This window comes from Amphiprion ocellaris, chromosome 14, assembly GCF_022539595.1.
Source record: "Amphiprion ocellaris isolate individual 3 ecotype Okinawa chromosome 14, ASM2253959v1, whole genome shotgun sequence".
Classification (NCBI taxonomy): domain Eukaryota; kingdom Metazoa; phylum Chordata; class Actinopteri; family Pomacentridae; genus Amphiprion; species Amphiprion ocellaris.
This window is the reverse complement of record NC_072779.1, coordinates 28,603,439-28,675,527: the sequence shown is the minus strand read 5'-3', so window position 1 is coordinate 28,675,527 and position 72,089 is coordinate 28,603,439. Positions and strand designations below refer to the sequence as shown.

Genomic DNA, 72,089 nt, shown 5'->3' with positions numbered 1-72,089 from the left:
TTTTACATAGATTTGTTTGTTAAACTAGAGATATCTTGCATAATTAGATTATTTTGCATAAAAAGTGTTGACTGAATGTGTTTTATTATATATATAGGTTTATATTATTATTATTATTATTATTATTATTATTATTATTATTATTATTATTATTATTATTATTATTATTATTATTATTATCATAAGTAATTTAATTATTTTTACACATGTAAATATCCATCATTAAACATTAAAAAGCTAAAACAATACACATGTATGAAGTGTTAAAATAAGACTGGAAAATATGTATTAACTCTGGAAAATTGCATTATGCCTTCATAACTCTGTGATGTATAGATTTAAACCACATTTGTGTTTCCCTCCACGAACTACAGAAGGCGCCAAATCAAAAAGAACTGAAATCTTCCAGGTTGCCATTTGATAAATAATAAATCGATAAATCCCTGAAACAAAGACACCACCAGTCAGCTGTCCAACACATCATAGCTAAACCAAAACTATCACTGCATATAAAATACATCTTATTTTATTTAATATATCTAAATTGAGCTGAACTGCTGCATACTGCCTCACTCAGTCCTCTCTTACTCTGCCATGGTGAAGGCCAGGCTCAAGTTGTGTTTGCGGTTCGCAGGGTTCAAGCTGTTGTAGTCAAACTCCAGAGGGAAGAACGAGTGGACCAGAGCGCAGAACGCCATCCCATCACTCCAGCTGGATGAGAAGTTCTGGATGTCGATATTCTGAGGGAAAGATGATGAGAAACTGTTAATAAATTTGTTTTTTTCAGCGTTGACTCCCAAAACAAAGTATTTCCTGCTACACAGTAAAGACTTTTACTCCATTAAGCTGCAAAAGATGACAACTTTTTTGAGAAGCTGATAGCTATTTTTACACTGTTCTGTGTTTTATACTTTTATGTTTATCCAGCTGTCATGAAACTGAAGACGTAGAAAGCTGCATTTTGACATCTGACAGGAACGAATTTTCCACATAACTGTCAACTGAATTGGAAGCAATGTTAAAATCTTGAAATGTCTTGAAAAATGAAATAAAGAAAAGGTAAATTAGCCTTCTTTCCATCAACTGCTCATCAGAAAACACACTAGAAACAAAATAAACGCTGTCCAATTTATGAGAGAAAAATGGAAAAAAGTCTTCAGAAATTGATGTCAGAATTAATTTGAAGAAGGTTTTTCTCCGATGGTGCTCAAAAGTTCACACTCACCTCAATTGAGCATATAAATGTTTTTTGCAAAACTGGGAAAGTTTTTTTCATTAACTGTTCCATTAACTGTTTCTGATGTGATACGAATAAAAATACATTTCAGAAACACAGCTAATGACAGAAAAATGGCAAGAATAAACTTCACTTTTAAGCCAACATGGATAAGAAATCATGAAAGTGCTCAGAAATGATTTAAAATCTGAACAAAAATGGTTTCTGGATCAGCTAGACAAGACCATTTATTATGATTTAAAGCTCCATACCAACACATAAGTGGATATTGAGGTGAGAAATAGCAGGATAGAAACATTTATTCCAGTGTTATACCTGATAGCCAATGGTTTTTGAGCGACACCACTCCAACAGAATCTGTTTTATGCCGCTGGCACTTGAAACTCCAAAACTCTGAGAGCGTTTCAGTTTGGGCTTGGAGTCCTTTGGCCTGATTGAGGGGGGAAAAAACAGCAAAATGCAATGAAGTTATGGATTACGATGAAAATATTTGAAATGCATCCCATTCCATTTGTCATAATGTAATTAAAAAACAACAAGGTCTATACAAGTATATGATCTATTTTTATAGCTTCTTATTTTACAGAATCATTAGTTTGTCTACAGATAGTTTTTACTACTGTCTTTTATTGCTTTTTATGCTAACATCTCTTCTGTCTTACTTTGTAGGTTCGGAATTCATCCTTTCAAACATGGCCCTTTTGGCTTGAGCCCCGCTGGATCGAGGAAGTGTTTGCAATTTCATGAGATCTGGCTTAAACTCAACCCCCATTGGCTTGTTCACCTTCCTATGGAGAAACAGTGGAGGGAAAAAAAGCGTCAAATTGAGTTTTCACCAATATGGGTGTTTTAAGGGAAATGCAGCCGCAGTAAATCTAACCATTGTTAGCTTAAAGAGCCCATATTATGCTATATTGTGCTTTGTTGTGTTATAAACCTACTTTTCTGTACATGCAACCTGAAAACTTACAAAGCTATTCTCTCCCACAGAAAACACTGCTGCTTACCTGCCTGAAACACTTCATTTGTAGACCAGACTTTTCTTCTGTTACTTATCTACATCATCATGCAACATACTTGCGTAACACCTGTCTAGCTGCTAGCTTTGCCCCCTCTAAGAATGAGCAGCTTCATAGTCCGACAATATTATTTTCTCATTATTTTATAAACTACATCTCTACATCTGTACTCAAGAGATCTATTGTTATGGTACCACAGACTGGGTTTTCCACAAGATGTTCTTCAAAGAGACAGAAGCTAAAATGAAGCATTTCAGACTGAGGTGCTGCAGAAATCTACAATCTGAGAAAAATATTGTGATTTTTTAAAATGTTAAAGCATGTAAAATAATGACCCTGTAAATGAGCATAATATAGGCTCCTTAATGTCACAAAACAAGAGTTAGGGTCACAACTTACTTGTCCAAACTAGGCGAGAAACCAGATTTTATGATTGATTTAGAGGGAAGTAATTTTTCTGTAACGAGAAAGTAAAAAAAAAAACTCAGAGTGAAGAAGAAAGATGACATGTAAACAGGCAGAAACCACCACAACAAAACAACATTGCCAACGTGCCCTTTAGAGCTATTATTAAAAGTTGTAATGATAGTTTACTGAACATCTACTAGGTCTTTGGTGACACGTTTGAGCTAGAGTTAGGTTCTTCAGAGCCATATTTGATCTAACATAATCTGGATTATTTTTAATGAAGTGCACATTATAAGAAACGAGAATATGTTACCTTTCAAATTAAGCCTCAGACATTTTGGCCTAACAGTTGTTCAGTTATAACGGTTTCCATTTGCTAAATAAGTAAAACTTCCATAAAAAGAGGTGGCTGTTAAGAGGTTAATTATACCTGCAGATTGAGGGAAGCTGACACTTCTCTTCAGACTGGGACTGGGAGTCTTCAGAACTGGAACTGAATTATTGAGATGAGACAAACAAACAGAAGCTCAAAGTAAAAAAGTACCGAAAAATACAACATAGACATTACCACATTAGGGGAATAGGAATTGGAAAAACCTGCAACTTCCCATGATCTTTATTTTAGATCTTTATTTTCTTGGTCCAACTCACCTCTCTTAAAGGGATATTCACCAGGTTTCACTGCAGGATCCTGTGATGCTGAAAGACTCGAAGGCTGAACTGGTGCAACCGACGGTGAGGACTCGGTGTTGGGTTTGGTCAGGGCAGACAGAGGCAGGTGAGGTTTGGGTTCACTGATGTCTACAGATGAAAGAAATAAGGCACAAAACTCATTTTACAACATGCTTTCCCACTTCAGTGACCCTTTTGCATACTGTAAACACAACAATGTTGATATTTTAGCCTTGCACACACCACGTCTGAAGGGATATTGGCCTCGCTTCGTCGTCGGGGATTCTGGGATCGAAGGGATCAGTGCTGCAGCAGGACTCTGGTCAGGTTTAGGTGCAGCAGGAGCATCGGAGCTGCTTTTAGTTCCGGCTGTGAGGGGAAGATGTGGCAAAGCTTGAGGCTCAGAGCCTGACTGATCCTGAGAAACGTGGGACCTCAGACTCTTTGCTCCAGTTGTACCTGCGCAAGTGGAGGTGGAATATTATTAGAACTAGAAGGAATCCAGAACAGCTAGAGTGGAAATAAAAATAACAAACTAGACATTTGTGATGTAAGACGGACATTTTTGTGCGCTTTGCCATGAAACAGAAGTTGGATGGTTGGACTACAACCGTAAAACATGGAGCGCTGAAGAAAGTTTAGGTGTTCTTCTATGTTTGTCAGTTTAAGAACTGATGGTTGCTTGTGTGTCTTATCTGGGTTTTAGTGATTTTTAGAGGTTGCTGGACAGTATGGTCTTCCAGCTGGGTAGTAGGATATTACTAGAGGGCTTTACAGGTGTTTAGAGTGATTGTTAGACTGTTACTAGGTGGTAACTGGTTAAAGGATGGTACAAGTTGGCTGGTAAGTGGTTTTTAGGGTGATTATGGAGTCATTAAAGTGGTCCCAACAACTATGTCAGGTAACTTTCATCAAGTTTGGTTTAAAAAATGTCAGGTAAAATGGTATTTGATGCACAGGAAAAGACACTTAGCACAACGCTAAAGTAATATTTCCCATATTAATAAATAAGTAATGTTGTAGTTTAATAAAGTGTTAAAGTACACATCAATATAACAACTAAAAACTTAGTGGAACATGTGATGAACTACACATGGGTTACTCTCAGATGAATGTAACTGACTATATATAGCCACAATAAATGACTTTTGGTAATCAAAGAACTCTGTGGTCATTGGTGCAACCTCTATAAATAAACCCTATCCGTCTTCTTTTCAAGATTTTCAAGACGAAACATGGAGGAACTTCTGTTTGTGGTTCATGTTTAACTGAATATCTAATGTTTAAACATTTTTTAAAAAAACATGTTTTTGTAGAGTAATTTGCTTGTCCTTCTGCTAGCTTTCTTCAAAATAAATGACTTTACTTTTGACATTTTATTCTCTAATGAAATTAATCCATCTTTAGGTGTAACTAAAGTGTCCAAAAACCTTCTGTGGAAACCGCAGATAATAACAAGTGTGCAGGGTAGTAATTACTTAATTGCAGCATCCTTAGCAAGAAAATTAATAAAGCAGGGAATCTGCATCACTCACAACAGTTTATTACTTGTTGAACCTGTCTACTTAAAACTGCAGACAGAAACACAAGATCTAATCTTAAATGAATGAAAAAACACATTTTCAAAGAGACTCCAGTTACCAGCATTTCCAACAACCTGAGACTGAACTGACCTCTTGCAAAAGGATATTCTCCTGCTTCTCCTGCTGCACATAGACCGGCTGCTTTAGGGGTTAACGCTGGAGACGAAGCAACTTTGCCAGCAAGAACAGCATCTGAACTGGGTTTAGTTGTCATGGCAGTGACGGGCAGGTGAGGCTGAGGTTCATCAGCATCTGAAAGACAGAGAATCTGGATAAAAGATGAAGTCAAAATGGAACAAAGGATTAAAAACACCTTATAGTGTCTGTTTGTAAAGCTTCATGTGGAATTCTAAGCTGGGAGGACACATGAAAGAACTGCAGCTGAGTTTTAAGGTCATTAAATGGTGTTTAAAGGACAGAAAAACATGCTGAATCTCACCACATTTAGCAGGAGACTCTGCTGACTTTAATGGAGTTTCTGCAGGAACAGCTGGAGCTTCAGTGTTGGGTTTATTTATCGCAGTGACAGGAAGATGGGGTTTATTCGGACCTGGTTCTTCAGGTTCTGAAAGAAAAAGAGTGACTTTCTCTGCACATTTAAAATAACCAGCTGCAGTGGTGGCATTGTAATCATAAATACTTGCGTTTATTTGTCACTCCCATGATGCACCACTATCTTTAATAATGAAGGAAATAACAGACAAGTTTAACAGTAATTGTGATTTCAAACAATAGCATAGATAAAATTGTTAGCAGGTCTCCTTAAGAGGAGTGAAACTTGAGATCTTTGTTTCTTTAGACTTAAGTGATGTCTGCATCTGAGACAGTTGAATGTGGGAACATCGAGGCTGCAAATAACGACTACTTTCATCGTTGATTAATCTACTGATTATTTTAATGATCAAGTGATTGGTTGTTTGATCTATAAATGGCTAGAAAATGGTACAAAATATCAATCAGTGTTTCCCAAAAACCAAAATGAAAATGGCATTCATTGTCATAGAAGGATCTCTGCAATATCAATTTTGCTGTACATTATCAACTTTACTTGTGTATGCAGTCTTTCTTGTCTTTATAGTTTTATTGCAGATTTCCCCTACATTTTTTAGTTTCCTGTACTCTCTGTGGAATTAATAAAGGATTCTCTGATCTCCACAAACCAAAGATGCACATTTTAATGTCAGAGAGGACAAAATAAATGAAATTTAAGAAGCTGGAATCAGACAATTACATTATCTTTCTTTAAAAAACAAAATCCAAGTTGAAAATCGATTAATTAATTATTAAAATAGTTGGTGATTGTTTTTTTAAATTGACAACAAAGTAATTAATTGATGAATTCTTTCCTATATTGTCCTAAAAGAGGGTTTGTTTGACTGCAGATTTAGGGCAGAACCTATATAAGAGGGAATATATTTTGATTTGGAAGGTTTGAACAAATTATGTTAGCTATATAATAGATATTATTTTCATCACCATCCATCCTGAATGAAAGCAGAGATTTTTACATTTTGCTAGAACCTTGGTTGCTTTTTAGACATTAATTTAATTTTAGCTATATAAACTGTTAAAACACCAATATAACAAACAGAACATAGGATTTCATTTTCATTTTAAAACTTACCAAGTAATTTCTATATAGTCAATATGTCTGTATTAGAGCACATGTTGTAGTGTGAATTGATCAAACATGAGGAGAACAGGAACTGACCCGGTACGCTGGGTGTTTCCATGGCTGAAGGCTCCAGACTGGGTTTGGTGACGGCGGTCAGTGGTTGGTGTGACTGGGGAGCAGCTTCAGCATTTTGGGCTGCATCAGAGTCGACTGATTCTGAATATAAAAAGCAATAGCTCAGTCAGCCTGTCAGGAACCTTGTGAGGAACTGGAGGATCAACTGCTTACCTTGTTGTTTGTGATTCTCTTGCACAGTTGTGGCGACATTTTTCTCTCCTTTTGCATCAGTGCCCTGTTTGGTAAAGACATGACGAGCAAAACATGCAATTCTGTTATTTGGGTTAGTGTCTTTTCATAAATTAAATCCACAAATCATTTACCTATGAGGAGGTAGACACATAAATGGCATACACACAACTGTATTGGGAGCCATATTGAGTTGTGAGTTTGTCTCTGACCAGCTAGCATCCTAATAATTTGAATCATATTCAGTGACAAATATATTTTTAGTCCACGAGAAGGCATTTCCTCCTTCACAATGCTTTGTATGGTGTTTCAACTCAGCTCATCAATTTTGAAGGAAAACACAGCAAATGTCTGGTGTAAAGGTGATATATTAAATGTTTATTGATGTCTTACTGATCATGTGAAAATTAAAAATATTTAAATTCAGCACATACAAATTCAGTAAGAAACTTTTTTGTATTTTGGGGTCTGAATTAGGTGCTATTCTACTTCATTTTAACCCTCTGAACCCTAAAAATCCATCATCAGATTTGAAAGGGATATCGCTTTTACAACACTACAAGATTGACACCATTTATCAGAGCCAACAGAGACAATTGGTGTTTTTGATTCTTCAACTCTTCATCTGTGACATGCCATTCAACCAGAACAATGACCAAATCTAAGCTTAAATAGTGATATTTCATTAATGACTCAGCTGCAAACAACAGTGACGTGACTAAAATTCAGGAATTCAGCGGCTGAACTACAGGCACTGTTTACAGAGTGCTGATCGAAAACAAGTATGCAGACAAATTTAAAACGTACTATCATTGTTTTCCAGCACTTGCAATACTTGTGTGCCCTTGGAAAAATGTTTTTGTTGCTGATTCGAAATTGCTGTCCATTTTTGGAAATCGCAGAAACTGGACTTTTGCCTTTTTTTTGGGTGGGGGTGGGAGGGGTGGGGGAGTGTTAAAGATTGTATTCAACATTACAAAAGTAACTTCTAAAATTGATCTAAAAATGCGTCTTAAAAGAGCATTTCCTATTTCAGTGAGAGAAGTATTACACAAATACTGACCAAACTGTCAAAAAGGAATACTGTTTAAGGAGGTCTTCCCTTACATTGTGATTTCATTGGCAACCCAAATTCTTCCTCGTCTGCACCACAGAAAACCTCCTCAGGAATTAGCTTGATTCTTAAACCCTATAACCATTTACAACTCCATCTTCATTTCAGATCTACACCATACACAGCACCTAACCTCTGTTCTAAACCCGCAATGATTAAAGTCTATGGATTAACTTACTATGCACAATGCAAGAACACCAAAAAAAAAAAAAAAACAAACTCAGAAAGGCCCATTCAACAACATTCAAGCTCAGAATTTCTTGTTTTTTTGTTTAAAGTCAAAGCAGCTGGTGTAAGGTGTAGGTCATGCGACGAGCGATTTAGGGCATTATAACTGTTATATAATGCATTTCTGAGTTCTCTCAGCTTCTCGCCATGTTTCTACTGTTTCCACAGAGGTGCAGGACTTTATATTGCAGTGAAAAATGAGCCCACATTGAGTAAAAATACAACTGGAGCAGAAACATCCAGATACAGCTTTAGTTTTGGAGAGATACAGGGGTTACCCAGGTCTTAGCAGCAAATCAGCTTTGCCATTACCAAGACCACTGAAAAATGTCTGATGCAAACCTGAAGTGAAATAATCCACTGAAAATTTGATGGACAGGGTTTGGTTTAAAGAGAAAAGCAAATATAATGCAATATTAAAGAAGAATTGTGTAAAGAATCTCAGTTCCGTCCCTTGCTGTTACCTCAGGAAGGTAAAAAAGTTACGTAACATGCAGCTCACTGTGTCTCGGCCTATTTGCGCTTTAGCAACATCATTCAGCGGTTTTCTGAGCTGATCACAACAAACAGAGACGGTCCTTTTGTTGTGCAGACTGCTGCATGCTGTCGAGCTAAAATTAATTCTATCCAGGATAAATCTGTGCGTGTGTTCACTCTTCTCTGCATGTGTGATCTTCAGCTGTTAACAGCTGACAGTTTCTCCTTTAATGACAGCTGTGGCCAACAAACCCATGTTCCCACTGAGAGCCTATTTTAGATTTTGCAATCAGTCCCTTTGCAAGAGTTTCCGCTGCACTCTTCTTACGTCCCAATATAACCCCAAATGGATGCTTTAGAAATCAGGGCGTAAGAGTGAGCAGCTCAAACTGCACCTAAGTATATCATCCTGAGGCTTTGGCCTGTATTCGCCCCCTCTCCCACCCTCTGAGCCTTTTAGCTTTCCAGAGAGAGGCAGTGGTCTGGATGCTACGTAACACAGCCGTAGCAGCCGGTCCATCAACTCGTAGTGAGAAGGCAGATTAGCACCATGGTGATCTGTGGGCTCCACGGTAGCTGCTGTATGTATCACAGTCTGACTCTGTCCGACCCGCTAATCCCTTCAACCCCTGGCTGGGTTTACCTCCACAACACTCTGGATCCTTCTTGGAAACACACAAACACACTTTGGATACACACTAACAAACACACAACTACAGGCAGGTCCATCATTTCAGAAGAAAATAATGAGTGTAAAAATCTTTTTGATACCATTAATAAAGGCTCTGGATTGTTAAAGCCTGATTATTTAGTTTTTCTAATTGGAAAATCCCATTGTATTAACTTAACATTCTACAAAAACGTGTACATATTGCAAACAGTCTGACCAGGTAGCTTTCTAAAAACACCTGTCAGTCAGACAAACACAAATAACAATGATCCCAGAGGCTAAAGGCTAAAAAATGCTTTCTACATCCTCAAGCACTGACCACTAGTCAGTGCTTGAGGACTTAGAAAGTGGACAGCGGTTGCATATGTAGTTCTATTCATATTACAACAAGTACATCTGAGTTTGCTATACTTACACTATCATTCAAAAGTTCGGGGTCACTTAGAAATGTCCTTATTTTTGAAAGGCTGTGATTTTGCAGTTTTTATAGGGTCTGGCAGTTAGTTACACACTGGATTGTTGGATCACGCAGACTTAGCACGAGACTTCTGGAGAATTTAGAACCTCATATTGTCTTTTGCGCTCCATCAATAGAAAAATGTACAAATCAAAACACCTCCAAAGTCTGCCAGCAAGTACTTTCACTCCAACTCTTTCAATAATGAAATATAATAAAGTGGATAATTGAGAGTCTCCTCTCAGTCACAGTCGTTATGCTAAACAAGCATCTGTTTTGAAAGCAGGCGTTAACCTTAGGTGTAATGTAACATGGGGCACTCATATTCCAACTCAAACTCACAGAATAATCATTCTACCTTTTAGTATTTTACACTTTCAGTTTTGATTTTGTGCTCATTCATGTCCCTTCCAGCTGGCGTAAAAGCTAACAAACCCCAATGGACTTTATTGCACAGACAAAGTTAGCAACAACTAGCTAGTGAACAGAGTGGAGTGTTTAGCAACTGAAGAGGAAGATCTTGCTCAGGAGATTGTTGGCACTATAATACAAATAAAAGACGTAGATTTAAAAAGAGTACATTTAAATGTTTCATGCGGGCAGAAACACAGATTCATAGAGTGTCAGCTGAATGTGTATTGTACATACAGTTGGTATGATCGTATAAGGTGAAATCGAGTGAGAGATTCTCTGGTGGTCATTGGTGATACTGCATTTTTAGGCAACTCTGGCTGCAACTAACAACTATTTGCAGCATCAACTATTCAAATAATATTTTCTCAATCAAAAGTTTAATTTTGTCCAGTTTAGTCGAGTTTAAGTTCAGTTGTTTGGTTTGTCAGTGAAATATCATAAAATGGCAAAAAAAAAAAAAAAGTCAATCGGTGTTTCAGAAAACCTGAGATGACTTCCTCAAATGCAGTTCAAAAATAATCAGCTTACTGTCATAAAAGAGTGAAACGAGCAGAAAATATTCAAATGGGAGACACTGGAATGACAGAATATGGACTTTTTTCCGCACAAAAAAATTACTCAAACTGATCAAATCATTATCAAAATAGTAGAGGACTAATTTAATAGTTGACACCTAATCAATTTCTGTTTCAGTTCTAGAGGCTACATGAGAAAATATGTGGTAATTAGTTGATGCTGATAAAGATTGACTACTTAGGGGAGTTGGACTTCTTTGCAAAGATGAAAAGTTGTGGAGAATTTCGAACCCTACTAACATCTTCACCTTGTAAATTTCTTTCGCTGAACAACAGCAAATTTGGAAATGATGGAGCAGAGAATTAACTGGTGAGTCAGTCTGATGTCTTGGTCGCGGCGGGTTGAATGATTGTATGTCAGAGTCGTTGGGCTGACGGTCGGGAAAAGACCGTGTGACTTCAGAGCAAAGGAATTTTGGCAGGGCGTATGTTTCGACAGGACAGCTGGTCGTCCCTCTTGAGGTGTCAGTTTGGGGGTTTCATTTGACAGGGACGTAGAAGCAATTCAATTTTCCATTAGGAGACAATCTGAGACTCAGATTGGCTTGGAAGCAAGGTTCCTGAGCGATTAGGAGATGGGGATTTATTTATATACTTGTCTTTAGAGCGTGCATGTGAGTTACGTCATGCGTTGCCACATGATATGTTTACTGAAGGCACCGTTGGAGGCATGTAGAGTAGAATGCTGGCCCTGTTTGTCATGTTGTCCGTTACGTCCCTGACTGTGACTTTTAGTTCTGTGTTTCAGTACAATTCAGACTTGAATTCCTGGCATGTGCTCCTGTCTCCATTCATGCATGCAGAGAGTGTGTACTGAAGATAGGGAAGGAAGCTGCAGCTGGTGGAGAGTATACAGAAAGAGCTGCAGCTCGCTCTCCAAATCACAGACCCAAAAATACATGTGCCCTTTGGAGGACCTGCTGTTACCTCTGTAGTTATAAAAGTGAGCTATGAGCAGAAGAGGCCTGAGATTATGGGGGGTTGGGAAGGGTGTAAATGATTTTGGTGGGGTTATTTTTATTTAATGGTATAATTTTAAAGTCTAATGATCTCAGTTAATAATGCCAAATGCTATTATTGTTGCCCTGCAGTTGACAATAACAGTAAGATAAATTCTACAGCAAGTGATGCTAAATTTCTACAGCAGCACTTTTAGGGTTCTCCACTGAAAATGTGACGCTGGAGTCAGAGGTTAAATATATATAGTACTCAAGCTTCCTGCAGATCCCTCATATTTGATCTGGAGCCCTCACCATGAAGCCCAACTCTAATCCATCCTCTCATATGAAGGATTTTGCAGATCAGTTCGGCTCAGTTCATAAGAACGCCTGATCTCTTGAACAGTTATTTTTTTCCTACCTGGAACAGAGTAGCTTTGACAGTGTCAGGGAGATATTCAAATACTGTACAGTCATGCCATTGCTGTTGTACAGCCACGTTTCGGGGAACAGCATGGTCTCTGGTTGGACGCTGCAGAGATCTATAGTGACATTTGGAAGGATCATGTAAAGTGTTTTGTGAGTTTGCCAACGTACAGGTAAGCCACCCAGGAGAGGATGTTGGATAGGGTTAGGTGTTTTTGATATGCGATATACTTAGCAGCAGTTCCTTCCCATCACAAAAACAGAAGTGCTTAGTCTCCCTACAGTGGCAGGATGGTGTAGAAGTGATAACACATCAGTTAAACAAAACAATATCTGGTCGACATCCAGCAAAGCACTGTGTTTGCCAATCAAATGTATGCAAGGACATATTCCTGGCACATTACTTATGAAAGACCAACTCATGATTTCTGCATCCTGGAACACAGGCCAATGCAGATTTTGAAAGCGGACAGCCGACGTATACATGGTTTAATTAACACTAGGGTACTCAGCAGTTGGTATTGAACACCAAAAAGCCCATGGAGCTCCTGTGGATGTTTCTGAAATGCTGCCTGTGACTTTGCATTTTTTACACAATACAGCAGCTGGTTTCAAATTAGGCTAGAGCATTATGTAAATGCGATTATTCCTGAATTTTGTCAAGCACATTGTGCAGACATAGCACAAGATATCTAGAGAATTTAGAAGCTCTTACTGTGTTTGATGGAAGTCCAGCAGCAATTACCTCAATTACAACTTTTTTTCCTAATGGATTATAGAGATGTGGACGATGGAGAATCTCCTGTACAGTTTCTTCTCATAACTAGCATTTGTATAAAGCAGCATTTGTTTCCTGGTGCATGTCATAGTCAGCATGCCTGGAGTGTGGGCAGGGCATATAGCTGCAAACTTTGAGCTGCACTTGGATGTCTACAGTTGTCTGCGTGGACACTAACAAACTTGTGCAGATGACCAAATTTGCATCACATGTACTCTTGTGGACATTTGAATGTGGAAAGCATGAATTCATCTTATATTACTTTCTGGTCCACAAGATTGTCCATGAAAGCGTTGGCGTAATGAAATATAAATCACACGAACTTTAAGGACATATAGACATGAAATGCATGAAATAATTTTAGGGAAACATCACATTTCTACTCTTTACCTCATAATCCTTGGAACAAAAAAAAGAGTTGTCAGTTATCAGTCATTTTTCGTCTCTGTTGAGTCTAAACACTCACAAACTTATTACTAAAACCCGACTTCCTAGATCAATTTTCATCATCTCACTTTTACCTGAAGCAACACACTCACAAAAAAGCAGTTTCTCAGGCTGTGAGCACCTGACTACACAAGTTTCCAGGTAATATTAAAGGATTAAATGATGGATTAACTCTTTACAAATTAATAGAAACTGCCTATTTGCCATCCATGAACAAATCTGAATAAGCAGGTGATGAAAAGTTATGGAGAAAAGCCTACTAATGTCTACGAATATGTGTCAACTAGATCCTTATTAGTGACTGTTTAGTGCCCCTTCAAGTAATGATTATTGACATTTTTGAGACCTAAAGTCAGAAATCGGAGGGAGTTGAACAGACATGCTCTGTGGAGATTTTGTGGTGACAAAGACCTTTAAAACATCTTACACCTCATGTTAGTCTTTCACACATTCATTTAGTTCATGTTGGTCTACCTCTGTTGATACAGTCCAGAGGCTGGTGCAAATGGATACTCACGTTAAGCTCAGCATGTCTCTTTGCTCTCCATGGAGGAAGGGTTGGGATGTTGTTGGGAGTGGCGGCAGCAGCAGCATGGCTTGATCCTCCACTGGACTCTGATGGCTCAGAGATCGTGGAAATGGACTGGATGGACTGGATGCTTTCTGATCTTCCAGAGTTAACCAGTCCCCTCTGGTCCTCCTGGGTCTTGGATTCTACCTGCACATGTCCGTTCTCTATGACACTTTCCTCACTCTTCACCTTCAGTTCAGCAGCACTCCTGTCGATCTGCACTCCAGCAAGACCCTCCACCAGGTGGCTGAGGGCCTCCAGCTTGGCCCTGAGCTGCAGGTTCTCCTCCTGCAGCCTGGTCACCGCATCGGCCAAGGGTCCGTTGGAAATGCACAGGTCCTCGATCCTCTTCTCAATGCGCTGCTTGAAAGCACTTACATCCACATGTACCTCCTTCACAGCAGCTTGTAAGGTGGCCTTGAACTGAACAAGAGCCTCACTTACCATCGCCTCTTGACCAACATCACTAGCTTCATCCATGGCTGTTTCAGCGTCCTTCACCACCCCTTGATTTCAAATCAAATGAGCAACGGGGTGGTCAATATGGAGCTCCAAACCTTCTCTTGTCTGTCACTTGGTTCTCTGATTCACGTCCTTAAAATAAATTGAGTTCTTGCCCGAAGATTTTTTCACTTTGTTGCTTATTCCTTCTCAAAGTGTGTTAGAAATATCTGCCGCCTTCCATGCCAATTTTCCACCTTCCAGTCACACGAGGGTTTCACAGGATGACTGAAGTTGGAGAAAGATTTCTTGGCAGCAACTCATTAAAGACCCATCAAGCTCCATTGAGGACTTCTCTCAACATGCACCAATTCCTTCCTCTCATCTGGTTAAAGCAAGAGCAGTTGTTATTAATAAGCATTGGAAAACTCATGCACAATGACATCTTGGAAAAGAGATTATGTACTGCACGGACAGATCGGTGCATGCAGGAGCTAGGGAATGATCAAACTAACCTTTCGAAGGAATCCACTTGTAGTGACAGATGATTTTTCTCCACCTTCCTTTTTGATGGTGCATCTACTGCCACTCCACCCTCACTGCCCCCCGACTCGCTGTGTTGTCTGAGCTATATGTGCCTCCTGAGCTCGGGAGCAACAGGTTTGCGTCTGTATTTTGGGACATAAAGGGGGTGGGAGAAGATCTAATGGGGAGGAGGGGCCAGAATTATTCAAGTGTTTTTGTCTACTGGCTGCCATTAAAATTTCATAAAGTCCCTTTAGAGAGACTGCAGTTTGGAGGGATCAATTTCAACATTTTTGAGCCTTCGCCAAATTGAAGAGTCAGTCTGAAATGAATTTTGGTGAGTTTACAAGAAGACATGATTAGTAATGAAGTAAGCTTAGCACGAAGGGAGAATTCATACTTTTGAAAGGGCACCAAGATTCCAAAAGAGACAATAATTCCCCCCAAAAAACACCATTTTTCAACATTGTAATTTTAAAAATGTACATTTTCATTGATAAAATTGAACTTATATTTCTGAAATGACACTAATATCTACATGGTTTTTTGCCATTATTTTAACAATTTTCATGAAAGGAGACAGTTATATTCTGCAAATTAGCAAAAGACAAAAGTAATGTGTATAGCAGCCTCCAGCAATATCAGACTCATGGAGTCATAATATTAAAACTAATATAAAAATCTGTTTGCAGCATCTTCTGGGAACCTGTTATTGCCATGTTAAGTGTATTTCGTTCTGTCCTAGATCAAAATTAAATTATTAGTTTATTATTATTATGTTGTTTTTTTCTTGTTTTCCCTATTTTATCCATTAGAACTATCTTATAGATCTCTTTCATCTCCTGTACATTTCATCCACATACCTGAAAATAGTTGTTTTTACCCGTTCTTAATAGTAATAAAAAACACTTACAGCCACAAAAAAACATCGCTGTATTTCTGGTTCACTTCTCAGAATAAGCAGATGTTAAAAACAGAATGAAGTTGAGAACAGTATAATCTAAATCTGTTGCCTATAAAGGAGGATTTAGATTTTTCTTCATCTTTAAATCAAAGAAACGTTACATAAAAGCTACTTCAGGACGACAGAAGCTGCTTCTGTTTTACAGATTCATGTAAAATTGTTAGCATAGACATTGCTGCATTGCATTTTATCCATATAGAACTTCAAATAAGGGAGCTATGGTTAGTGTTTCTAGTTTTTAAACTAATTAAATGCACTGAATTTAAGTTCAGTATTTTAAGCGGTAGTGGAACGAAACTAAGTACATATTCAAGTAATTTATATTTCTGAGCCACTTGTAGTTAAAGTTTTTCCATTTTTTGATAGTTTATTGTTTTTCTTCTCTACATCTCAGAGGAAAATATTGTGCTTTTTACTCCATTACATTTTTGTTTTACCCTTCCTTTCCAGTGAAAACATATTTTTTCAAGTTGGATCATACTGAATTTTTGTGATCAACTGATTACGTTTATGCGCTGAGAACATTGTTCTACTTCTTAAGACAAATAAACTATTGAAAATAACAGCAAAAATATGTAATGCAACAGTAATATTATGGCACTAAACATTATGTAGTACAGTCAAACGTTCTTCTGCAGAATAAGTAGTTTTAGTTTTCATACTTTAAATTTTGCTGATATTCTTGATGTATTTTTGCCTACATAAGGTTCTAAATGCAGATATTTTAATTGGAGTATGTTGAGAGTGTGTTGTTGCTTCTATCACTTAACAGATCTGAATACTTCAGAGCCAAGTGATTAAAAGTTATTTTAAAATTTCAGTGGGTCAGCTGAGCTTCACTGCATTACCTCAGGAGGTTGTTAGCACTCCGGTGTCTAAACAGTTCAGCCTCAGATATCAGCTTTGGCTGGCAGCGCCTCTCGGTGGCCACGACTTCACATTACAACTGGATGAAGCTGCACAGGCACCATGACCAGGCACTGTAGTCTCTGGTAAATATTTAAAGCAGACTGTGACAGTGGATCTCAGGGAAATACTACAAGAAACTGACAGCTTCCTGTCAACGTATACAGTGACAGTCTTATAGAGGAGATTTATATTAGAGAAGACAGAGATCCACACAATTTATAAGTGATATTACAGATTAAACAGTTGTTAAAATGGCATTTGAAGGCACAGTTTTACCCTTTTTGAAATATGTATAAAAGACCTATGCAGCTACTTTTACATGACCTATCTTAATACTGTGATTCTGAAGCTTCAAGTTTGGAATTCATGTCAATTGCATTAAAACTTACCCTCCTTTGTTGTCTATTTTACTCTACATGGAAGCATAATTTCCAAGATAAACAGCATGCCGTACTGAATGAGCAACAGAACTATTGAGTGGGGCCATAAACGTATTAGGAGTATTTTTACTGGATAACACATTAAATGAGAAGTTAGGTCATTTTCTCACTGGATTCAATACAACATGACTTCTCTATGCAACCAATTGAGTCGCCCCCTGCTGTTTGCTAGAAGGAATGCAGGTTAAAGTCACTTCTGCACTACACTGTAATTTTTTAAAACATATTTAACAGTTTTTGACCGTAATTCTTTTGAACAGTTAGTGTAATTTTATAGATTTTCCTTTTTTGTTAAATTACAGATAATATTGAGTCAAATTACTGAAAATGTACGTTATACATTTTAAAAAGGGCCAAACTGTACATAATGTATGGTAATTAGTATTTTGCTCTTTTACACTGTTTTACTGTCACTGTATTAAAATCAGCAAAGAATGTCATTATTTTCAGGTTATTTGGAGGATCAAAAAATGTTAAAATTATGTTTTAAAATTGCTGTTTTCCAGATTTTTCCAGTTTTATTAAAATACAAATAATATCTAGCAAAATCACATTTTACATGTTATAAAAGCAAACACTGCATATAAAAGTAAAAGAAGAATTATACTGTTCTACTGTATATACTGCATGAAGTCTTATTTACTATAATTACAGTTTTACTGTTTTTAAATGGTATAAAAATATAATTATTTTACAGATATTTTGTGGTATTTTTTACTTTCTTTGTTGTTTTTGTTTTTTAACACCAGAATTCCACCATATTTTAATGTACATTTTTCACTTGCACTTTATTTATTTATTAATCTATTTATACAGATTACCTTATTTATTTTTTACATTGTACAGCGAACTTTTATACACAGTCTATGGCTATTTCAATTTTTTGCAGAAAGCTGGACGCCCCTTACAAGTCTGTCAATCCATGTGAGTAAACAATTAGTGGGAGAGATAAGTTATTAACTAAATATAACAGATAAACACTAAATTCAATAGTTTCATGGAGTTTTACTGCCAAACAAATGTTGCTGGCTTGCAGAGACACACATATGGAGTCGAAGGAAATTTTCTTTAAAAAGACACTCGTTCAAAACAGTCTATCAAATCAAATTTATTGAATTTTAAAGGGGTGCTCTGAATTCACAAGTTGCAGCTACAGTACATAACTCCTCCTATTATTTCATAAAACAGTTCAGTCTCATTTCAGATAGGAAATTTCCGCAGAAAAGGTCACGCTACAAAAAATGACAGATGCATCAAATCTGATATATATATATTTATATGTATGAAAAATAAGAATGCTATCAAAAATAATATGGGGCAGGAAGTGTTAAAGGTTGTGAAGGTGCTGCATTTAAGTCAGTCGGGAACGGTGAGTGATATGGACAGCGAGTCGAGATTAAAATCCAAAACATACACATCCACCAGGAACAACAGAAACACAGCAAACAAATTCAAGCCCGTAATATATCTACGCTTTAAAGGGTTCGACTTCAAATGATGTATATTCATTCAGAAAAACAATATTATGGGATCTGTTTAATCATTTTAATTAGTGATGAAATGCTATAAGATGTGAAACACTACAAAATATGAATATAAAGGCCTTAATTTCAACTGGATCAGATGACAAGGTCTATTCTCAATCTAGCAGTAAATGCATAGCAGTTTGTTTCAGATAGTTTAAATTCAATTATATGACTTTTACAAACTATGAGACTTTATTTTTTGGGGAGGATGATTGCTGTGAAGACCAAAGTATGATTTCTCTTTAAGGATATGAAGATGAAAATCAACACGATAAATACAGCCACAACCTGTAAACACTGCCTGCCAGCTTAGCTCTTTCATACTGAATTTTGTGGCTATCACAAATAGATTTTTCACAAGGCACTGGAGACCAAGTTTGGTTCACTGTCCACAGATCAAAATCAGCCCCAGCAAACAGTTTTTGCAGCGCTTAAAATCCAAGCCCATCCAAAATCTGTATGATAAAATGCATTTTATTGGCTGTGATCACATCGTAGAAAAGGAAACAGCAGAATATTGTTGGCTGATTCCCAAGTTATTCCCAATCCAACACATACTATATTCATCCAACACAATAGAAATGCATTAGGTCATCATTTTTAAACCCAATCTTAAGTTGAAAACCAATATTTAACTTTACCCCACCTCCAGCCCAAATCCTGCACTGCCCAAACAGGAGGGACCAACCCTGAATGGATATGTGAGAATTATACAAACAGGAGCAGAAGAGACCCCATCATTCCCATTTACAACTCCAGAATCCATAGTTTACCCATTAAACGGTAGGAACATAGACACCGAAATTAGCCATGAACTTTGAATGCTAGGTTTTGTATACCGTAATATTACAAATGACCTATATTGAAGTATTAACATGGAAGCTTTATATATTTTTTATTACTTTTATTATAAGTATTGACTTAGAGTTTATAGTTTCTCATCAATGTGTTAGCATGTAGTAGAGCCACTCAACACAAAGCAATATATGCTTAAGTGTTAGCATTGCTGTACACTTACTGAAAATAATGCTAGCTATCACCCAACATATAACATGACGTACTCTAAATGTTAATTTGGAGCTTGCCATCACTAAAAAGATAAAATGTTAGCATGTAGTCTGCACCCACTCAAGATATTGTGTTAGCCTAAAGACCTAGCTAAACAAGTGTGTTTTCACTCAAAATAATGTTAGCAAGAAGCTAGTATCTACTACAGAGTGAAGGTCTATGCTAAGGTGTCAGCTTGTCTGCTATCACTTAATGTAGTTTGAGATAAGTGGTGACCAAAGATTTTACAGTAATTCAACACAAAATGACGCTAAAGTGTTAGCATAGCATGAGCTTGCATAAGTCAGTAAGCCTACTGTTCAGCTAACATTTTATTTAGATGCCGCGCAAGATATTATCAGTTAGTTTGAAGATTATTACGACTCTGTAACAGAAGATAAAGCACTAGCATGTAGTCTACAAAAAAATTTAAATACAGTTAGTGTCAGTACAGACCTATGTTCGCATATAAGTTAATCACGTGAAACCTTAGTGTTAGCTTGAAGCTTGTTAAAGCTAAGATGACACATTAGCCTAGACTGCAGCAATTTAACACAAAGTAAATGCTAAAACGTTGGCATGGAATTAATTTCCACTCACAATAATGTTAGCAAGAGGCTGACTGAAGTAAGCCAATGCTAATGTTAATGTAAATATTCAATGTTAGCTTGAAGCTTGCTTTGAGTTAGCAGTATAGGGTAAAGCACTAACATTTGCTTCATGACAAATGCTAAAATGTTAGCATGTAATGAAATTTCTCAAAATAAATGTTTAAAATAGTGTAGGCCCATCATTAGGACAGCAGCTGTGCACTGTATTAAGTGTTAGCTTGGAAATCAATCAGGGGCAAATTGTAAGTTAACAAATTAGCAATATCACAAAGTTTATGCTAAAATGTTTGCATCAAATTAACTTCCACTCAAAATAATGCTAGCAACAGGCAGACAATGTAGGACTATGCTAGTATGACTTAGCAGTACAGGATTAAGCATAGCATGGGCTCTACAACAATTTAACATAAAGGTAATGCTAAAATGTGGGCATGGAATTACACTTTTACTTAAAATAATGCTAGCTGCTTAATTTTGGTGTCCATGTTCCCAATAAAGAGGTGTCACTAGATTAAACTATATCCTTACGTAAAGGAAAGAGGATGATTTTAGTGTTAACGACTCCAAAAAATGTAACGATGATGTAGATTCACAACACAACTGCTAAAATAACTACATATGTGACAGTGAAGAATCAACTCGTGAGTGTTTTTTCCACTACATCCCAATACTGGTCACTCTCTAGGACCAAAACAAAGAGGATAAGATCGGAGGGTAGTAAGTTTTTCAGAGAGAGTTGGGTATCTTAGCTATTAAGACAAATCATGTACAGTATGTCTAAATTGGTAAAAGTCATGAAAATGTCTTCATATTACTAGTTTTGTTAGCTAAAGTGCCTGACAATCTTTGGTTTACCAACCCTTAGTAGTTGAAGTATCACAAGCCATGTCAGGAAGCATAAATAGAGGAAAATTCTAAAAGAAAAAAAAAAACAAAAACACAAAGAACCAGCACACTATTTTAGATGTGATCATCTCAAGAATCAGTCTCACAGTTTCAACACCTTACAATAAACCTCTATACACGCATACTGTATGTTAACAATTTTTCATCAAACGTCATCAAACCCTGAGCAAAAAGGATAAATTTAAGATTTCCTATGTTAAGAATATAGTGAGTGATATATAGATATGTGCACTCCTCGTGTCTTTTACCTCTCGTAACAATTTTTCTAATGATTTTATGTGGCAGTGATCAACTCCTAGCGATGGAAGTAATGTGGATGTCATTCCCCTGGGTAAGAAACTCAAAAGAACGAGTATGGATAGCACGGTAAGCTCTGGGCTGACTTCAGATCAGACAATTAATCATTTATTTATGTATTTTTTAGGAATCTGTATCAGTCCATTTGGGTGAAAGAAAATAAATTTCAATTAATTTTTGGACAAAACATCTTTACAAATACACAAATTGCCTTGAACTTGTATTTTAAATTAAACAATAACAAGCTTAAATACAAAACTATTTAAAATAGAAAGAAAAAAATTTTTTTTGACGGGCATAAAACATCAAAAATGGTGGAATGTAAAAATGTTTAAATATTTGTTCCATGATTTCAAAGCTAAGCCTAAAACTGCTGTTAATACCTCATCGGTCCAGCTAGTAAAATTCCTGTGTATTTAACTGTTCAGTGAAGTTGTCAAAATCTGATTCCTGGGCAAAAATTTTTTTTTGAAAATCTTAATTTGAGAAAAAGTCAAACTGTGGTATTTTTTTACAAAGCTCAAACTACCGATATAGGCTTGAGTTTAGGATGATCTTAATAACACTATTTTAAAAAACTTTTCCACCCAAAATAAAACAAAAATAAAGTTCTGGTCGAAATGCTGTTTGAGTACAGATTATTGTTTTTTTTATTTTTTTGCAGCTAAAATGATCAAATTTAAATAATTACTTGTTAAAATATGAACAATAAAAGCAGACTATGTCTTTTTTTCAGTGCATTTCTTGGAGGGTGAGGTCACGGTGGCGGGAAACCGAGATGTGTAAATCTCAGCTGACTGCATAGGAGACATGCACAGTTGCACGGCCTGTAAACTGCTGAGTAGACGAGCAGTAGATAATCCTGACAACAGATGGCAGCAGAGAGGATGGAGAGCTTGCAGTGATCTGCTGACTATTCCTGCAACTTTCTAAAGCTGCAGAGCAAACAGATGAGCTCAAATGTAGGAGGGAGAAGACATAAGAAGGAATGACCTGCTGCTCTGAATCTTAAATAAGTTTAGATGTCTGACTATAGTGACACACTGGTTGAGAAGGTGTAGACGTTTGACAGGCTGTTAGAGACATCACAAGAAGAGAGTGGGAGAATTTAGCTGAACAAAGACCACGGGATGTTTCCAGTAATGGTAGCCTGATCTGCGATAAAAGAGGCCTGCACTCTGCTGGGCCACAGCCAAACCAGACAAACAAGCCCATCATTCAGCAAGCTCGCCTCTCCTCACGCTGCTGGTCAGCAAACAGGCCTTCGACCAACAAGAGAACTCAGCACCTTTCCCCCACGCTCAAGTCATGGCTCTCTTTTTAAGAGAAGCACCGTTTGAATTGTGGGTTAAGTATTTACAGTAAACTCTGCGGGTCGAGCCTTGTGAGCCAGCAGACAGGGTGTCTAATATGAAGTGTCGCTTTGATCCCATCAGTAATCTAGGTATTAACCGCTGAATCTATAAGCAGTGAAAGACATCCTCGCTTAATTTGACACACTCAGCCTCTCCCCTTGGTCTGATAGCATATTGGAGCTCATGGTAGCTTATTTTACAAAATTTTAGATAAGTTTGTTTTCTGATTCTTCTCTAAACCAATCAGCCACAATATTAAAACCACTGACAGATGAAATGATGGCACTTTCCTGGCAGTGTAATGTTGCAAAACTGTTCAGGAACTGTTCAAAACATTTCACAGGCCGCTGCAGGATGTGTCAGAACAATTGACTATTTCCTTAACTGATGATTGGAGGCGGTATCAATCAATAAATTGACAACACAGTAGCTATTTTTGATAACTGACACGTGACATAAGTTGCTGATACAGCTATAGAAACACAGTCGTAGTGAGTCAAGGCTCACAATGAATATGTTGTTCTGGTCTGTAGGCATTAACGTCACAAAAGACAAACAGCTGGAGGCTCCACCTGATGGTGCAACCAGGTACAACAGCTAAATTACAATACAGTCTGATGTAGCTTTCCACCTTATCAGTTAATATTTTTTAAAATTGGTTAAATTATCAAGGGCAAATAATCGGTTAACAGCTGCTAATGCCCTGGTGCCAGACAGCCCCAGAGGTTCCAGCTATTGTCCCGTCCAGCACAAGGGGGAACTACGCAATATTAGAACAGTGGTTTTAACATTGTGGCTGGCTGTTAATTCAGATCAGCAAAAGTGAGGAAGGTGTATTAGTGCAAAATGTAAAAAATGTAAGAAACAGGTCAAATAAAACCATCTCAGTAAGTAAATTATGGAAAGGTTTTGGACTTGAAACCAAGGATACAATGAAGTGAATAAAAGTAGGGTTGTTGGCAGCCATTTGGAAATGCTGTGATGACAAAGGCCTGTTAGTCATGTCCATTCTAGTTAATTAATTAAGATTAAGGTTACGTAAGCTGCATTCAATGCATCTGTCCATTAGCTAAACCTGGACCTGCAACCGACCGCATGTCTTTGGACTGAAGTCAGAGCATCCAGAGAAGACATACCAGTAGGTTTGAACCCAGAAACTTGTTGCTATAAGGCTACAGTGTGAACCACTGTAACACCGTGCCACCCTGTATTGAAATAGTTTTTTGTATTAGTTGCAACAGCCCTATGAAGTTGGTATAAAGTAGCACAATTTGTAAATTGAGCTGCAGCTGTAAACGTGCACTGAAACGATTATGGGTAATAACCAATTTTTAGTTGTTATTTTCAGCATTACAAGATTATGAATTCACTAAAATGTGAGGTGAGGGAAATTTTAAAAAACAAGCAAAGTGCTGAATTGCAACACGAAACCATGATCTGGGGTGTGGAGTCAAAATGTATAGAAGAAATAAATTTCAGGTCCCAAAATCAGATAACGTGAGCCATGGATCACTTAGTTATGAATTGATATTAGTGTTGCACACATGCCTTGCAGCATCTTTTGCATAGATTGACTTAACAGAACACAAAAAAAGGCCATTGACGCATTCCTAGCCATCACTACGATTATTATTAAAGGAGTTAAATCAACTCCAAGGGTTAGATTGTGTATAAGACTAATCCTGCAGCATCTATTCTTTGATATAAAGAAATAATCAAAACTGAAGCATGAGACTTTCTTTCATATAGCTTTTTAAGATAAACGTCTTTATGCATGACAAAAATGGTCCTCACTCGTCACATTGTCAAGATATACAGTAGGTTTAAGTTTTAAAACAATCTTTCTAGTGAAAGTAAAACATGAGGTAACTCACTAAGAACGGTAAAGTATATACAACTCTGTGTGTTAAGTGCTACACAAGTGCATATAGATCGCTGGAGCTTCAGAGAAACTAAACTGTCAGCAATCACACTTCCTAATAACACCCTCTTTTTTTTCTGCTCGGAAATTTTAATCCTCTGCTCAAGTGTTTTCTGCTGAGCCACCGCTCACCTTATTGCTCTGACCTTGGCCCTGAGTTCAGTTGGGAACCATCCGACCTTAAACCCACATTATGCGTTATCATACCACCCTCTAAATGTATGTCTGAGAGGCAGCTTTGACTGACTTTTGACCCTCAAAGGCATCTCAAGCTGCCCTGCATCACCTCTGGTTGTCAGAGGGGTAGCCAAAATGCACAAAAGTAATTTAAACAGGGATTTTGTTTTTATGAAACCCTCACATACACAAACAATATACAGTAACACAGCAGGAATTCTAAAACAGAACTTTGAGAATCGTTCCACTTGGGTGTAAGCTAGTTTAAAAGCACTACATTTTGTCATAGAGGGATATTTTTCATCCAATCATGGCTTCATATTATTATTATTATTATTATTATTATTATTATTATTATTATTATTATTATTATTATTATTATTATTATTATTCACTCACTTTGAGAGCAATGCGGTTTGCATTTTTCTCAAACGGATGCAAATTCTGCAAAAAATGAAGATTGGTTTGCCAGGACATTAGTCATGTTTCCATATAACTGTCAGGTGAATTTGAAGTGGGCTGTTAAAATGTCACAAAAAGTCTGGAATAAAAGAATTGTTTCCATGACCTGCTTTGGAGAGAATAAACTGTGTAGTGTCAGAAGGTGGTGCTATAGGCTGAAGCAGGAAACAAAACCAGCTGTTTGCAGCCTCAAAGAAGATGAAAAAAAACAAAAATGTGTTCACATACAGGAGAAAAATGGATAGAATTCTTCATGAATTGCTTTGAATTAGGAAAGTTGTAATTATTTTTTCATGTCAGCTGATGTCAGACATGTTTCATGCTGTACTGAGGTGAAGACCACAAAACAGCTAATCAGTCACGTGAGTTAAATGTTTGCTTCAAAAGAACTTATTTGAAAAAGGTGGGAACATCTCTCATTATGCACGCATAGGGCGCACAAAAAAAGTCGAAGTTTGTAGCTTTCACTAACTTTCTCTGATGCAATGTTTCAAAACATGCATAAAGATCTGCTGTGGAAACATGGCTATTGAGGTTACTATCAAAGCAAAGTCCCGAAAATGTTCATTCTTGTAAAAAAAAATGCGTCAAAAAACTTTTAGGAAGGTGGGATTGTTGATATGCAACATGCTGTGTGTGAAATAAAATGAAAAGTCAGAGGTTATCACATTAACTGGGTGCAAATAGTGTAGCTGTTTTACCTTCTAAATGTGGATGAGGTGACCTGTATTCCTCATAGAGTTGTCCTGCTAATACTGCCTGAATTTATAACCCCCCCCATCACAGTTCCTAAACCTTCTTATGATACGTGAAGCGATGGGAGAGGAAAAGCAGCTATCTGACACATCACTCTTACAGCAAAAAACCATTAAATTAATTACAGCCTGTCGTAACAGCCGCTCACACACACTGTAACAGACCTTCCCAATCAGCAGCAGCTGTAAACACAGTAGGAGTAAGAGATAAGATAATGTCTCTCCACGGAAGCTCCTCTTTAGTTTCTGGTGCTTCACATTTTACACGCGGTGAGGCAATCATGACCTTTTCTTCAGTGTTGTAAATGTAGACAGACACAGTGTAGCACTTCAACAAGATCCAGGCAGGAGCCAAATCCCTCAAAAAAGGAAAAAATAAAAACCCAAATCACCAAACTTCAGTAGTAGATCGGTGGTGGAGAGGTCCACTTAGGCAGGAGGTTTGTAACGGAGGAGTTAAAGTGTGCAGAGAAATGCCCAGGAGTTGTGGAACAAGAGCAGGCAGTCCTGGTGTACTACAGTACAAATGGTGGGGTTGAGCTGCATTAGTAGCTGAGTGTGCGGCTTGAGCGAGCAGTCGGAAAGTGGGTATCAATTATCCTTTGAATTGTCAGTGACAGCAGCCGCCGGAGACGTGTCGGGCATGCGGCTGCGCTGGTACAGACGGTAGCCCTTTCGGCAAAGCAGGACGAACCAGTAGACCTGCGGCGCCAGGATGCATGAGTTGCCCAGGTTGGTGGACAGTGGCAGGTGGAAGGGCACGCTGTACAGGGGGATTCCGTAGTGGCGGCCATACATCCAGTACATGTAGGGGAAGAGGGCGATGCGGCACATAAAGAAGGTGAGCAGTACTATGCCACCATTGGCCTTGTGCAGCCAGCTGTCCTGGAGGCTGAGCTGATGGAGGAGACCAAAAGAGGGAGGGATGGAGAAGGAGTGTAGATGGAGAGAACAATTTAGAGAAGCAATAAAACACAGAGAAAACACATCTTCGCAGTTCCAGTCTTAGTGATCTGTGTAAACTGATCACATATTTGTCATTGGTTTCTGTCAGATATATTCTAAGTTTGCATTTACATATTAAAAATCCCTCCATTTTTTCATAAAGTATTAAAAGAAATCATCTCAGGTGGAACAGCATGCAAAAATATGCATAATGTGATTATTTTGCAGTTAATGTGTCCCGATTTCAGTGGGAATGATCATTTTTGCGTTTTTTTTCTCCATAAAAACATTTATGTGTATACATAAGAATGATGATGTGATTTGTGCTGCAGCCTGCATCAAACAAACATATGTGTCTATAGCTATCATTTAAATTAATACCTTTGCTTCTGTGATTTTACTAGTTATTAACTGTGATTTAAAAATCAGGTCAAATCTGTAAAAATAACAGTTTCATGTACAGTGGTCCCTCGCTGTATCAGTTCACTTCTCGCAGTCCCACTGTATGGCAGATTTTTAAATTGCATTTGGTATCGCAGATGTTTCGCTATATCGCAGAATTTTGTGGTATAGATATCTTTCTATATTTATTTTTGTGACGAGCTGCGTTGGAGAATGATGCTGGAGAACGGATATCTGCCTTTTATGTACTATGCAACTGTCAAATACCTTTACTTTGACACAGACACATCAGTGATATTGAAAATGTGGCATGAAGTCATCAAACACACTACACTTCATACTCACAGTCCTGACAACATAACACTTAACCAAACTAACTAGGCTGACTAAACCACAAAAACACAATAAAACACAAACACTAATAACACTGGAACACTAACATAAACCACAATAATGACATTTAAATCCCCACCACCCCGAACTCCCATAGTGCATTGCAGCACAACAGTTCAGTCATAGCTACTGGCTCTGTGATCGCTACATTATATTTTTTTGCGGTAAAATAATCATTTTCTAGCCTAAAAAACTGAAAACAATACAAAAACTTTATTTTTAAAAAAAAAAATTAAAACATACTAAAAGAATATTTAATCAAAATAAAATGCGTAGTACAACACTGGGCACTGGGCATTGGCTCAGCGACCGTAGCATCAGTCTCCTCTGTCTCCCGGATATAGCACATAGACTGTATAATTATTATACTTCATTATATTTATTAAAATTTATTATACAGTCTATGGTATAGTCCGTTTCACATAGACTTCTGATCGCGGGGCATAGTGTTGCTCTGCAGTGATGTGTAGTGTGTGGGGAGGGTTTATAAAGCCTTAAAATATATAATAAGAAGAGCTCTCAGAGAGCTCAGTACTCCGCCAAGACTGTTCATTCCCTGACCTTGCACTGAACACAGGCGTGTGCTATGCATGTGTATGTTATGCATGGATACCGCATCGTCTGACCTAATATGTAGCAGGTGGCAGAAATTGATGGGAGGCCAAAACAACCCCACAATTTAATCAGTTCTTCCTTGTATCATTTCCGATAAGTCAACAACGGTGGATTTGTAGCAGGATCACAATCGCGTATTTGTCAGCAGGCAACTGACACATCGTTCACTTGCTGTCATGGTTACAGTGACGTTGTGCCAGCCGCTATATCTTGCAATGGGAAATCTTTAACAAATCTGTGGATCCAGACAATAAGCTGCATCACTGCCAAAATCAAATCACTTGATCTTTGTGTCATTTCTGGTATTCCCTGAAAATTTCACCCAAATCCGTTTTTGAGTAATGTTGCACATGAACAGACAGATTCACAGACAAATGTACGCCAATTGTCACGTTCCTTGGCAGAGTAATATTACAATAAATATTGTAGCATTGGATTTGTGTATGATTGTGTTCATTTGCATTTACTTTATTTTGTTTATTATTTTGGTGTTTATTTATGTTGTGCCTTGGATCTTATTTCCTTGATTATTTGGTCAGATATTTTATTGCTTTGTGTTTGCTTATTGCCCTGCTCTGTGTCCCAGATGTTGGTTTCGCATTCTTATTATTTTTGGTACCGCTGATTTAATTGTGGTACCGCGGGAGAGTCAATAAGAGCGTGGTGCGTGTTTGTTGTGCTGAGCGGTGAATAATGCTGGGGATATTTAGCATGAAAGACAGCAAAAGATATGAGCATAAAAACGCAAGATAACTGTAACCTGCCTGACCCACAGCCCTGGAGACGGCTGAGTCGACCAGTATTTAAGGGTTACAATATGGTTGCTACTTCACGGATTTTCGTCTATTGTGGGAGGGTCTGGAACATAACCCCTGCAATAGACGAGGGACCACTGTACTATTATTCAATCTTTAATACACATATTCTTTTCTTTCAAATAACAGCAAACATCTATAAAATAAGATTTTTTCTTCTACTGATAAAATAACATTTAAAAAGTACTGTATTTTTACAGTCAAATACTGCAAAAGAATTACCATTCGTATAAATGTGGACATTAATAAAAATTTTGGCCTGTTCTTCTTTTTTTTTTTTTTTTTTTTTTACAGTCAACGTGTAAATAAATACCTTTTTCCTGTAGTTTTACAAAAACAATTCAAATAATAATTTTTAAACCATTTTTTAACCCTTCATATACATTGTTTTTTCTCAACACAAAAATATCTGTAAAATTAAATCTGTTTATGCAGATTTAACTTTACAGTAAAAAAAAAAGTAATTTTGCAGTCCAACATTTTAAAAGAATACATTGCCATCTGTAAAAATACATATGCTTGATGTGGCTATTATTGACAGGTTGATTTTTTTTCACTGTTGACATGCAAATGAATACCTTTTTATGCAATCTTATTACTTATTATTGATAATTTAACAAAACAGATCAGTAAAATAAGGGTAAATTGTTTAAAAACGACAGTTGAAAAAGGTTTAAAAAACAAATTTTTTACATTGTACATAATAATACACAAATTTAATATATTATTTAGTCTGCTCTGTTAACATCCTGAGTGTTAGATTTCCTGTTCAGTTTATAGCAGGCCTGATAATTCAAATTTGGATGATTCTGGAAAGGAAACTACAGATACCGCAGGCCAGTACAGTACACAGTACAAATACACAGTTGCTGTAAGATGGCGTATGCTCACATCAGGTAGTGTCACACTGATCTAGACAGCATCAATCAGCACTGCTGTTGAGAGCAGTAAAAATGTCTGGCAGCATCTGTAAGTGCTGATCTGATTCCAAAAGAGGGCAGCAGTACAGCTTGGCTTTGCTGTTTTTCTCCACAGACGCCAGATGTCAGCAAAGACCTGAGAGCATGCGGTCAACCGATTTCACTGAGCTGCACAGTAAAGGCTAGTCTATTCTTAGATTAATGCACTGTAAGCCTGCAGCAGACCACTAAAACAATACACACTGTTTACCAGAGTGTAGAGTGTAATGTCTTCTGTATGGGTGGAACATTAACTGCAACGGATGGGTCAAGAGACGGGGAGAGTGGACTGTGCCATGGTTTGTTGGATGAATGCTGCTGACTGACGTGTTTTTTGTATTTTTGGTGAGCCATGCACCTTAATTATTGATGGAACAGTGACAAGGTACATCCCAAATGAAATAGAGATACTTGGGTTTTTGGATGCTGCAAGCATCTGTATATCCACAGTTGCAGTTGTACAGCCACAATTGCAGGGCTTAAAGTGAAAAATAATCCTAAACCTGAACTTTTTTGGCTTTGGGTGGGGGTCGGGGTACAATCTAGCTAATTAATAAGAAATGAAAATATCTGCCTTCACAAACTCAGAATGCAGATTATAGTAATACTAAAAAGGTCAGTAGGTGGTGGTAGGTTCTCCATCTGACTACAACATGGTGCACATATATTGTTTAGCGACCAATCAGTAAAAGACACGGAAAAGGACATTGATTCACCTTTTAACAATATGTGCACTATTTGCACTATTTACTCTGAAATGCAAACAGTTACAGTGCAAATAAAGTTTATAACAGCAAACTATACTTCAGTTCAAATAATAACAAAAACGTTACAGTGCTCATTTCTTAAAAGCTGGTGCTATGCCATGTGTATTTATGGAACCAGCATGCTGATTTGACACGGACATTTTTGACAAGGCATTTTTATCTTCAGCCAACTTTTTACACAGATTAACGAGTGGCTGTGATCTGGTGAACAACAAGCCGTGTTCTGTAATGAACGAGCACACGTGTGTTTTTAAATCACAAACCCAGTTAGTCTGACGTCGGTACCTCAGCAGTGGCTGTTGCTCCCGGTAAACGAGTTGTGAGTGTCAGAGCGGACAGCAGCTCTGTGGGTCTGACTCGTGACGTGACAGCACTTTTTTGCTGTTAGTTGCATACATGAGTTTTTTGAGCACATGGTACAGAAGCAAGAACTCGGCTCCTTCATTTTTTTGCACCAGTAACCAAAGGGCTTGGCGTCTCTGTTTAACTCTTCCAACCACGCGAAGCGCCATTTATTTTTATTTACTCTGCCAACCAACGCGACGGAGCTATGTGAAGATCTGTGTTCATTTGTCTTTCCATCTATTTGTCTGTGCACAACATTACTCAAAAAAAGCGGAATAACGGATCTGGATGAAATTTTCAGGGAAGGTCAGAAATGACACAAGGACCAAGTAACTAGATTTTGCCAGTGATGCGGCTTACAGTTTGAATCCACCAATTTCTTAAAGATTTCTGTATCACTGAGACACAGCACCACGGCGTCACTGTAACCATGACAACAATGGACTCACCTGCAGCTGGAGCTCAACTTCTTTCTAAGACCTGGCCCCACTCTACTTCCCACTGGCTAGTGATTTTAGTTTGGTTGAGAGCAAAAGCTGCGTTCCCCTTATTCCATTGGTAGACGAACTCAACTGGCAATGTAGTCCTATCTTTTTGTTTTTTCGGGCCAAACGCCGGCGCCGCATGCCAGAAATCCGGCATGGTTGTTTACACGCCAATATCAGACATCCCCAGTACAACTTTTCACCCTTATCTCCATCTCATTGAACAGTATAAGGCTCCACCTAGTGGCACAACACTGCACTGTAGCAAATCTGCAACATGTTTTCTGACAGTAAACTGCTGAGTTCATGTTCTGCCTTATTGGTAAATATATTTTAGATTGATTAAATTATTCATGGAATGTTCTCATTAACATCCTGAAGTAGGTTCCACGTTGAGGGGAAATACGACACAGCCTTAATCTGCTTTTAGTTTTTTAATATGGCTTGTATCCTCGCAAACTATAGTATGATTAATGACATACTCGATGGAGTTGGATGTACAATCATGCTAATGTATGTAGGTTATGTTAAAGCACAATTTAATGTGTGTGGTTTTGCTTTTAGAAGGTTACAAAAAGAAACTATCTTCCAAACTCTTTAAATGCTGTATACTACTCCCAGTGAAGCCCAATGTGCACAGCAAGTGGAGAAACACAAAGCTTGACAGGCCGGTTGTGCCTAGTTACAGTTGCTAAGCTATAATTGGACAAATGCTGCTCAGGCTTAGTGTTTAGCAAATGATTGGCCAGCTAGGCAGTGTGGCAGTTGACCTGTCTGGAAAAGTAACTGCAGCCTGAAGATGTTTTTGCTACCTATAGCTACTGTACAGAACACTGAGCAGATGTAGGACTTCCCAGGTTGTTTCTGATGAATGCACAGGTGCACATGCTGTCTCACCTGAATAAGTATCTTCCCCATGGAGACAAAGGGTGTGCTGAGCTCTGTTAGAAACAAGCAGCCGATGAAGAAATCCCCCTGGTCCTTTCTGAAAAACTGAGGACGAGACAAACAGAACACACACAGATTGAGCAAACAAACATAAGCATGGAGGGAAAAAAAACACAGCTGACTTTCAAGGACATTCTTTTTGGATCAGTCTCAGTGAAAATATGCTGAAGGGCCTTGAGAGACAAGGGACAATATAAGGACAATGAAATACTTCCAATCTGGTCGTTAACTTCATTCATTTTCTCTATGCGTCCTATACTTCAGGGTGTAAATTGTACAACTATACAGAAAAAGACAAAGTTGCTTCCTATGGATCATTATTGATGCTCTGGAATAAGCAGCTTTGTATAATATTTTGTTCAGTTTGTGTTTAGTTATCACTCAACAGTAGAACTTTCAAGGCTTGATGTCACTGAGACAAAGATAAGGACAACATTTATCTTTTTATTTTTTACCCCAAATTGCTCTCGGAGGCTGCTGTTGGTGGAGCTAAGTGTTAGGTAAATGGTACAAAGCTTGTTTTCAGAGTATTTCAGAGCTTTTTGGTGCAAAAACAGGAAGCAGTTTGACTGTTGGTTGTAGTCTGTACACCAAGACAGTGGAGGCATGTAAATAGTGTCCGATTCCATCAACAGAGATCAAGGTTCTCATCCTCTCTCATACAAACAGCTGCATCCCAGCTACAGATGCCACAAGAACAAACACTACAATAATAAGCTGACAGCAAAATCATGAAAACAAAGTTTTATGGCAAGGAACACAAAGTTCCTTGCCATAAATGCTGGAGCTACTGGAGATACTGAGTATATTTATAAAGCTAACAACATGAATGTTGAACAGCACTTGTGGAGAAAACAAAACACCAAGAACCCTGTATAAAGGCATCTGCTGTTCAGGTCCGATGATCATGGACAAAGTATAGACGACCAAAATCAGGATGGAAGTGGTGCTAATTAACGCCCTACTAGTAGCAGGGCATTTCTTAAAACAGCCAGCTGTAAATGCCAGGTTTAAACTGGTACAACTTTATGAGCTTTAATGTTTACGTCAGTGCTTGAGGGTCAGCTACAAAAGATTGTGACAGGACCAAGGTAAATATATCCATAAAATATAGTCCACATGCAGAGCTATGCAAAAGTTTTATTTCTCAATCATTCATTTGCAGCATACAGGAAACACCATAATCAAATCAATATCTTTAAGTGGCTAAAACATGCAGAGTACTCTAATATATATTTTAATTCCCACTAACAACCAGGAGATCAACCTTTATACTACAGTTAAAGGTGCATACAGTATTTACATGTCGCAGGTAACAACTACAACACAAATACCCGGTGAATCTGACATGGTCGTGTGATATTTCCCAACTTGATGAGTTGAGAAGGATCACCTGAAAACACAATGGACACTTGAGTCTGTAAACGCATTCAAATGAAGGCTGCATTGTCTTGACTGGCGCCTGTAATATGTACTTGTTGTCACAGTATGATGCATTGTTTCATAAATGCTGACTTTAGAGAGTCAAGATCGATGACCGCAATCATAATCAACACCAGTCTTGACAAGTTGGCAGTGCTGTGCGCTGGAAACGCTGGTAGGAATTAAATCTAATTTTCCAACAATACTATAAAAAGTCAGTCAAGGTTTAGTGCAGACACATTCTGAGCAGGTTTCAATCCCAAATTGCATTAAATTAAGCACCAGCACCCAGACACTGCTGAGTAAGTTCTGTCAAATTCCATTTTAAAGATAAACAGATTTATTTTGTACAATGCCACAGCCACAGAGACAAACATCTTACTCTGTCACAACTACAAAATTCCAAAAAAGGTAGGGAGAGGCAGGTGGAGGCAGTGATGTCCTGTACATAAGTAATGAATGAAGCTTTCAAATATTGACCAGCGGCACAGTGCTGTGCAGTTAGAGATGCCACTCTAGAATAGTTGAGTCAGTCTAGATGGATAAAGAGACTCCAGACAAAAGACTAGCACTGCCAGGTAGCTTAGCTTGCTGTGTGCTGATGATAAATAAACAATGAGCGGCTCCAGACGTGGCTTTGCCATCTGCCTTTGAAAGAATGACTGGCGTGGAATTTTACACCACACCTAAACTACCTGGACACTCACTCCCACCTGCCATGGGCGTGAATCAGTAACAATTCTGTTGATCGATTCTGGTTCTTAGTGATTCTCAGTTCCGGTTCTTTGAGAAGCAGCTGGTTCGAGTTACGACATCAAAATTCTGCTTTCACAACGATGCAAGAGTAATATTTTAATCAAAAGATATATGATGTATTATAGTATAACAGTGACAGGAGACATTTTTCTGAGTTAAGAACTTTTACTTTTAATACCTCAGTACATTTTCCCAACTGTACTTACATAGTTTTACTTAAACATTTTCAATGCAGGGCTTTTCCACTTTTTGTATTAACTAAGTAAAAGATATAAATACTCCTTCCATCACTGCTCATCTCTGTCTACAACACATTTATGCATTAATACAGTTACTCTGTTTTTAACCAGAATAATGCTAGATTACCATTCATTAAGATAATTGTATTAGGTAAAGTGAGGACAACATATATTCAACTCGCAAGTAGGTAAATGTACAGGTGGGTGTTTGCAGTACACCATTTATAAACTAGCACTAGTGGATTTGGTTAGGAACAAGTGAGCAAAATCTAAATAAAATTTTCTTAATCATTTCCCTACAATCTGAATTTCAAAATTAGCTCTTAATCGTCAGACCTAGTTAGCTTTATATCCCAGTATGTTTGATGCTGTACATGACATAATTTTTAACTTTAGCAGGCCCATATTTTTCCCCACCCAAACTACAGTGAGTCAATTTAGTCATTTAATGATCCTTGAAATGGCAACTCAGGAGTTTTGAACATCAATTCTACTGACAAAGTTTTAGGGCCTTAAGGTGTTTAGACTCTTATCTATTTTGCAATGTCATCCAAATTGGACCATATTTTTTTGTGCAGTATGTGAAAACCACCACAAACATGTAGCAAGTGTCACAAAGACCTATCCACAGCAATAAAAGGAATATGCAACAGATGAACTGACTCCTACAGAGCGCTGACTTCAACATAATGGAGACAATCTGAGATCACATGATTAAACACAAGATACTGAAAGACAAGATGCTGAAACAGCTTAAATCCACAGAAAAATGGTGGGAAAATTCTCCAGCATACAACAACCTACCTAACAAGTATGTTGAAAAACTCATAGCTACTGCACTTCACTAAAACAATTAACTTTGTAAAGTTAATTGATTAAAAAAAGAGAGATTCTTGGCTGTATGTATCTGCCATCAACCATCCCAGCACTCTTGTAAACCACAGCTCGCTGATCTGCACCTCTAATTTGCCTGCAGCCACTGGCAACAACAAGCGTATTTGTGGTTACAAACAACACAAGCTTACTCTCTGTCCAGGGATTTATCTGAAATTTCTACTACGCACATTAGCCAGTGTGCAAAGTGGATGCATTTCCGACACCAGAGCCATCTTTAGCTACAAGCTAAAGGGATGAACATGAACTCGACGATAAAATCTATCCCATGTTTGATTACACACTGTCCACCTGCTACCCCTTTGCACTGTCATTAAAAACCCGTGTAAATATAAAGGCAGAAGATAATCATGCTAATGGTCGTGTTGACAGCAAAGTAGAATATTCCAGGCGTCCTTTTCACCAGCCATATGTCAGTTCTCTCCTGAGGTATGTGATATGTAATCTTTCAGGTGTTCCACGTCTTCGAGTTCTATTCCTGGAGGGAATCGTGTTGAGTATCTATGCAAAGCAGTTTTTACATAACCACCTGATCACAATAACCTAAGATGACGGCGACCATTTCACATAATCACTAGATTTGTTTCCATTCATCTGTATAGAAACAGTGGGATGAAACTAACACAAATGTCATATTTCAGCGATTATTTCCATGCTTTCTTCTGCTTTAGCTTAATGGCACCAACAGTTTACTTTGATGTATTTAGCTGCTAATATTCATTCGACTGAATTTTAATGGTCATCTGCTGACATTAACATAATGGATTTAGTTGCAAAGCTAAACACCACAGAGCCCATTTTGGTTTTAAGACAAATAAAAAAGTAGAACTCCATAAAAATCATTTGTGTGCAGCAAAGAGGTGATGTTCAAAGAAGCGAACGCCACTAATCTCAAACATATATAAGCATTAAATTAATATAAAAGTACACTCCAACTACTACAGACAATTATTTGTATGACAATTAAGAGTCTACTAATATTTCATGATTGTGACAGCCTTAATTCTGACCTCATGGCCTACTCTCCCAGGAGAACTGCCTCTCCTCTGAGCTCCTGATTTATCACTGAACAGAAAATCCTTGTGGAAAAAACACTATGTTCTGGCTGCAGCAGTATTTGTGTGGTCATGTACAAACCTTGAAACAGGGAATGATTCAGTTCAACTTTTCCCTACCAATAGAGAAAAAGTACTAATCTTTTACCAGTGATTTCTGTTTCCTGATTCTTACATGTGAAAATAGTTGGTGGCCCAGCATGCCTGAATAAACGTAACTTATTTTGCTTTTTACGGTGACATAAACAACAAAATTGTGTCTGATGGTCACATTTGACTGTTTACACATTAAGCAGTGATCTGTTAATTAAAGTTCAGGCCACCTGTGAGCATAATGGATGAGTTGATATGTTGTTTAACTGTGAATCAAAAGCGTCAACTCCAAGCTTATTTGCGACTTGAGCACATTCTTATGAGAAATCTACGTTTTGTTTTTGACAAAATAGACCTTTTCGCAACAGCACCACACAGGTAGTGCTAACAGTGTCTCAATTCTATTTAGGAATCTGAGATAAGGCACGCTACTGAGTGAGAATACACCCTGTTGGTACACTTAAACTGGCAGATCTAAATGGAAAGACAAAACCTCATGTTATCAATTACAGCTGAGTTTTGTCCAAATATGTGATGTAAACGCTGACTCCTCCTGCATGTCACTGCTCACGTATTATCCAGTCAAGCTTAAGTGGCATCAAGCTGATGAGGGAACAAACAAGAGAAGAAACAAAGGGAGGGGAGGTGAGTGTAGAGAAACGAGGATGACTGCAGCTGGAGCTGAATAATGTAGGGTAATGTGATCTCATATAGCCACTGCAAACAAAGGGCCAGGTTTCCAATGCACCTGGCCTGCTAACCTGCGATACTGGAGTGGCTGTTCTGTAAAGTCTACTGAAGATATAGGCTGACAACTGTGAAAAACGTAATTTATAATATGCATTTTCCAGAGAAGAATAGAAATCGAAATGTTCTAGGTAAATCTTTGTATGAGAATACAATAACCTGTAAAGCGGCTTCTATTCTAGCCAACAATAAAATCATCAAAGGAAGCCACTAATCAGAATATGGAGCACAACTATGAACTTCTTTCCTAGCATACTTTTAAAGGAATTTATTTTACTGCTCAAATTGAGAAATAAGTGTTAAACATTTCACTAGATTCTAAATTTGTTGGTTAGACTCACAATAAAATCTTCTCCTCTCCTGCTTTCTTTCCCCTGTGCAATGGCTTAAATCTTACTGTACATTCATGCATTTAAAGCTTGTGTTTTCCTGAGCCTTGATGCTTTTATGCAACGCAGAGGTCTTTCCCTGGCTTCTATTCTTCTTCTTATAACACTCATCTGTCAGCAGAAAACAGCCTGCACCTGTTATTCTCTCTTCCTGTACATTCTTAGCGCACCGGTCTCCCTTTGCAACCTTTTACAATTCAAGGACGTAAAGGAAAATAATAAAGAATCATTTGCTGGCATTTGTTCAAAGAGTGGGATCAATAATTACTAGCTTAGTGTTCTCTTTCTTTTCCTGCCATTTACTCCGATGGAAGCTTGAGCACTTGTTTTTACTTTGAACTGACCAAGTTGGACTCTAATTTCTTCAATGGACCACAGAGTGAATCAGTGAAGTGGTCCACTCTACTGCATAAAATACAACTCCATGAGAGTTCAGTTTTCACATAGTCGGGGAAAAATGGATAATGGCTCTTCGCTGCAATCCTTTTCTCATATAACCAAGGGCGTTAAGCAAACCTCAAAACTAGATTGGATGGCCAGGGAGCAGCCTGCTGTTCCAGAGTGGAGCAATTATTTGTTCAAACAAGGAAAATGACCTTTTTGTTGGGACAGTCATTCTTCAAAGGTGTTGAGAGAGAACGTATTATAGTAGGTTTAATATTTCACTGACCACTTTTAAAAAGTGCTAAATATAAGTATTTTACTTCGATAGTCCTGTTGCTGCGAACCAGCTAGCCAAGTGTGGTGTTTCCCTGTCTGCAGGCTTGTTGGGTTTCTGCTATTGTGGCCCTCGATGCCATTCAGCTGCCTCTTTGGTGACCCTTTTGTCACACTGATGGACTCCAACTCCACTGCTTTGGACTTCAGCTAGCAATGGCAGTCAGTTATGTTATCACAAAAGGACTGTACAACATCCTTATTCTACTCTGCAGCCTCGTTAACTTGGGGCAGTGGCATATGAACAGTTCTCCACATGCTGCAGATTCAGAATCTCGCAGACAGTAGAATAAGGACTACCAGTGCCAGCTGCAGTCAGAGATGGTGGAGTTGGATGTGCATCTGTAAAACAAAACACTTACTACAGAGGCAACTCAATGACATTAAGGATCTCCACAACAGCGACCGAGTCAGGTAGAAAAACAAGAGACAGAACAAGAAGGGGGTAGCTGGTTAGCCAAGACTGAAAAAGTGGGAAAAATTTAAAAACAAAATACTTAAATCCGGCACCTATACGGCTTATTGGAATTAGTTCCTGAATGTATGGTTGACAATAACATTGGTAGCTCATTTCTGACAGAACCTTGAGCAAAACTAAAACCTGAAGTTGACAAAGTATTCTCTTATTGTAACCCTCAACAGTGGAACTACCCACAAGAAGAGACCAGAGAGGTAAAGTCATTGTGGTTTTTTTTTTTACTCACAATTCCAGACTTTTCATTTATTTGTATCATTGCTTTTACTCTGTATTTTAGTATTTCATTGTAATATTTGTTTCTAATCTTAAGTAAAACATACTGTACTTTGTTTTTAAAAGTTCTATACATATAAAGTTGCTGCTGTTTCCCAGCTAAGAGGCTGCATCAGCATTCATTTCACTAAGACACTCAGCACTGACTGTTTTTGTTCTGTCCATTATAAAGCTCGGCCTTTGCAAGAACTCTTTATTGGGTTAAGCCACCTATTTGTAACAGAGCTCTCACATCATGATTGTTTCTATGGCTTTCTTGGTCTTTTAGTAAGCCTCTAAACAGGAAGTAATACACTGTGAACCACAGTTGACCTGATAATGATGTTTTCAGACACCAGTGAGGGAAATTCAAACAACCACTGATGAGGCCTGTTAGTGACAATGATGATTGTGAGCTTACCTTTCACAGCATTACAGTTAAGTAAAATTAATTGCTTTTCCCTACATTCCTGGCAGAAGGAAAGTGTATTTATTTCAATAGAGTTTCAAAGCTGACTGACAGAATGAAAATTGCTTTATAGTTAATTCATGACAGGGAGCATCATGTCTATATTTTGCTGCCACTTAAGTATTCATTAGGAGATAATGCAGCTTAAAGCGAGGACTGATTAGAAACCGACGTACAACATTAGAGTACACAAAATAATGTATTACTGGCAGCGGACTACAAGCGCATAACTTATTATTCATCACAAGCGAGTATAAATTCCCTTCAAGTTGTATTTTGTAACATGCTGAAATACACTAAAAACTGCCTGAATAGTACAAAAACATGTTCAAAGTCATTAAAATTACAACAGCTGGTTTCGATAAAGGGCCAAGAGTAAAATAATATAGAAATCCAAGGCTAATTTCACTGTAAAGAGAAAGCACATAAAAGAAATAATTGACAGTTTCACAAAGCATAAGTTGACATTTTAGTGCCCCAAATGTATTCCGTTTTCTATTATGGGGAAAAAAACTGAAGCTGTAACGTGACATTTTGTGATTTCTCCTTGAAAAATCACTTAAACAATCGATAGATCTATTAAGTGCAACAGAACATTTTTATTGATCGTACCAGAGCGCCTGACATTTAGTAGGTCGGTCTGTGGGTCTCTGGCTGGTATATAAACCAGGTACATGAAATCACTCAGGTTCAACTGAGGTAAATCTGACATTAAAATGCTTTATTTCACACATTTAAACACATTTTACACCACGCACATATCTGATTTGCTGCACTACAGTAAATACGTGGAGACTAGAGGGTTTGCTGTGCAAACGTGCCTTGTTTACCAAAGCATGTGAGTTGTTAAAGAGACATCTGTAAATTGTAGCTTCAGTAAATAATCTGGGTTACACTGTGAGCTCTAAATTGTGCAAATCTCTGCAGGTATGCCACTTGCCACCACAAGTAAATTGTCAACCAGTGGGAAACATTGAAGTTTGATAAACTGGCCAACATTATACACTGCATTTTTTTTTGCAAAAAGTACAGCCAAAACATGGCTGAGAACAGTACTTTTCCTATCAGATAATCAACGTTCCAAGTTGGAAAAAGTAAAGTGTCTTCAGGAAATTTGTCCTGTGCTATGACAGGTGCGTGTCCAGCAGATCAGCTCACCTGTTGTTTGAGTACCAGACAGCACAAACTGAAGCAGTGAGGAGTCGGAAGTTCTAATAAAATTTAAAGCGAAGAGCTACCTTTTACTAACTTAAATTTCCAGATCATCCTTATGAAAACAAACGGGTTAAACGTGCAAAACATGTATCTGGACCTTTATTCCTGCTTACAATCATTCACATAATGTGTTAAGAAATCACCTGTGTGTATTGTTTAAATGTAGTAAGTAAGGCTGCAACTAACGATTATTTTAATAATCGTTTAATCGGTCGATTATTATTTTTTTGATTAATCAATTAATCGGATAAAAAAAAAAACCCACATTTTTAATTTCCGCCTCCTTATTCAGAAATAGAAGATTTCGACTGACAGAGCAAATAAGATCATTGCAGTGAAGCAGCGTTTCCTCTAGGATTATTCCAGCAGCGGTGGCAGGCTCTCGGGGGAGCCGTGGCGAGTAAACAAATGACACTTGACTGCAGATTTTACTTGTACTTGAATGGCCAGTTGAAAATGGCTTTTTAAACGCTGAATGTAAAAAAAATAAAAAGATTTGAACAAGCTCATCTGAAAATGCAGTCAGCAGTTACATCATGGAGTGCAGAGATTAGCTTAATGCTATCAATTATTTTACTCGCGTTAGCAATGCTGAGTTGGCATTGGGCCCAATTAACTGAAGCTACCGATATGTTATGTAATGATTACTGGCTATCAATATTTTGTGAATGTCTATTTAACTTGTAAAATATATTATGAGTTATCTTAAGCTTATAACTTTTCTCCGGTAAGTCGCTGCCCTATTTTCCAAGAAGACACTCCTCTGACTCTAACCTGGTGCCTGGGTGCTTGACGTGACGTCACTTTCAAGGCCGCGTTCTCGTGACATCAACTCGTATTAACCCGACGTATCAAAGAGTAGATACTGAGCAAAATAGTTGTCTGTAGTTTACCTCAGTACTTGCGAGCACCAGACACAGTGCAGAACTTTGCTGTGAAGGTGGAGACATGCGGCGGGTGTGTTTGCGACAATAAAAAAAAAAAAAAGAAAGAAATTTGAAGGAGCGGTGGCTAGGATTTAGGAATGGCGGCTCACCGCTGCTGAATCCGCTGTGTTTATCCGACTCGTCTGCCGGACTGTCACGCTGAAAGCTCGGTCATGTGACAATGTTGTGGTCCGCTAGTGACCGTCCGCCATCCGTACGATTTTCAGATGTGTATGTTGCCGTGTGGGAAAATCACATGTCGTGGACACGCGGCATGTTTTTTGTTTTGTGAAGCGTGAAATGCTCCCACACTTATGAGGATTTTTGTCAAACTGTTTTCTCCGTTCCGGTCAGGTTTTATATACCGCCTCCGATCTGCCTCCACCTCACTCTGTTCAAGTCGCGCTGCAGTTGGAGTTTTTTTAAAAAAGTTTATTTCAGTCAACCAGCATTGACAAAGCTCTGCAGGTGAAGTAGACGGCTCCATGACATGGCGAGTGACACATGAATAGCGCGACACAACGAATCACTAATGAAATTCGTTGTCAACGATTTTAATAATCGATTTTAATCGATTCGTTGTTGCAGCCCTAATAGTAACGTGCAATGAAAAATTTTGGCTGCACCTAAATGAAGCAAGGCACGCAAGTTTAATCAATGCAAAAGATAGTCTGGAACCCGAACATTATCAGAATTGTTTCAGAATAATTTTCTGTTGGTCACCTAACTGATGAATCAACTTTCAGCTCTAATATTCTGCAGCTAAATAAAATGTTTTATTTCTTATTAAAAATTTATGCCAAAATCACTACTTTAAAATATACTCTATGAGCCGTAGCGATTACTGTAGCCCCTAATATATCCCCTGAAATAACCCCATGAGACCCGTGCCAGGTGTATTAAACAGACTGTCCTCCCACAGTACAGATAAAGACTGTGATCTATGACGCCAATCATTTTGATTCCAGCCAGCAGCCAATGCAGCAAACTACGGATCTAGCACTAGTAGTAGTGCCTGCTTTACATTCAGTTTTCTTAATTATTGGTCTGGACTACTGACAACATGACCTCATCACCCCGTTCCCTCATTTATCTCTGCTTACCAGTGTGACGGGCAGCAGGATGGTGAGCAGGGCGATGTGATGCAGCACCAGCAGGAACTCTCTGCGGACGAAGGAGTTTACGGTCCTCAATGAATGCTGCTTGTAGTCCTCGTGCCCTTTGACACGGAAGCGGTAGTAGTGACTGAGGTACATGGCGAAGATGTCGTACGTCATGTAGGGGACACCATACCAGATGACAAAGTAGGTGGCCAGCCAGTGCCTGAGGAAAACAAAACAAAATATATGTTAATTCTCTATATCCACCAGAGTTTTTCCTGCATAGATGACATTTAGGGAATTTAGGGAAAAAAGTATATATATTTTTTCATCTGCATTGTTAAATGTGGTTTCAATAACTTCACATGTAACACTCTGAACCCCAAAACCCACCAACAGTTTTGAAAGGCAAGTTACTTTTGAAAACAAACAAAAAAAAATGCCAAAAATGACACCATTCATCAAAGCCAGAAACTGTAAAATCAGAAAACCCGGCCCTATTAATGACGAATATCCGAATATTCGGTCCGCTCCATAACATCCGACGGGGGGGCTACTTACTATTGTAAGTAGTAAAATAGTATGTACAGTTCCCTTTTTTTCAGTACCACCAGTGGGCACTTGGAAAATGTTGTACAAGGTGATTCCAGGTCGCTGTTCTGCACCTGTTTCCATGTTGTGCTTCCTGCCCTAAAGTTACATTTTCATGGTGAGGCTGAACCATGGAGCCGTACACAGTCTTTCTTTTTTTTTTTTTTTTTTTTCATCAGTGAAAAGAACAGATTGTGGCTACCAACTGTCAGCTCTGTTTGAGGATCACACAGGTACAGGCGAGCTGAAGTTTAAAGGTGGAAAAAAAAATGCTAGAATAGACATTATCAAAGCAATCTCATCCTATAACTGATTAAGTCTTTAGTCTAAGGAACAGGCTACATCTGGCTATAGGGTTAGGGTTAGGGCTAACCCTAACCCTGGTCTTCTTCAATTAAAGGTGACCCTTAAGTTTCTATTTTTTATTGTTATTTTACTTGATTGTTTCGGTTTTTATTACATGATTGTTTTATTTTCATCCTTTTTATATATTCAATGTAGCATTTTGAGATTTTGCCTAAGTGAAAAGTGCCTTACAAATAAAATTTATTATTATTGTAAAAAATTACATTACTGTTGATTAATCTTCAGTGTAACATTTCTTGCACTTCCATACAAGTTATCTGATTAAAAAAAAGACAGTATGCTCTTTCTTAATAATGAATAAGGGTTTTCTCAGCATGACAACTATTTAGAACGCCAATACACATACTTTAAAAACGATGTCTTCAATAATCATGCAAAAATACAAATTAATTTTTTGGCCAGAATCACAGCCATAATCATCATTTATATATCTTACATAAGGTAAGCTGGCCAGGTAGGCCATCTCATATTTAGCGCCTCTCAAAAGGTTTAAGCCAGCTCCAAAGTGAAATTACTCGCACAAAAATGGCAAGAATTGAGAATATAGCAATTCATTTTTTTGAGCTGAGGTTTCATTAAAAGAAGGATAACAGACATTTTTGTTTGTCAAATGGTCAGAAATGAATGGAATATATATAGATTTCTGTCAAATAAGGTAACCTGGACTCATGGCCTCTACTGTCCTTGGACTGTTAACCATTACTGTTGTGTGTATTCTCCCTCCAAAGGCCCCTTGTGAGCCAGGAAAAACCCTGCAGTACTCACTGACCACAAGGTGCTCCAGTCAATGGTAAACTAAATGACCTTAAGCATCACTAAAAGTTAACACAGGAAGACGCCCACTTAACCTATATGCCTTGCCTCTCTAACATGCAAAGCATATAAAGGCTTTCAGGGCAGGCTTATGTAAGTACAGTATAATAAACAGCTTGGATGGCTGCAGCACTCTAATGAGCACCGATTACCGTGATGGTTAATTATGTGGACAGAATGGAGTAAAGCTGCAGGGCAGAGCTGAGCTACTAACCTTTGACCTCTCACTGGCTTCTTTAGCTCTTAAGGTCAGCAGATGGAGATTAAGAGCACTAAAGCACAACAGAGCACTAAAGACAGAACGAAGGCTACACCAGTTGATGGTTTCGTATATGTACAGCAGAAAATACCCTGTTCTGATATCTAATGCAAAGAGAAACCCTCCTCCCTGTACAAATACAGTCTTCATACATGCCAACACGCATCCTTCAAAACCGATCAGACTACTGTTTGAGCATTTTGGAGTACAGTCAGGTCTAGAGGAGCCACTGACCATGAAATCACATGTTCCTTTGGCTACATTGTTTAGCATTAGCATATTGCATTGTATTATACAGTATCTACATAACATGGACACGAAGTATTTCTGCAAGATTTAAGAAGTTGCATTAGGTCAGGGGTGATAGTACATTACAAATTGAGCCCTATCTGCACAAGACTAGCGATACCTAAAGATTTCTAGTACATTTGTAAAAATTTAAAAATAAGTCTGGGATCTTAATCCCATGCCGATTGGCCATGTCTCTAAAAATCCCACTGCAAATTACCAATAGTATTACACCAAACACAAAGGTAAAAATATTAGTTCTGTGAGAATCAGCATCTCATTGATTTGGGGTTGTGTTTGGTTTTTCTCTGTATTTGCTGTTCTCCGCATCTTTCTGCCACCTCTTCTCTATTCAATTCACCATTAGCAAGTATAAATGAAAATTTGGGGAGCATTTTTGGTACAACATTATGAGGTTCGTGTCACTACACGTCATGGAGACTCGTTCACAAAAAGCGCAAATCCATCAGAAGAGCAGAACCGCAAAGTATGCTTCCATGGATGACAAGCACCATAGCGTACATTACGGAACATTTTGCTGTCTTTTAGCAGACTCAACAGTTACATGGCAGCCTGTTAATATGTCTGGGGATTATGTCAGTAAATTCAAGCAAATTTCCCTTATCTTTTTTTAACATAGAAAAATCACGAGGTCCCCAGGTAATACAATTTTGTGCTAACAGGACTGGTCTTACTTTTGTAGCTTTGGTTACTGTTTCTATTGGACACACAGTGACACTTCACTAATCTAAGGTAATTTCTACACGTCACAAATCACCGAATAAGGCAGTAAACACAAGCAGTCACATCAACAGATTAGTCAGACCACATGAAACACTTTATTCGAAGGTAGCGCTACATTCCAACCAAATGGTTTATTCTGAGTTAATTTAGCGACTCTGCTGCATAATTCAACATCAGACACACTTGAATTTCAATCAGTGCATGTTCCTCTATGTACACATCTCAGTCATGGCTCTTAAAAAAAAGAACATGAAGGGTTTTTTAAAATCCTTTTTTGCTAACTTAATTAAAAGGAAGAAACCAAACATCGCTAGCAGATTTTAGGAAGCTTAGTCACTAAAAAAAAAAACTTTCAAAAATGGTTGCATCTGAAGCAACGAAGGCTAAATGCATTGACAGCTTGTGATGTAGTATGAGAGTATTCATGGGTCTGACTCTGGAGCATGTGTCTGATAAGCTGCAGGCCGTGTGCACGTCACAGGACAGCAGAACTGAGCAGCGTTGTGGAGGAATTAAGCTTTGTGGGTGAAGGGGAGGGGTGGCGGAGATTAGCAGCCTGAAACTGGTCCAGCCGCTGACTCAGTAGGATTAATGCGCTAGCATTAGCCTAGCGTTACACTTTCCTAAACTGCACAGGGGAGGCTAAAGCTATGGCTAACATGAACTCACTGCTAGGTGGCTGATCTGGAGGCAGGGCCTGAATGAAAGCAGCTAGCTGAATAAGGGAAGTGGGTCAAATGCTGCCTAAGAAAAGACATAAAACAAGACATAACTAAAAACGTCTAGCATGTTAGCTTGCTGGCGTTACCTTCAGTAGCATTATAGCAATGTGATATATTTGTTATAGCTTCTCCACTTACATTCAGAGCAGTCTAAAGTCTGGACCATCCGAGTGTAGGTACACAAATAATCATTTGTTTGCTGCACAGAGTCAAAGAGCTTGTTAAAGCTATAAGATACAGACCATGACAATCAGCTTTTCTGCCATTTTGTTTGAAGGACCTTTAAAAAGTCGAGTCAAAATCCACTTATGTTTTTCAGTTTCAAAAGGTAATCAAAACAGAGTAACTTAATTGTTGGAAGTCTGATGGCACCATGTACACTACTGTTCAAGTTTTGGGTCACCCAGAAAATACTGTTTTCCATGAAAACTCACACTTTTATTCATGTGTTAACATAATTGCACATGGGTTTTCTAATCATCTATTAGCCTTTCAACACAATTAGCTAACACAATGTTAGAACACAGGAGTGACAGTTGCTGGAAATGGGCCTCTGTACCCCTATGTAGATATTTCATTAAAAATCAGCCATTTCCAGCTAGAATAGTCATTTACCACATTAACAATGCCTAGACTGTATTTCTGATAAATGTAATGTTATCTTCATTAAAAAAAAAAACTGCTTTTCTTTGAAAAATAAGGACATTTCTAAGTGACCCCAAACTTTTGAACGGTAGTGTATGTTCAAGTTCGTAGGCCAAGCTGCGAAGATTATACTACCAGGGGATGTCCCTGAGGGTACAGGTATGCTTCAGAAATTGCTTTAAAGCTGTTTTTAGATGCAAAAATTTACAGAAAGTTTTAGGGTGTGCATGTTAAAACTTCTTTCAGTGGAATATTCTTTAACGTTGCGTGTCACGGCCTCAGCCTAAGCCCCGCCCCCTTCCAGCTATCCGCTCCACTGCCGGTTTGTCTCCGGTCTGTGAGGCTCTCTGCAGCTGCTGATCAGAGGATTGAGTACAGCTGCAGGAGCTGCACACCTGCAGGTCATCACACCATCCACCTCTGCTATATAGACCGGCTTTGCGCAGCAGAGGTTGTCGGATCATTCCTGCCTGTTGCCTCAGTGTAGCAACCACGGTGCGACCCTGTACTCCCAGAGCAGCTTGCTTTTTTCTCAGTCCTCCTCCAGATAGAGGACCTGGACCCCCTGAGAAGCCTCCAGGGAAAGGACTTCATAGCCGTCCTCCAGATAGAGGACGTGGACCCCCGACTGCTCCAGTCGATCCGGCCGCTCCCCAAAGAAGACCCGGCGTCATCTCTGGCCACTGCAGCCGCGCTCCGTTGGTTGCCGCATGCGCCAGCGTGTGCCCCCTCGACTGCCACCCACTGGGAGCCTGCCTTCCCCCCTCCCTCACCCATAGTGAGTTTTGGGCCTTAGTAGCAAGTTTAGTTGGCATTAATAGTTAGTTTTGTGTTTGTATTGTGAATAAAGGCCTGTTTAATTCCAGTCTGCCTGCCGTCTGCTCTGCGCGTCTCTCACACTTGGGTTCAAATCCCCCTGTACCGTAACACATTTACGCAAAAGTCGCTATATAAGTAAACATAACAAATCTCCATTGTGCTTTTACCCACATGCTTCTAGAAATGGAATTACATCCAGTATTTGTTGCTGTTTAGGTGCATTTGGAATCAGTGCTTTGGTTGAAGCTGTCAAATCCTACAATGGAAACAGAAAGGCTAACAAGGCCAGGTAAAGGACCCTTCATGATAAATACTATTGGTGTTATCACTAATAACCACTGTTTTATTAAGAGGATTGAAAACATAGTCTGACCTGTCATTAATGACGTTTCCCCGGCATGATGACACAACAATGACTCCTGCTGTGGTTGCCATGGCAGCATGGATGGAGGACACCAGTCTGAAGAAGAGACCAAAAAAAAAAAAGGTTTAGAGAAACATAATATATATATTTCTTCACAAATATCACGCTGGATGGCCACAGTATCTACTACAGAATGTGTGGATTCCTGTATTGTTTTTGTAAGCCATTTGTAGTCAGGTCAGAATGTCAAGACCAGGTTGGAAAAAAAAAGAGGTAAACGGTTCCGTACACACATTTATTATCCCCAGAGGAGGCACTGGAATCACTTTGCCTAGATGAGGTTGCCGTTTGTGGTTTTGACTTCAGTGTCTTGACAGCTACTGGATGGATTGCCATGAAATTTTATGAACACACTGGTGTTTCTGTCAGGATGAATTCTAAAAACTTTGAAGAACCATTCAGTTTTCATCAACTGCCAACAAATTGTCCAATTCTTTGGTTTATGACCAGAGAATCATCCTCAGCTGTACTGTTTGGTACTAATCAACAAATGTAATGTTGCATATAATGTATCTTGGAGGTGGGCGCCATTTTTCGCCATCAAGATTAAATATTTTTTGACCTCCACACAATTGACACACAAAGTGGACAAAAATCATAGCTGCATCCAGGCTTGTTTTAATACTTTTCAATGACCAACAAATGCTCTACAAGAGACATGTAGTTTACCTGACTGTAGGAACAGAAAAGCAAAAAAAGGCACTAAAAGTATGTTTACTGTTTTAGAATGGTTTAAACTCACTAAAAGTACAGAATTTGTATTAATAAACACTTTACTGTGCAGGCTGCAATTGTGGAGAATAACATAAATTGCAGAAGTTGAGGCTGACATTCCTTATCTGAGCATGTTCTTTCTTTTTTCAAGTCGTTGATTGGGCATTCTGAGTTCCAAGTTGACCCTGAATGCAGCCCCAACATGCTACCATATTAAAGCACAGCTGAGCCTTACAGAGCTGCTAGCATGGCTAATTACTCTTAGTCTGGCTATAATCTGCACTGGTTTGATCAGGATTGGACTACTATAAATGCCCCAAGTTTATGGATGAATATGCTGAAATATGGTAGGGATCAAGGCTGTTTTTAACTGATGTGTATTGGCAAGAACCAAAGGCTGATCCTTTGTTTACGGTGGCTGTCACGCATGTGTTGTAAGTTGAATAATTCACTTAATATATGCAGCAATACCAGGTACTATAACTAATCTACAATATGTGAAGTATTGTAGTCTATCAAATCTAAGACTATAGTATAGGAAGGTATTAAATATGAAATGATTCAGTTCAAATCGGGGGCAAAAAAAACATTGACTTTTCTTGTCAAGAACCTCAGAAAACTGTTTTCTGTGGTGCCATGAGACTTAAGATTGGATCCAAATGATGTTTACTCGAATCAGATCTGGGTGCTCCAGTTATATCTGCAAACTTTGTGATGCACATACGCCACACAAAGAAAATAAGGTTAGCTTCTCATATCTAATATTCTTTGAAAGGCAGAATATTTGGTAAACATGACATATTGATGGATCACAATAAAAAATAGCTGATTTGCTGGGCTATCCAAGTGATTGATGCCTCTTTGATAAATGTAGGTCAAGCCTTAATCAAGTGTCCCTTCAGGTGAGCTATTCAGGCAGTCAGACCTACAAGTCCAGTGTACCATCATGGGATTAGCAATGCTTGGCCTCAGCTTTCCTCATCTATAAACAGACCTGTGACATAGGAGAACTTGGTTCATCTCTATTTGAAGTGTCACTGTGTGGTAGCATTAGGCATACATGACATTCATAGACCTCACACTTATCCCCAGAGTGTACTCACAACTCGTGACCTTCTGAAATGCTTCATAGTAAATTGAATATGTACAATGAATGCATTTTGAGTGATGAAAAACTCACTGATGTTCTGTGACTGCACTGAGACGTGATGAATGTTCAGTTCACAGTCACAGACATGCTGATTTTCCTCTAATGGCTCAACAGTTATTTTTTGTTTGTCCAAATTAAAACAGGACGTTGGATTATATCACCAATTTGTTCAAACCATGAATGACTGCTTCTGCTCGGAGAAGCTCTCTCTTTGGCTGCTCTCCAGCTTGGCAGCACTGACAGTAAGCTGCTTTGAAATCAGAAAACATGTAATTTATTCCCCGGCACTCACTGCAGCCATAATAGACAGTCGCCCCTTTAAAACACCACTTTGTTCAGGAATGATTTTTCCTGTGGGTCTGTTTTACATCACCACCCACAGCAATGAATCAAGACAAACACAGGTTACCTCATGAAACTGCAAGTGGGACAATTATTCAGCCCTTGTTCATAATGGATGAGACTTGTGTGGGCTAAAAAGGAGATACATTTCTGATTTTCACATTACTTGTGATTTGGAGGCCTTGTAGAGGATTAATACTACACTAGGAAAGTCCTGTGCTGAGGATTATCAATTTATTTTGCCACCAGAAATGAAAGATATGTGCATAAATGCTCAGCGTTTCCTTCTTTTGTGATGTGCTAACTAAAAACAGGATTATGGGAGGAATCATGGGGTTCAAAGGTCTGGATTACGTCAAAAAGTCAGAAAAACAATCGTGTTCAGTATTTATTTACTGAGACTGCACTGCGAGCAGTGGGCTTATATGTTCCACTTGTTCATGTCTCAAGAACTATGGGTCAAACTGCCAAGGGTTTTTTTTTTTTGTAATCAGATGTTCATAGTCTTCTGTCAGATTCAACAATATGACCAAAATATTTACAATATCTTTTTATATTGATTGTTATCTGAAAATACATCCAATACAGACAGATGATGAAAATAATCATTGGTTGCATCCAGATCCGTCAGTATGCTGTATGCAAGACCAACACTTTCGTGTTCTGGAGTCCATGGATCCACACTTCCACTCGGCCTACTCCTAAATGGATCCAGGGAAAGCCTGTATATCCAATCAGAAAGAGACTTCAAAACAATTACACCTGAATCAAAGTGAAGTCAACTTAAACAGAAACAAAGTAGTGAGCGAACTTTATTAACTAAGCAAGCAGCTGAAGTTGAAAAGAGCAGCAAATGTCATTTTTCTTGCACTCCACAGTTCACCCAGATGCAAGGGATCGCAAACTCACAGATACGATTCCATCACAGTTTTGGAGTCACGGATCAGTTTTGGACAAAATGAAATAAGATAAAATAAAATAGAAACAAATATTGCCATAACTGTCACTATCAATTGCTAACATTCTTCATTCAGATGAACAACAACTACAACTGTTCTGTGTCTTGTCACTGCAACTCTGTATTGAGATTTGGAGAATTATTTCGCATCAGGGTGAAAACTGGTTTTCAGCACCGTTTGTTGGAAAGTTTAGAAGCAGGATTACACAAAAAACTACCAGGCTGACCTTCATGAACCTTTGGGTGGGGGGTGGTTGAGCATGGCAAGTTTAATTATGGTTTACGACTTTGCATTCTCACAGTGCCCTTCTAGTTATTGTATAAATAACTGCACCCATAAAATTAGATTTCACACTATCATGGTTCAATTTTGCAGCTAATCCACAGATCCCATGAGTGCTGAACTGTGGATGGAGATTCATATGAATCAACTTCACCCGAACAGTTCATACTCTGCCTCAAAGTACGCTTTTTACCCCTGTGATCATGACAATAATGATAATGATGATGATGATGATGATGATGATGATGATGATGATGATGATGATGATGATGACGACGACGACTAGTCCCCATGGATGTCCTATGGCATTACACAGACAGCCGCACAGCTCTAAACCCTCGTAAACACAACTAGAAGACCGACATCTGATTAGAATGATTATCATTTGGACCCAGTCTGCCTCATGCCCCAGATCAGGTCTTGGCTAAGAGGAACCAACACTAGTCTTACAAGGTCAGAAGACTGCTTTCTTTCTTTTTTAATGGTGTGTTGCAAATGGCAAGACTGGGAAACAAAGAGAGTATTTATGTGCTTTCCTGCTTGAACCTGCTGTCACTTCACACCAATCTCTACCGGGGAATGCGGCCATGACACCGGCATCGGCAAGGCAACGCGGTCCACGTGACCGGCAAGTACAAAACTACAGGGCCTGAGCTGGAAAAAGACTAGCTGGCCTCTCTCTATCCCACTCTTCCCCCTGACAGATTCAATCCCACAACACACACACACACACACACACACATTTCCCCCCACGCCTTGCTGCTTTGTAGGGCTGTATGGTCGCGTACTGTCACAAGACCCAGATTTTACACAGCCAATTCATTGTGTGTCCGCCAATAACCCCCTCTTTCCCTGCTGCTGAAAGGTTGAGGTTGACGAGCATGCAAAAAGGGGAATAAGGGAAGAATGCTTCGCTGCCTTGTTCGGCAATGTTGTCGTTTCTTTCCTGCTGTGTCAGGCCAGCGAGCAAACTTGGCTTCCCTTTCAATACGATCAACTCTTCTTCCTACTGACTATTTTGTCGTACACGGACTGCTTTAATGTTCTGTCGTGCACACAGTGTCTGACAGTCAGGAGTGGTGGTGTTTTTGTTTTGTATTGTTTTTTTTTTTTTTTGCTCCTCTAGTAAGTACATGGGCTACGTAATCAGTGGGTCCATGGGCACTGCAGCCGAGCAAAAGAAAAAGTGACAGCAGAGGCAAAAAAAAAAAGCACACGGGATAAATTTTCAAGGCAAGAAGGAACTCTCTCCCTCTCCCCCTGCCTATCACAACCCCACAATCACACAAATGGATGCAGGAACATGACTTGCTAATTGTTTAACAATTTGGAAGAATTAACAGTAATAGGAACAGTTTATTGATTAGACAATTATCAGAAATTTAAAAACACTTTCGCCAATTAATTGTTTAAATACTAAGTAGTTCTGTGTTTCCCAATGTCGCTAAAAGTCACAAAAAGAAGAATTTCCTGCCATTTTTTTTCACAGAACAATTGATTGAAATCGATAAATTAGCCAGTCAGATGTAGAGCTCCTAGACAGTCAGCTAAATAGCCAATGTAGCTGACTACATTTCTGTGTTTATACCAAAATATCACTTTATTTGGAAAAAGCTACAGGGTGCTCATATTTTTGCCAAAATACACACTATATTTGTGTTGTTTCATGCCAATCCTCGTTTTCTCGAATCTCTACAACAAAGGTAAACTGTGCAAAGTTACCCACCATTCTAACAAAAACTACACCACAGTGACATAATTCTAGATTCATCCTTTAAGACTTAAGATTGTGATGACTTTGCACTAGACTGTCCCATATTGTCAGGTCTACTTAAGACTTAATCTTCCCTATTTTCAAGAGTTAACAATTATTTTACTGTGTTCTTGAACCAGTATTAATTTAAGTGAACTTAAGATGGTTGTTAGCGGGGAATGAGGACCTGCTCTGAGTAAACTCTGCAATGAAAATAGCAGGAACAGAAAGGCATCTATAATTCTTTACATTAAGAGCACTACTGCTCCCATATGAAACTTAAAAGGCATATCGTAACCGTGGCCATAAGACCCTTAAGCTGGATGATGGTGAGCATTATAATCCCTTGTGAAGTCAAGTGTTGTTCTTTAAAGTAGTCGAAGGCTTTACTATGGTACAGTGTTGTTTTGAGGTCTCGTCTTATGTATTTTTTGGTGTTAGTCAGAAGTAAGTGTACAAACTAATGGAAGAATCCACTGTTACATCAATCGTTGGTTTGTGGACTGATAAGTTTCAAGTTTGCCATCTTGGTTTTTTGAAACCAGGCGTGACAAGCAATGGGTGGATCTAACCTAGTAAGGCTATATGCTCATCATGAAGTAGTCACCCTCTAAAAAATACCTTATTTTATCATTTATTTTCCTTTGAATGAGACCATGAATTACAAAATGAACACTTTGCTGTAGTGAAGATGTGAAACTAGCGATTGAGATCATAAACTCAGTAAGAAAATGTTTACTGAGGCAACAAATCAAGTGATAAGGAGGGTCATTTTTCTTACATACTTACTTAGTCTATACAATGAAGCATTTTTTGTGACCACAGGCTATGTCCTTTGCTGGCACAAAGGCTTCCCTTTCCAGACATGGAGGCTACGTCCATTTTTTAAATTCAAAGTCTATGGCAGTGATGTATCAGCCCTTTACAGTACTTCCTTGAAAATCATCTGTCACTCATGTAATGCAGTCGACACTTGACATCTTTTTGTCTGCTCAGTCGGACTGCTGACACTCACTTCCTATTTCCCATTTTCCTAAATACACTAAACATATGAGGAAGTTGTCTCTGTGTTGCAGACAGAACATTTACAAATGCTGCATCACCAATCTGTAATAACAAATATTGATAGAGTGAAACAAAAATGCTAATTATATTAACACGGTAGCACAAAATGATCATGTTAAAACATTTGTTACACACTGTGTTAGCATGCTGCTAACGTTAGCACACTGATATTAACCGTAAAAAAGTGCACTTCAGGCCGAAAGAGGACAGTTAAGGCTGGTGAAAGTCTAAGATGGCTGCTATACAAATGACTACAGGTCAACAATTAGTTGATTAATCAATTAATCAGCAACTCATATGGCATTAATCACTGGAGTCAAATGTCAAGCCCAAACACAAACTGTTCGCTACTTCTAGCCTAGTTTTTGTGAGAATTTGCTGCATTTTTGTATTTACTTGATAATTAGGTACTGAGAGAAATGACCTTATATTTTAAGAAACTGCAATTGATTTTAATGACCAAAAGATCAATAAAAATAGCTGGCAGAAAAATTTAAATAAGCTGCAGCGCCACAGATAATAGCTTTACACCTTTGCTTTTTTACACCCAACTAGTGATAAATATAGAGAAAACTGTCTCCCACTTTTTTATCTATTCAATATTTTTGAGCCTTACAGTCTAACAACAGCCATTTTTTGTGATGTACATGAGTTAGACAATGCTGTCTTTGCCGCCTTTCAATAAAAAATGGCATGTATTACGTTTGTGCTGATTCGAGACTATTTTCACATCTGTTTAAACAGTTTGTCATTTACAGATAACATATGTCACTTAACATAATGAAATCTAATAAGCAAATGCAGCTCCCTTTCTCTGCAGGGCTCAGATGAAAGGGGTGTTTCACCAAGTTTACCCATGCGAAACTGTTTACTCATCATATAACTCCACCTGTGAGAGGGAATTTTAAAGGCAAATTTACACAGAGCTACGTGAACTGATGCTAAGATGTGTGCATGTTGAAAATGTTTGTTAGGGGAAATGTGAGTCTGCCTCAAACAGAGATGATGAGGGGAAAAGAAACAGAGTGGAGGTGAATAATAGAAAGAAGTGGACTTCCTGTACGTTACGTTAGGTTACATATAATGTAAGGGTGGTACATTGGATTTTTGGGGCAAGTAAACACACAAAGTCCAGTGTGCGACTTTGAGTTTATACAAATAATTTAGCAGAAAATTTGTGCTACAAACTGGAAATATGGAGAGCAACACTTCCTGCCTGAGTGATTCAAGTACTGAACTGCATCTGTTTTTAAATCATGACCATTTTGGCCAATTTGAGAAGGTCACAGAGTGAGGCATATTTTTCCTTAAACACTCCAAATGGCTAAAACAGAGAAGCCACCTTGTAGTGCCGTAACTAAAATGCTATTATTTTTATTATCTATTCTATTGCATTCTAAAAGTTGCAGTTCAGAACAAGAAGAGCTGGTTCAATAGCGTCATTTGCTACTGATGAGGTGGACTGAATTTTGAATAGGTGGAAATATATTTAAAAAAAAAAAAAAGCAAAAAGCAAAACAAATGGGAACTGAAAGATCTGTTGTATTTCAAAATTTGCTCATGTCTCCCTAATCCATAGATATCAAAACTGTTTCTTAAGATGTTATTGTTGTGGAGTTGTTGGTAGGCTGACTGAATTTGGACATGTTTTTTCAGGTGAAAATTAAAAAAATAGCCTAAGGGCTTAAGGAGTTTCCATGAATGTAGAGACGGTTTAGTAAGGAACGCTACCACATTGCATTGTTGGAATTGGATGATCATTTGTTTAATTATGTTGACCCATTTTATACACTAAAAGGTGGATATTTACGTCTTTTTAAACAGTCTCTTAAACAAAAAGTGATTAAAAGGCGAAGTAACTGACTCCTAATTTATTACTTCAAATGTGCACTAGAGTAAATTGCACTGTTATGTAAAATTAGAGCATTATGCAAAGCTCATAGACGTAGAAAATTTTAACAACCATACATGGGCTTTAACTGTGAACTTGCTGAACCTGTTCCACCAAAATCAAAACCACTAGCATGATTCAAACTGGAGATTGGTTTGGCAGAATAGTTACAGTAGATATTAAAGGTTGGTTAAGTGCTGGAGAACAAGCAGCGTGGCATCCTCTGAGGCACAAACGCTCCTAAGAACAACATTTTCCGTGAGCTGAGCATCAGTAAATTAGCAGAAGCGTTATTCAGGAGTAGGGGTTCAGTGTTTTCCAGTGCATAGCTAACTCAGCAGTCGGCACTGACCGGAGCTCAGAGGAGGATTAGGCAGAGTGACAGCGTACAAATGAGCATTGAACTGAGCTGTGTACATGTGAGCAAGTCTCACTGACCCCCTGCAACCTCCAACACGACTCACAATATATTAATTATTGCTATTTTCCAACTGGCAAGATGTAAAGCTACAGAAGTTGCTGATGTAATAATTTGTTTTGTATGTTCAGAAACTCTTAATTGCACATTGATCAAGCTAGGGTTTGCTCCAACTCTAATAAAAATGTAATTTCTTACATGGATCAGTTAGGAGTCCCAGGAAGTGAATGCATGTTAGTACAACTGTTATGTTCTTCACATGTATGCACACAAAAATATACTAATTTCTGTGATATTTGCAATAAGCCTATTAATGCTATACTGCACTATAATGTACCATAAACTACAATAATGTATTGCACTATACTATATTATATCAAAATACACAGTACTACACTGTAATGTATGATACAATGCTATAATGTACTGCACTATACTGCGATGTACTACACCATAATATTCTATATTATCTTCCCTTGTATACTATAGCATAATGTTCTGTACTGTATCTACTACACCGCACTACAATGTACTATAGCTATCAACTGTATAATGTTCTGTACTATATATTATAATGTTCTATACTACACTATAATGTACTACGTTATACTATACTGTCAAACAATAATGTTACATACTGCACCATATTATAATATATAGCATTCTACTATACTTTTATATACTGCACTGTAATGTTCTGTACTATAAGACAAAATAACATACTATACTGTAGTATAATGTTCTATACAATGTTCTACACTTTACTATAATATAGCACACTCCTACACTATGTTAAACTGTAATGTTACATACTGCACCATACTACATTATATGATATGGTACTATACAATACTTTTACATACTGCTCTATAATGTTCTATGCTATACCACAAATAATAATATTCTATACTGTACTGTAATGTACTACACTACACTACATTATGTTGAACTATAATGTTACATACTACACCATACTACATTATACTATACTGTATGTTTTGATATACTCCACTATAATGTTCTATACTACACTACAAAATAATGGACTATACTGCAGTACAATGTTCAATATTGTACAAGAAAGCACTACACTATGTTAAACTACCATGTACATACTGGACCATACTACATTATATACTATATAGTAGTATAATATACTATAGTTTTATATACTGCACTATAATGTTGTATATTATACTGCAAAATAATGTGCTATACTATATTACAACATAAGGTTCTATACCATGGTCTCTGCTATACTATTCTATAATATACTATAGAAAACTCTACTACATTATAGTATAATGTTTTATGGTATGTTACACCACATTATATTTTACTATATTCTGCTATGTTCTATACTACACTATATTATACTATACTGTGCTATGATGAAAGGACTATTATTTAGCATCTTTGCACAAAAGTAAGACAAAAACAAAATGCAACCTAGTAAAATACCGGTCACATCGAATAATATGCTGGTATTTCAGTGTAAATAATCCTTGCAGTGCTAAATTTAAAATAAAGCACAACATACTAACAAGCTAGCTGAGTGAGCGAAAATGTTCTTAGCTCCACAGCCCACAGTAAGCTAACATTCGGTGCCGTTTAGTCCGGTAGTGCGGTTTAAAGTGATGGATTTAGCCGGTGTACCTCTCGCTGACCAGTACCACGTCGGCATCGCTCCAGTGTTTGAACACACACGGCAGGATCCTCCTGAAGGCGAAGAACAGACCGGGGAAAACTACGGCGCCACAAGCTAAAACTTGCAACATCCTGCTGTCGTTTGGCTCTAAACCCGTGTGGACACCAGACTCTCTCCCTCCGAGACTTTCGGCCGTTTACACGCGGCGCTGAGGCATTTTCGTGCGGCCGTGGGTCGGTGTTTTTCACCGGGAACAGTCCACCATCAACACACACTCAGTGCTGGGGCTCAGCGGCAGCTTCTGTCAGCTAACGGCTAACCGAGACACCAAGTTTCCAGCGGCGGGGTTTCAGCATAAAAGTCTAGACCCACGCAGCCGTTATGCTTTTATTTTGAAGGCTTCGTTTCCGCAGTTCGTTGACGACCTGGAAAATATTTGCTGTTCTTGAAAGTTACTCTCAGTGGTGACACTAGATAAAATATGTCAGTTTAATTACTGCACAGCCTGGTCATTTGTGGCAATAATCAGACAACCTGACCAGAACACAGAAGCTCCTTTGACCAGTGACTATAAAAAGGCCACTACAAAATGCAGCTTTTTTAAATCATATAACACATTCTATAATACCATACTACACTGCCATAGCATACTTACTGTACTACAATGTACTATAGTGCAGTATATTTTAGTATAGTATAGTCTATACTATACTAAAATATACTGCACTATAGTGAACTATACTGTATTATATAATGCACTTTAATGCACCTGTTCAATACTATATTAAAATACACTAGACTGTTCAACAATGTACTATATTATACCATACTATACTATGCTCTTTCCCATCGTTGTAAGGTAGACAATGTGATACAAACCCAATTTTATCAAAAGTAGCTGTCTTTAAAGCTGCAGGAATAACGTTGGTGTCTATGGGCAGCCGGCTGTGCGACGAGTGAACAGGGACCGTCCGCAAATTGCAAAACTACTGCAACAGCGAAGAGAGACAAATATTCAGTAACTTCACTCTTATACAGGGTAGTGTCACCAAAATCGCTGCAGCCAGAAACTGACTTCTGCTGGTCATAAACTGACTTCTGCTGGTCATACTACAACTCTTGGTTTGATATTAAATATTTTTTCATAATTTAAAGGAATTTGTATAGTAAAAAAATTCAGTAACTCTTATGTCACCAAATTTACTGCAGCCATAAACTGGTTCCTGCTCATCATAGTACACCTCTTGGTTTGATATAAAAAAAAATATTTTTTTCATAATTTTAAGAAATTTTTTTTAGTAATACAATTCAATAACTTCCCCCATATGTACTATGGTGTAATTTAAGCAGGGGGTGCTGGGGCTAGGGTGCATCTTATGGGGAGCTCCAAGCCAAACAGGTTGGAACCACTGTTCTATACTATTAGTATGAAATGTATAATACTATCATGTTCTATACTTGAATATGCTATATTATAGCATAATTCTATATGAATTTGATACTATACTATACTACAGTATAACAATCTACATCATAGTATATTACACAACAGTATAAAGTTATACTATACTACTACATATATAATATATATATATACATACATATATATGTATATATATACATATGGTATATACTATACTACTATATATATATATATATATATATATATATATATATATATATATATATATATATATATATACATATACAACACCTGGCAAAAATTATGGAATCACCAGTCTTGGAGGATGTTCATTCAGTTGTTTAATTTTGTCGAAAAAAGATCACAGACATACCACAAAACTAAAGTAATTTAAAATGGCAATTTTCTGGCTTTAAGAAACACTAAAATAACTCCAGAAAAAAAAATGTGTTAATCAATAACAACGGCTTTTTTTAGATCAAGCAGAGGGAAAAAAATATGGAATCACTCTGTAAATTTCCATTTCCAAAACTAACACCTGCATCAAATTAAATCTGCTCATTAGACTCCAGTTAAAACAACACACATACATATGTGTGTGTGTGTTACATCATACTTGTGAGAATTATATAGTGCATACTATAGGTATTTGTAGACAGCTCACACTCATTCAAAATAATCTATGTGGCCCAGTGATACAATCTTCATATGATGCGGAACCATCAAATTAAAATCTATAATATACAAATTTAAGCTGAAAATCATTACATGGCAGTGTAACGCTTAAATCAAATCCCCAACTCTCTATAAGTACTGCGCAGTACTGAGGGTACACACTACAGGGGCACTTTCAAGAAGTTTGATCTTGCTTCGGAGTAGGACAATATTAGCATGATGTCACTCTTGGTGGCCTCGCATGATACGGCCGGGGGGTGGGGTGGGGTGATCTGAATATTCGGATCTCAAAATTAATATTCGGATATCACCACAACAACCGAATATTCAGATACTCGGGTCTAGACCTAGTTGTAATGTTATTTTCTATCTACTGAGCCTGTGCCATTTGGAGGGAAGTGAAATACACTACATCTTGTCACTGGAAGTAGTTTGCACTGTTCAAAAGCATACAAATGTTACCTTACTACAGGTACTTGTTTCAAAAGCTTTATGTTGGAAAAAATTGAGATTTGGAAATTTGTGTTTCTTGTGCCTTAACTTGTCATTTTGTAAAGATGTTATTTGTTTTTGCTTATTTTTTATTTCATTATTTGGAAATAACAGAGGGCTGCACAGTGGTGTAGTGGTTAGCACTTTTGCCTTGCAGCGAGAAGATCCCTGGTTCGCGTCCCGGCTTTCCCGGGATCTTTCTGCATGGAGTTTGCATGTTCTCCCTGTGCATGCGTGGGTTTTCTCCGGGTACTCCGGCTTCCTCCCACAGTCCAAAAACATGCTGAGGTTAACTGATCATTCTAAATTGCCTGTAGGTGTGAATGTGAGAGTGATTGTTTGTCTATATGTAGCCCTGCGACAGACTGGTGACCTGTCTAGGGTGTCCCCTGCCTTCACCTGAGTCAGCTGGGATAGACTCCAGCCCCCCCATGACCCTAGTGAGGATTAAGCGGTGTATAGATAATGGATGGATGGAAATAACAGAATTTGCACATTATTTTACATTTTTGTCTGTCTAATCACATCATTTCTAAAAAAATAAATCAGATATTACAATCGAACAGTTACTCAGTACTTGAGAAGTCTTTTCACCAAATACTTTTTTACTCTTACTTAGGTAATTTTTTGAATGATTTTTTACTTCTAGTTGAGTGATATTATTTTGAAGGGGGGGAAATATATTAGGAACGGTTCCTGTGGTAATGTCCGACGGGGGACACGTTGGGTGAATTCATGAGACGAGTACCGATCACGCGACATTGTCCGACGGGGGTGGGGGTGTGGGGGACTCTGCGCAGACTCTAAGCACACGTCCCGGGATGTTGTCCGGACCTGACGCTTTTCGTGGGTAAACCCTGGTTAGGGGTAAGGGTCCTCTGTGCGTCTGCTGCGTTGATGGCAAAAGCTGGCCAGAGAGATGGAGTAGAAGGACCAGGGGCCTCATTTATAAAGCTTGCTTATGCACAAAACAGGGCTAGAAAGTTAAGTACACCACTTCCAATGCAAAGGTTGTGATTTATAAAAATAAACGTGGCATGAGAATATGCGCACCGGTGCGCCAACATTGATGCTTGCTTACGGACATTTTGGAGACAGAGGGAACGGCAGTGCCAGACGGTGAGGTGGTGAATTGAAGCCAGATTTATCTCAAACCTTTATTGTCATCACATATTACACTTGTAGAGCCGGAGTGTTATGCAGCATTTACAATAAGACCGAAAGTACGTTTCATTTTTTTTTTAACAAGATCTTTAATAGAGGCGGCAATGTCAGACAGGATCTCACACATGTTGTTCATTACTGTGCGTACTTGCTGGAGCTCATCCCGCACTTCATTTATGGCACCGATGGTGTCCCTTTGTGATTGTAGGACTCTGTCAGGACCCGACCACTTCTGGGTGTGCCATGGTCTCGGGATGTACTTGTACTGGGGACAGCCAGGCTTCATCCACGCTGACAGGACACGCTGTGGTCGGAACCTCCTCGTCAGCCAGCGTTTCCAACTCTAGAGTGACGGAGGACAAAAAGCATAAGTCCACTGCCTTTTTACAAGTCCATTTAAATATTTAATACATTTAATAAACAGATAAAACTGTACTTTACCGGTCTCCTCTGTGGGCTCTGCCAAATCGGTGTCTCCTTCCTTCTCTGACACGATTCCATACACGCTGGCCGTCTCGAGGATGGATGCTTATCCTGCTGTCCAGCGGTGTGGGCTCGGGTTTGCCCCTATCCCCACCTGTAGCAGACACGCTTTGGCGATGGCATGCCACTTTCTTCATGGTCTCCACCTTCAAATCAGACCCCTTCTTTTTCACCTCTGCCACAGTTCTCTCTGTGGCACTCACACTGTTGACAGAGGTGACAACGTGCTGCCACTCAGTGCCTTTTCTTTTGTTAGTGATGCCACTACTATGACCACCAAACAAAATACTCTTCCTGGCCTCCACCTCATCCACAAGCACCTCTATCTCAGTCTCCGAAAAATTTCGTTTTCTTTTTTCTGCCATGACTGAGCGTAAAATGCCATGGATCAGCAGCTTGTTTATATGGAAATACATTCATGAGTTACTTTGCATTGACCATTCTGTAATGTAAAGAGTGACTGCAGTTAATGTGTAATGCACAGTGAGTTATAGGGCTGAAGTGTTGTGGGTTCTGGGATGAGCATGCGCACTAAGACGGTTAATCCGGAAGTGTATCAAGAGAGTCGCACATGTCTGTATGCACGTTCTTCATTAAAAGCTGGTGAGCCGATATTACTCCCAACTGGTCCTTGAACCATACATGGTGTCAGAAGTCGACTATGGCAAAGTTCCCACCGCCGGACAAGTTTGATTTTGCCCACCCGGAGCTGTGGCCTGACTGGAAAAAGAGATTCCACAGGTACAGGATTGCCACCAAGCTAGACAAAGAGGACGGGGAAATACAGGTCTGTACCCTGCTGTACTTTCTCGGGAGCGAAGCTGAGCACATCGTAAAGGCTTTTGCCTACGTAAATGCTGATGATGAAAATAACTACGATGTCATAATGGACAAACTGGACAAATACTTTGTGCCGAAAGTAAATGTGATTCACGAGAGGGCGAGGTTCCATCAGAGAGTACAGAAAGCCGGCGAAAGCGTGGAGGAATACGCCCACAGTTTACACGAACTGGCAGAAAACTGTGCTTTTGGAGCCGCTAAGGATGAAAACATAAGGGACAGACTCGTCATCGGAGTTCTGGATAAAGAGTTGTCACAGAGGCTGCAAATGATGTCAGATTTAACCTTGGAAAAGGCGTGCAGAACCGCCAGGCAGTCCGAGCAGATTAAGGAGCAAGTTTCCGAGCAGCAGAGCGGAGCCGCAGCGCTGTGTGAGGTGACACAGAGCCGCCAGCAGAGTCGAACTGCCGGTTACGGCGCCCGACCAAAAAGCACCGCCTTTAAACCACAGAGGAGAGAGGACCGCTTCAGCTCCTCCAGACAGCATCGGTCTGAAGGAACAGCCCGCGGACAGTGTCCAAGGTGCGGACGGCAACACAGCAGGAGCGACGTGTGCGCAGCCAAACGAGCAGAATGCCGCAAGTGTGGTAAGAAAGGCCACTATGCAGTAGTATGCCGCACCTTACAAGTCAGTGACGTCTTCAACACGGAAGCAGAGCAAGATGAACCTGAAACATTCTTCCTAGGTTCAATTACAGTGCAGGACTCTAACCAGTCATGGCCAATAACATTGCACATTCAGGGCAGTGACGTTGACTTTACAATAGATAGTGGAGCTGACACTACCGTTGTTTCTCAGCACACCTATGACACTCTCAAGACAAAGCCAAAGCTAGAGTGTTCAAGAGCTATATTGGATTGCCCAGGAAGACGGCTTGCAAACAAAGGTAAATTCAAAACCTTCACGTACTATAAAGGGACGAGATACTGTTTCAACATACATGTTGTTAAGGGCCCTGTAGTTAACAACCTGCTGAGCAGATCAGTGTCAGTGGCCATGGGTCTTATACAGAGAGTGGAAGAGGTGTCAAGCCCACCCAGTGAGCCAGTAGGACTCTTAAAAACAACCCCAGTGAAAATTAAACTGAAATGTGGAGCAGTACCATATTCTATCACGGTAGCTCGCAGGGTCTCTGTGCCGTTACTCTCCAAAGTGAAGGAGGAACTGCAAAGAATGGTCAAATGCGGGGTTATCGAAGAGATAACAGAGTCAACAGAATGGTGTGCACCAATGGTACCAGTGCCAAGAAAAAACGGCAGAGTGAGAATATGCGTCAGTCTGAATCGCCTCAACGAAGCTGTGGAGAGAGAAAAATACATCTTACCCATTCTAGATGATATACTCCCCAAGCTGGCTGGCTCAAGTACATTCTCACTGTTGGATGCTGCCACAGGATTCTGGCAAATCCCTTTAGACGACGACAGCGCCAGACTCACAACCTTCATCACACCATTTGGGAGGTACTTTTTCAAACGTCTACCGTTTGGGATATCCAGTGCTCCTGAAATATTCCAGAGGGAGATGAACAACCTCCTCAAAGACCACGAAGGTACATCAGCTTATATGGATGACATAATAGTCTATGGAGAGACCCCCGAGGTGCACGAGAAACGCCTGCAGCGAGTGCTACAAACACTCAAGGATGCTGGACTAAAGCTCAACAATGAAAAATGTAAACTAAGACAAACACAGGTTAATTTCCTGGGCCACATTGTGGACAAACATGGCGTCAGACCCGACCCTGGGAAAGTGGAAGCCATCAGAGGCATGCAGCTGCCACAGAACATCACAGAACTAAAGCGTATCATGGGCATGGTACATTTCCTTGGACGCTACTTGCCCAACCTAGCAGATGTCACACACCCTCTTAACGAACTACTCAAGGCCGACAAAGCATGGGCATGGGGCCCAGCTCAGGAAAAAGCTTTCACAGACATGAAACAGCTATTGACCAAGGCGCCCATATTAGCCTTCTATGATGTCAACAAACAAACAGTGGTAAGCGCCGATGCAAGCAGCTATGGGCTTGGAGGTGTCCTCCTTCAGGACCATAAGGGACATCTGAAACTAGTCGCATACTGTTCTCGAACTCTGACTGATGCTGAGAAAAGATATGCACAAATTGAAAAGGAGTGTCTCGCTACAATCTGGGCATGCGAAAAGTTCTCCAAATACCTCTACGGTCTGGACGACTTCATAATCCAAATGGACCACAAACCATTGGTCCCACTCTTTAACGTGAAAGACATTGATACAGTGCCATTACGCTGCCAACGTTTACTCCTCAGAATGATGAAATTCAATGCAAAAGCTGTTTATGTCCCAGGAAAACAGCTCATCGTTGCCGACACACTCTCCAGACACCCTTCGGTGACGCTACATCTGGACATAGTTGAAATGTCAGAAGACATAGATGCCCTTGAGGATGCCATACGGGCATCATGGCCAATGTCGAGTTCTCGTTTGGATGAAATCAAACAGCTCACAAAAGATGACGCAGAGCTGCAAACAGTGGTACGGTTTGTGGGTGAGGGCTGGCCAAAATATGCTTCCAAAGTACCAAACAGCATTATGCAATACTACACTGTTAAAGACTCCCTCACAACGAGCTCCAACTTACTTCTCTATGGCGACAGGATTGTTATTCCCAGATGTCTGCGGTCAGAGATTGTTAACCGTCTACATGATGGGCACATGGGCATCGGAAAGTGCCGCGAACGTGCAAAGCAAAGTGTGTGGTGGCCAGGCATCGGACGAGCCCTGCAGGACTGGATAAACCGGTGTAAATACTGCCAAACAACAAGACCAACTCAACACAAAGAGCCACTGATACCAACTCCTCTACCGGGTAGACCATGGGAGAGAGTTGCCGCTGATATCTGTGAAGTGGATAAAAAGAACTACCTAGTAGTGGTTGACTATTTCTCCAGATACATCGATCTAGCCTATCTACCTGACATGACAGGGGCCACAGTGAGGTCTCGTCTCAGCGCAATCTTTGCAAGGTGGGGTTGTCCCACTACCTTGGTGACTGATAATGGACCACAATTTTCAGGGCAGCAGTTTCAACAATTTGCAAAGGCTTACGACATCCACCATGTCACAACAAGCCCACATTTCCCTCAGTCGAACGGAGAGGTTGAGAGAGCTGTGAGAACCGCAAAGCATATTCTAAAACAAAAGGACCCCTCACTAGCTCTCCTAAGCTATAGAGCCACACCCATCCAGGCAACAGGATACAGTCCTGCCCAACTAATGCTTGGACGTCAGATACGGACCCCTGTTCCCATACTGGAAGATAAGCTTCTCCCCAAGTGGCCAGACTTTACTGTTGTGAAAGCAGCAGATTCCAAAGCAAAGGCTGCTTACAAACGCCACTATGACAGACGTCACGCTGCCCGCACACTGCCTCTTCTCAAGCCTGGTGATTCAGTTGCCGTCAAACTTGACAATCAGAAAGGTTGGACCACGACTGCTACTGTTCTGCAGAGATGTAACACTCCACGATCCTACATTGTTCGCACCACAAATGGCAATAGTGTTCTTCGCAGAAACAGAAGGCATCTGCGTCTGCTAAACTCGCCTTTTTCCCAGTCAGAGCTTGTAGGGGAAGAGGAACGGTGTGAGGACACAATTCAAACCAGTGACACTGTAACAGACACAGGACATCAACAAACAGAGAGGACAACATCGTCACCAGACGTCGTCACCACACTGAGAGGCAGAGTCATCAAGAAGCCATCTCACCTGAGTGATTTTGTTACCTAAAAGACTTTCTAGCTAGTGCATAGATTGCCTGTGAGGCAGAATAATCCTCAGCATCTATGCAGGTGACCGGTAGTCGACCCGGGAGCCTAGTTCAGGCCACGTTTGGTTGTCACATGTTTGAAAAAAGAAAAAGGAACAAAGCAGACTGTTAAATTTTGCATGGACTGACACAGTTTGGCGCGTTCAGAATAAGAGCCAGTATTAGTATTCAGTCATGTTAGCAGCGTGTTAAGGACGATATAAGTTTAACACTTGTCTAAGTTAAGTATGTTTCCTAAAGCATGTCAAGTTACTCAAAGGAGGGGAGGTGTAATGTAAAGAGTGACTGCAGTTAATGTGTAATGCACAGTGAGTTATAGGGCTGAAGTGTTGTGGGTTCTGGGATGAGCATGCGCACTAAGACGGTTAATCCGGAAGTGTATCAAGAAGGTCGCACATGTCTGTATGCATGTTCTTCATTAAAAGCTGGTGAGCCGATATTACTCCCAACTGGTCCTTGAACCATACACATTCATGGTAAAATGTGGGTGTGTCGTGGGCGGGATGTGAGGTGGATCCACCTGTGCAATCTTCCAGCTGGAGTGTGATTTATAAATGGGAAATTGCGTGCAGTTGTGCGTAGGCACAGTTTTATAAATCAGAATATTTTTTGGCGTACACCTATTTCAGATTTTTGGCGTAGTCGAACTTTTAGTGTGGATCCTACGCAATGTTTTATAAATGAGGCCCCAGGCCTCTCTCTATTTGTCGGGTTCGAGTAGCGTTGTCGTCGTCAAACCTCTGCCTGGTCTTGAAGTCCACCAGTGCTTGGACTCCCTACCACATCTGTCTGGTGTTTCCTGTGTGACACACACATAAATATTTATATCTGTCTCTGTCTGTCTGTCTGTCTGTCTGTCTGTCTCTCTCTCTCTCTCTCTCTCTCTCTCCCTGTGTGTGTGTGTGTGTGTGTGTGTGTGTGTGTGTGTGTGTGTGTGTGTGTATAAACTTCATTAAATTGCCACAACTGAAACATTTGATGAAGCCACATTAGTTATTCTTGTTTTATTGTTAACATATTAAAATCAAATGTTTTACAAAGGAGAATTTGGCTCTCTTTTTATCTCTCCATAAATCAGAAAATACTATTCACAGCCAGTACAAAATATGTCATTGTCATTACATTTTTAGGGATAGAACATTACAAAAATCTGGCTATGAATGATGTATGAATAAACCCTTATCCTCTTCAATAAGTTTGGTAAATGTAGGTGCTACTAAAGTGGAGATTTCTTTCTCAGAGCAAGAATTTATTTTTTTTTTTGAGAATTCAGCCTTAAGCCTCAAGATATGTATAGTAACTGAAGTATAATAATTAAAAGTTACAGACACAATTACATTACGTGTCGTAAAATAAACACCCAAAAGCATATTTTTGATGTTTTCTTTCCACTGATCTGAAAGAATATGAGTTATGGAAGCAACAACAAATCTTCAAATTGACCATGGACAAGATATCTTTTTTTTCCTGGTCTGTCTCACCTTAATTAAATCTAAATACTCAGTCATGCAATCAGAACTTTACTTAAATATGCATTAGTCTGGGTTTTGGCCACTTGAGGGCAGTGAAACTGTCATATCACCAAGTTCTGGTGACGGATGCTCTCAGCAAGCAGCAGACACAGAGCTGCACTATCAGTGACCTAGAGTCATGTGCAATATTCACCGTCTATTTAGCACCTGAGAGAAAATACCCGCCTCTTCAGCTGCTAAACGCTTCGCTGTGTCCACTAGCTGATCAATAACTTGAGGTTGCATTCGGACCCTATTTACTGATAACAGCTGCCTTCTGCCTCTGGACTCAGGACTGACGTGTGATGAGACTGAACCAAACAGATAATGTGCCACAAAACCAAAGCAGTAAATTAACGGAGGTGAAACAAAGCCCCAGAGTTAAAACATTTCTAGAGTTGAATGCACACCTCTGACACTGTTGCCTTTAAATGCTGCTCAGGTTATCAGACTGAGACTCTGCTATCAGCTGTCAAGAAAACACTCCCTTGAGACTTCCTTGACCTGACTTTACTGGATTTGCTGGATCTGAAAGCAATTTTTTCTCATTTTTTTAGTTTCTTGGGTCCATTATTAGAATAGTGGTATATTGGTATTACTTTATTTCCTTTACACAGCACTTTGTAAAGGACAGATGCTTTATAAATTATGATTATTATGAAAATTCACCCAAAAAAGTAAGCATCAGGGTAACACTAATAAACTACAGCAATCTTATGCTGAGTCACAGAGAATGAAATTTCCTGTATTGTGTTCAGTTTGTGCTCTTCTTGCAAGGTTTGTGTTAATTAGAAGACTGAAAACATGGTGTAATTTGACAGTTTTAATTCCATATATCTATTTTTCTATTTGTCTATCTATTTAAAAATCCCAAAAGTGTGTGACGTCACAGTTAGTGAGACAACGATTCAGTTTTTGTGTAACATAATTAAACTGCAGCTCCTTCGGTATATTTATTGCACGCTTTCTCTGTCGATGTTGGGTGTGTATGGAAGACCAATACTGCCGAGAAAATAAAGAATCCAAGTAAATACTGGAACGACAAAAAACTTAAAAATGAAAATATTTACTAGCAAATCAAATTCTGAATTCAAAGTTGCATTCACTATTTTCTGTTTTATTTCAGTTTAACTTAAAATATGCATCAGTTCATTTTGATATATTTATTTGCAATAATCATATTTACCGCGATAACTGACAATGTGCTTCATAATTAAACAAACAAGCTAATTTGGGAGGCTACAGGAACAATGTGGCTGATAATATGAACTTCAAATTAACATGGCAGAGGTTTGGTAGAACAAGAGCACAAATTTCACCGGCAGCTAATGGGAGTTGTTAAGGATTAGTTTTTTCAGATAAATTTTACTTATAACACCAGACAACAGCTGGTACTCATACTCTGATGTACTACATGGCTCCAGGTTCGCAGTGCAACTATTAATTTGTGGCGTTTGATTTAATTCAAGTTCATTTACAAATACAAAGTTAAAGACTTGAAACTGAAAACATACAAAGTTTATCAAAGTCAGAGAACAATTCCCAACTCACATACAGCGGACAAAGATCAGAACCATTATCCAGCTGATGAGTCAAGGAAGCTAATGATTAATTGCATTACAAGTTAATCTGGCACTTATGTCCTTGGTTAATCATTCGATGCTTGTTAATTTCCTTAAGCCCAATGTGTTGTTTTTACACTGCTCATTTTGTCTGGAAAAAACAGCCTGAAATTCAAAGATATTCATTGTGAATTATCCCAGATAGAATCTGAAAATCCTCAAAACTGAAAATCTGGACTGCTAAACTGAAAAATAACTTTGATAAATAATTGCATGATTCCAATAATAGCTACTTGTTTGTTTGATTTTACATTTACATATGGGTTTTCACAATAGGGATAAAATAAGGAATTCTCCCGTTTATGATGGGCAGTTTTGTTGACATTGCTTTATGAGACTTTAAGGGGTATTTTTATTTTATTTTGAGATTTGAGATTTATTTTGAGAAGTTTTTACCAGCTCTGGAATTTTTCCATGACCCACAGATATTAGTAACTTACAAAGAGCAGTGCATCCTGTGCTTTAGATAAGCTGTAATTA

At 38.8% G+C, this 72,089-nt stretch overlaps 2 protein-coding genes across 2 annotated transcripts in view; both read right to left on the bottom strand.

The window, feature by feature from the left end:
• Nucleotides 1-15,046, bottom strand: part of LOC111575131 (smoothelin-like protein 2) — a 16,689-nt gene extending 1,643 nt beyond the window's left edge. Inside the window, exons 1-13 of the mRNA XM_023280071.3 lie at nucleotides 14,892-15,046; nucleotides 13,882-14,761; nucleotides 6,823-6,886; nucleotides 6,631-6,750; nucleotides 5,359-5,484; nucleotides 5,010-5,171; nucleotides 3,580-3,795; nucleotides 3,316-3,465; nucleotides 3,095-3,157; nucleotides 2,656-2,713; nucleotides 1,900-2,025; nucleotides 1,553-1,667; nucleotides 589-740 (exon numbers count right to left, since the gene is read on the bottom strand). Coding sequence (XP_023135839.2) covers nucleotides 589-740; nucleotides 1,553-1,667; nucleotides 1,900-2,025; nucleotides 2,656-2,713; nucleotides 3,095-3,157; nucleotides 3,316-3,465; nucleotides 3,580-3,795; nucleotides 5,010-5,171; nucleotides 5,359-5,484; nucleotides 6,631-6,750; nucleotides 6,823-6,886; nucleotides 13,882-14,415 — 1,886 coding nt within the window. The 5' untranslated portion in view covers nucleotides 14,416-14,761; nucleotides 14,892-15,046. The remainder of the gene's footprint in view (nucleotides 1-588; nucleotides 741-1,552; nucleotides 1,668-1,899; nucleotides 2,026-2,655; nucleotides 2,714-3,094; nucleotides 3,158-3,315; nucleotides 3,466-3,579; nucleotides 3,796-5,009; nucleotides 5,172-5,358; nucleotides 5,485-6,630; nucleotides 6,751-6,822; nucleotides 6,887-13,881; nucleotides 14,762-14,891) is intronic.
• Nucleotides 15,047-18,306: 3,260 nt separating this feature from the next.
• Nucleotides 18,307-59,913, bottom strand: tlcd3a (TLC domain containing 3A). The gene is made up of 5 exons (XM_023280066.3): nucleotides 59,599-59,913; nucleotides 49,318-49,404; nucleotides 43,701-43,920; nucleotides 32,895-32,990; nucleotides 18,307-27,168 (listed from the first exon to the last, which is right to left on the bottom strand). Exons 1-5 carry the CDS (start codon nucleotides 59,718-59,720, stop codon nucleotides 26,863-26,865), a joined length of 831 nt encoding a protein of 276 aa, XP_023135834.1. The 5' UTR covers nucleotides 59,721-59,913; the 3' UTR covers nucleotides 18,307-26,862.
• Nucleotides 59,914-72,089: the final 12,176 nt, after the last annotated feature.

Excerpts from the sequence above, each read along its gene's own strand:
- tlcd3a (XM_023280066.3), bottom strand. The coding sequence starts at position 59,720 with ATGTTGCAAGTTTTAGCTTGTGGCGCCGTAGTTTTCCCCGGTCTGTTC. Across the intron at positions 32,991-43,700 it reads TCCTGCTGCCCGTCACACTG|TTTTTCAGAAAGGACCAGGG; the intron begins GTAAGCAGAGAT and ends TCTCGTCCTCAG. Across the intron at positions 27,169-32,894 it reads TGGGGAAGATACTTATTCAG|CTCAGCCTCCAGGACAGCTG; the intron begins GTGAGACAGCAT and ends CTCCTCCATCAG.